The 55,334-nt window shown below is 38.4% G+C and overlaps 2 protein-coding genes across 2 annotated transcripts; one reads left to right on the forward strand and one right to left on the reverse strand.

The window, feature by feature from the left end:
• Window positions 1-29,747: 29,747 nt before the first annotated feature.
• Window positions 29,748-40,797, reverse strand: PUS7L (pseudouridine synthase 7 like; the record flags this gene model as incomplete). Its single annotated transcript, XM_080350614.1, has 8 exons — window positions 29,748-30,071; window positions 30,707-30,760; window positions 32,462-32,739; window positions 34,126-34,207; window positions 35,630-35,728; window positions 37,362-37,557; window positions 39,182-39,341; window positions 40,002-40,797. The coding sequence occupies 8 exons, from the start codon at window positions 40,795-40,797 to the stop codon at window positions 29,748-29,750; spliced, it is 1,989 nt and encodes a 662-aa protein (XP_080206740.1).
• Window positions 40,798-41,607: 810 nt separating this feature from the next.
• On the forward strand, window positions 41,608-53,386 carry IRAK4 (interleukin 1 receptor associated kinase 4; the record flags this gene model as incomplete). The annotated part of the gene is made up of 11 exons (XM_080363280.1): window positions 41,608-41,768; window positions 43,136-43,281; window positions 43,583-43,780; window positions 44,579-44,739; window positions 45,442-45,506; window positions 45,817-45,931; window positions 48,000-48,109; window positions 50,471-50,654; window positions 51,464-51,526; window positions 53,108-53,266; window positions 53,354-53,386. 11 exons carry the CDS (start codon window positions 41,608-41,610, stop codon window positions 53,384-53,386), a joined length of 1,395 nt encoding a protein of 464 aa, XP_080219406.1.
• Between the last annotated feature and the right edge of the window lie 1,948 nt (window positions 53,387-55,334).

Raw genomic sequence — 55,334 nt, forward strand, 5'->3', positions numbered from 1 at the left:
TCACTGTAAATGTTTCTATGAATTGGTGACTAGTGGAACTTTTGCATCCACATTACTGTAATCTAGAAGACAGCATTTTAAAAACAGCAGCTTGGTGAACAAGATGGCAGAATAAACAATGTTGCAATTACCAGCAAACATCCTTGGAAACTTTTTATGGATACTGCCAGCAAAACACAAGGGTAGTTCAATACCTGTAGTATTGCTAGGGCATCTCCTTTTCAAAGACATAGTAAGTAGTGAACATTTCAAATACTGAAACAACATCACATAGGGAAATAATTAGGAAATGCATTATTAGTGTCACGTCTCTGACTAATATTCAATCTACATTTTCTGCATTAACCAGCAAGCAGTTAATCTTTCAAAGGAGCAATACTAACAATAACAATAATAGAGTTCAAATAAATCAAGGAAATGATATATGATGTACTGAACTTGGTTTTAATTCAGGGCTCCAAGCTGCTCAGATAGCTCCTATGCTTGTTAAATCCATGCAGGTTTTGCCCTCAATATGTTTCACATTACTGAGCATAGCTGGGCTGACTTGCTCTGAAAGTAAAAAATGAGAACTAATTCGTAGTGAAGTCAAAGAGATACCATGCAATATAAACATCAAAATCTACTTTTTTTTTTTTGGCTGAGCTTCTGTGGAGTCTGATGGTAAGTCAGGTCATTATACAAGGGAATTTCAATTTCCGGAAATTGTTTAGGCTGGGTCTTTAATCTGGGGTCTTTAAAGGGTTTTGATAGACACTCAGGCACTGACATCCCCTGTTTATCTGTTACAGCACACTTCACAGAGCAACCAATTCTATAATCTTGTTGTCTTTTTCCTGAGTTTCATAATTCAGTTCTCTACATTTAACTTTTTATCAAGGTGAACCAATTTTTTTCTTAGACAACTTGTTTAATTTTATTGAAATTTTTTATAACACAAGCTTTGCATGAGTCTTTTTAATTTATTTATTGGGATCTCAGCAGATTTGCTGTGATATCTAGAAATCCTCACTCTGTGGACTTCTTTACCATTGTACATTCATAGAATAAATTTTCTTCCGAAAACTAAGTGTTTTTTCTTGGTATCTCATTCTCCCAGTGAATTTAATAACAAACAAATGTGACAGTGAAAATCCAAAAGTCACTGAATTATTCTTTTCATGGGTGTTTCTACAGCGATCTGTATTATGTTTCTTAACAGTTATTGTAAGGCCAAAATCTGAAACTTAGCTTTTTTTTTTTACTCTAAGGGGCTACATTTCATGTAATAAACCCAGTAAAATGACTCATTCCACTAGTAAACTCACGGCTTCTCTTCTAAGGACAAAGCTGTTTACACAGACACACTGCAGTGCTAAACATGCTCAAGAATCCACTTCTGAGAAGCAAAGAATATAGACTCTTGAGTAACAATATTTGAGGTTTGATGATTTAGAAAGGAACCTGATATTGCCATTTTTTACTTTGCTTTTCTAACTCGGGACTTTTTTATTTTACTCTTAAAAACTAAAGATTTTGAAGATTATTTTAATTAATTTTGAAAACATCACTGGTTTCATTTCCCTTTTAAAAATTTCTATTTTGTGTCTTGAAAAATGTCTATGATGTATATGGAGCAAAACACAAACATATCAACTCCTGCACTGACAGCTTTCACTTTTAATGGGCCTCCAACCTTTATCTTCTGAAGTTATAATTAACTGAGTTCAAACTCTAACGTTAAAATTGCCTCTACATCTGTGATGCTGAAACCCTTCAGCTGCCTTTCACCTGTACTGCAGGAAGCTACTGGTGCTCAGAGGATGGCTGCTTTTTATATCTTCCCTTTATCGATTCCATCTTTGCAAATTCACTGCCCCTGAATTTGTTCTCAACTCCATTTAATGTAATTTAAAAGAATTTTCAAAACTTTACCTTTTAACTAATTCTCCTGGGTTGTTTTCCAGCATGATCCATAAGTTTTGAATATTTCGTAATGGTTTTGGCTACCCTGCCAGCCTGGTCCTCACTACCTACAGGGTACCTAGGTTAAACACAAGACTGGAAGCTTTGGAGTGACTTGGAGGGGAGGAATGTGGAAACCTGGAGTTTTAAGCTCCTTCTTTTCCTAAAGCAGGAAAAAAAAAAAAAGATGTTCGCTTCTCTCTAGAAAATGCCTCCACAACTCCTCCAGTGTTTTTTTATGGCATTCTGCTGGTTTGGAATTCTGCAGGTGGTACACTGATGTTCTTCAGCTCTTTTGTGAATAATAGTCTGCATTTCTTTCATCAGCTTGGAAGCTACTCTCCAGATCTCTCTAAGAAGAGAGAGAAGAAAATCCAGTTTCATAATTCTTTATCAACCACAAAAAAACAAAGCAGAGCTAGTTGTGAAGAAAAGGGTCATGTCATCCTTTGAATATCTGTTCTGGTAGCTAAGGAGAATGAAGTAAGGTTTTCCACAGGGTTTTCCTTCTTGGGTAGGATCCTCTTCTGCTGTGAAAATAAGTCTTTCAGGTCCAGCCGCTTCACACACATCTTCAGTCAGACTCTAGACCCCTTACTCAGTCGTTTCCTATTATAGGAGGGGGCACTGAGGCACATTTTGGCTTTATCTTGACCTCTCTCTACCCCACGGACTGTTCTAGGCTTTCTTAAATCTTTTTAATCACAGCAGCTACATTTTCTATTTTCTTCTTCCATTCTGTTGCCAGTGTTAACAACTTCACTCTAGGCTGGTTGCTCCCAACATAGGAGACCATGTTTTCCTTAGCCTGCAGGCCAAATTCTGATCTCAGTCGTGATATTGTAAAGGACAATACTAATTTAATGAAGGTTGGAGTCCACCCCATCATCTTCTTAGACTGTCTTTCCAGAGCTTATGTTCAGCTATTCTGACTGCAGTCCTCCAAAGTGAGACTTCTCTCAACTTCAGAGTTGAATGCTACCAGCACATTGCAGGCATCAGCTCTCAAACAAAATTCTATTTAAAGAAAAATGAGATAAATATTTACCGCTGAAAAAATATTTTAGCTGTGACAGACGTTAGAAATGAGTATTTTGTAAAAGTTTGTACAGCGGGAAGTTCTATGTATCCCCAGCACAAACAGGATTCAGAAAAAAAAACAGGAAAAATTAAGCCTGTTCAGTATTTACGTACCCAGGTCTTCTCTTTATAAAACATTTGTTGCAGTACAATTGAGTTCTGTGACATGAACATCTCAAAAATAGATCTGACATACTGATTTCCATTGCAAGAATATTTGCCAGACTTAAACGCACATGACACTTAAGATTTTGCTGAGTCAAGCTGATTCAATCATGGGAGAGCTCAGAAGAAATTTTTAACATATATATTTTTATAGCAGTATATTTTATTTTACGTTTTTCTGCTTAAAATCTGACTTCGTGCAAGTTTAACCTGTATGCAAGTTTGTAGTCTCTCTTTAAGTGGCTGTTTCCTCTAGAAAGAGTGAAATCGAGGAGAAAAGCTGAATTGCCTAACTGGTTTACAATCTACTCATCAATAGATTACACGGGAAATGGAATTTAGTCAAGGAGGATGAGAATGAGAGTGAAGAGATGCACACAGCAATTCTTTCATTTAGTTAAAATCACTTTTCCAAAAATCCTTTTCCAGTGTAATAAGGTTGGAAACAGATTTATTTTCAATCTTGAGAAAGATTAAACTCCACGTAGCTATTGAGAGGAAAACAGAGGATTCCAGTCATATATGAAATCAATTCTGACACAAAATATCTTGTTCTCCAGATGATATTAGAAGAAAAGAGAATCCATGCTCACAGCTGGATTTGTCTACCAACCTCTTTTAAAGTACAAATACATTCCGTGTCTGTCAGAAAAGGATTTAAACACTCTTGCTGCCCTGAAGTTTTAAAGTACTTGTATTACTAAATATAAGAATTGTTTTTACCATTTTTCTGAAGCTTTCCTTTATTACTTTATCTTTTTTATATGGATGTAGTGTAAGATGGAAGATCCCTCCCTTCAAGATTTCAGAGTTAATGATGGATGTGATTTGTCACTTTGCTGCAAATAGTCAAATCATCCTCCCATGCAGGGTCTGGAGAACAGCTGATTTCATCTTCTCTTACAGTAATAGAATCTGACATATTCTGAATTAAACTTTTAATAGTCACATTGGAGGTATTAAATGTGCTTGCTGTTGGCAAAGTATTACAATCCGCTAGTAAGTAAAATCTGCAGCTCCACTTGGAAACTCCACTTCTGCTAAATGGAAGAAAAAAGCCTGCTGCGCTTGTTGTCTTTTTTTCTTCCTTTCTTTTTAACATTTTGCCTCATTGTCCAATAAAGTTGCTCTGAGGCCTGGCCTTCAAGCCTACGGTGTTCTTTACAGCTCCAGCTGCAGTTTTGTGGCAATGTTTCAGCATTGTACAGGATAAAAAGAGTCCTCTGATTCAAGCATGTGGAAAGGGAAACACAATGTAAAGCCACAACATATCTACCGCGCACCAAAGGGGGTTGCCACATGATAGCAGCAGTCTGCCAAATCCTCTGAACTTTTGGCATCTAATAATAGGGACGGTGCAATAAAAGAAAATCAAGGAAGGAAATTATTAGGGAGCTGGAAAAAGGGTAGGACTTAATGTCACTTTTTGCAGGGCAAACTCTTTACCCCACTTCATTAATGCAATGATGATTGGATTGATAAAGGCTTAGCTTAGACTACATCTGTTGGACAATAGCTGCTCTTTATTTATCTCTGTTCTGTGTATCAAAAAATATAAAGAGAAGTTTACACTCTTCCTACACTCCAACCTCTCACCCCAGTTCCAGAGTCTGGCAACTTCTTTCCCACTGTTTTGTTTCAATTAGAAAGGATATGCTCAAGTATCGCCTTTGTTCCCACTTCAGAGGGATGGTCTCTAGGACCTGTGGTAACCTCCAGCAAGAAAGACAAATTGAGCATAGTAACCCTCAGGGCACTATTGATCCCAAAAGAAAAACATGGGAAAAGTACACATGAAAATCTTTTATGAGTAGTGCTTTTTCAAAAAAGTTAAAAGCAGTTTATTTCTTAAAATATATTACTGTGTGATGATTTATTTATAACTACGTATTTACTAAGTGTAGATTATATTGCTTTAGTAACAAAATAATAAAAATGGTCAGTCTTGGGCTTATTTTTTTTTACATTTATATTATTTTTTTTTGAGAAAATATACCTCTTCGGATGATGGAATTAACACCACAAAGGAAAACTTGAATACTTACTCTGAACAAACCTCATGTCTTTGTGATACTAATCCCAAAATAACATAGCACAGAAAGTGATCACTACTGGCACTGACTCGGTTTACTTCACTAAATTCTGCCTAAATTCAGCTCTCCATTTATACAGCTGCATATCTCATGAATTCTGGGGAAGGGGGGGGTCATCTGACTTTTCTGACTTTTTTTAATTTGAAAACTATGACATAGAAAGCCAATGATGTCAATGGAATCAGCTCAGACTTATTTAAGTGATGGCAGAGTGTGTCGTTATAAATAAAATCTTCATCATGTTGCATGGAAATATGATCTCTAATTACCTCAGAACACGTGGTTTAATCTCCTTTATTCATTTATATTTTTATTTTCCATGTCTTTCCTCTGAGAAATCTTTTAGCTATCTGCACAGTAATTTCCATGTCTTGCTCTTCTTTTAGCTCCTTCTCCTACTTCATTCCCATGTCGCTCCATTCCTGAATGTTGGTGTTATTTTTTCCCCATCCTTTCTTTCCCCTAGTTCAATCTCTTGGATTTGTTTTTGTTTGGTTGGTTGGTTGGTTGGTTTGGTTTGGTTTGGTTTTTTTTTTTCTCTTAAAAATCATTTTTCACCTTACCAGATGAAATACTTTTCTTCTGGAATGTCAGGAGCAAGCAATTCCTCCTGGACCAGAATTATCACTCCACAGCATTTTATTTTGAGAGAGTGAAGTTCGAGGAGAGAAAGGACAACATCTGCTAGTTCAGAGGAAGGCACATTATCCATCAAACCACACTAACCAGCCACCCATTGTGTTCTCAGGCACTAGTTCTACAAGGACTGGTCCAGACCAGTTAAACCCAGTTCTGTAATGCAAGCAAACAGCAGACGTGTGTGAACTTCAGTAACTTCACTCTCTTCATTGTTTAGAAATACTTTGAGTTAGCCTTATGCCAGTTATTGCAGTTAGATGAGGGAAAGTCAGATGGAATTAATTGATTTGATTTATCCGTTTATGGAGAATGTCAAAGAAAACTCATTAACTGTAGTATTCCGCTGGTTCTCTGTGAGGGAAAATCTAGATAGCAACAAGCATATCATTCAGGCAGTTTTGAAATATTTAGAAACCAGCAGAGATGAAAGGAAATAAATCTGTTTTGACAAGAACTTATGAAAATCACATTCGATCCAATGATGGAGATTGGAAACAAGACTCATACAGTTTAATCGTTAACTAACAACTGTACAAAACCACTAGAAAGGCTTTCAGTATATTAATATCTGTCATCATATGGCTTTTTCTGAGCAAGATCTTAGAAATGCAAATTAATTATTTGTACATATGTTGCTATAGATAAGGCTCTGCTAGAAGGAAGATAATTATAGAATAACTTTGTTTTGATGGGTATCGGAGGTGGTAGTGCCTTCTCAGAAAGAAAGACATGGATTGTCGACAGCAAGATCTAAGCTCATTCCAGCCAGCTAATTCACTCCTATCCTTTCAGCAATTGGCTATGGGAAATTAAAAATCTCATTTCAGTGACCACACTCAGGTACTTCACTGGTGTTAGATCAAGTTTCTGACCTCAGTAGATGAAATGGGTGAAAATTTTACTGAAGAAGCTTTAAGGTTTCCAAAGGCTCAGAAAGTAGAGTTCTTCTCAGGCATCAGGGATGTTTTCCAGGGCATTGCAATCTTTCCTGGGACCATTTAACAATCCTGCAAGTATCTTTGATATGCATCATATTTCAGAATGTTAGTTCTGGTAAAGTTAGTGGCTCTTGCTTATTTTTTATACGACATATGACTTCCCTCCACACCACATCCAGGGTAGGCACCAGAAATTCACATGATAAAGCATCTGTTTTTTCCCCAGAAATCTCCTATTTGAAGAGAAGAGGCAAACAAAGAATAGAAAAGTATTATCATAATTACATTTTTATAGATGGGAAATAGAGAGATTTTAAGTAGGACTCTTTTCACCAGAAATCATATTTTCAAAAGTCCAGCCCTAAGAAGAACTGTGTCACCTTGAAGTCCCTCCATAGCTACTGCAGATAAATAAGCACCATCACAAAGCCGTTCATCTGGTCTATTCTAATTGTCTCTGTTAGGAGAAAATTAATCTGTACCTATAAAGAGAACCCAATTCTGATCAGCAGTCAGTCACTGACTCACTCAGATTTAAAAGTCTATCTTTTGATGCCTGTTAGGGCTGATTACTCTTGTCCCTGGTCACTTGATAGGCTGTACAGCAAGTCTAAATCAGAGCCACAAACTGAAAACAGATTTCAGTTGTGTCAAGCCGAAGCCTCAACCATGAGGGCGCCATTCAACTCTGAATGGCAGTTTATAAAAATAAACTATATTTTCTAAGCTAGAGAAAGAAAAAGTGAATATCTAAATAGGCAAGGATGAGGAATCGCTTCCTGATTTACATCCTTCCGTTTCAGAAAGCTGCTTTCCTTTTGTCAGGCTGGCATGTGTGTTACTTCTTTTGTGCCAAGCAAGAATTTTCAGAGAGTTCAGAACATAAATGAAAGGTCACAGAAGTATAGTTTGCCTGCACTAAATCTTCAAAGCAAAGAGGCTGCTAATCACCAAGGATGAAGTCTAGCATAGGAGAAAAGCTTGAAACAGCTTCTTCAGAGAATGTTTTAACAATCAAACCCCTTTGGGGGAGGGGAATAAAGTAAGCACACAATTGTAACCTTTATCTAATAATCACTACCAGTGGTTGCAGTACCACCTTTTCCTCAGAGACGTGATATATCAACATTTAGAGACAATACAAGAGGGAAAGAATATTAACATTATACAAAACTGAGTCTGTTCTTTGACTACCAACTTTTATCATTTGTTTAAATAATAAACTGTTAAATTTTTTATCCTAAAATAATGCAGTTCTTTGTAATTTATTTTGGTGATGCTTCATATCTGAAACATTTACAAAAAAAGAGAGTTAAACATGAAAATAGTTCAAAAGTCTTTAAGGCCAGCCAGCTTTTCCCTCCCCATCCTTTGCTAAGCAGGCTGCATGAGAGACATCAAAGCTTCTGTCAATGAATGTGGTAACTGTTACCCCACACTCTACATGCTAAGAGAGAGCTAGATCCAAAAAGGAACTTGGGCACTGAAATATGTTAAAACATCTCAGTTGCTAAATTCACCATCACTAGCTTTCAGCATCTGGTCCCCAGAGTGGAATCCCTTGTCCCTCTCGGAGGGAGCACAGAGGAACATCAAAACTCCCGAGGTGGTCTCAGCGCTGTCTGGATCCTCGGTCCTTAGCTCCAGCCACATGATGGATGCTCCAGAGCCACCACCTTGGTGTTTCTGATGCAGATATTCTATACGTTCCTAAGGTAGGGGAGGGGAGTTACTCTTTGTTTAAGAATTAAAAATAAAATAAAATAAAATAAAATTAAATTAAATTAAATTAAATTAAATTAAATTAAATTAAATTAAAATAATAATAATAAAGCACCATGAGGGGGGTCTTCATAGCTTTCTTTAGTATGGTATCCTGTTGCAGAATTTTTAAAAATTGGGGTTATAACTCTCAAGCAGGGCATTCAAAAATTTCATTTAATTTCTGCTGAACTACAGAAAATAAATATCAGGGATTTTATAACTTACTGTTTTATTGTTTTACGGCATTAATTGAAGTTTTATTTTAATGTTGATTACAAAAAATAATTGCAATGAAGTAAAATATATTACCAAAAACAGTAAAAGAAAATTATGATGTTTTATTACTGGCAACAGCTCACTTCCTCTGCAACAGATGACTGAGAAGCAGTCGTAAATACCTATTGGAAATTTCTTTATACTGGCTAGAAATCTTTGTTTATCTATTTATTTTTTATAGCATCAACAGAAGCTGGATGCTTTTGTGGAGGGTCAGGAAAAGGGAGTAGAACTCCTTTCTTCTTAGATATTTAGATGCATAGCAAATAACAACAGCTAATTTTCTTTTTTCTGATGAAAGTCAGCAATCAAAGACAATTAGCTCTGCTCAGACTAGACTGGAATGAGAAAGGGTCAGAGAAGAATAACAAGGATCTTCAAAGAAGCTGAACAGCTTTCCTATGGGAAACAACAAAGCAGACAAAAGCGTTGAGACTGGACATGACCATGAGTTGATGTGGAAGTGGACCACAAAACCCTAAGTGGCCTGGATAAGGTGAACAGGGAATTACTGTTTACTGCTTTTTCTCCTACAGAACCGTGGGGCCTCAAATGAGGGAGGGAGGCTCACAGCAAACAAGGAGGTCATTCTTCGCACTGCTTGTAGCTGTGTGATGCCCTAGGACTTGGTGCCACAAGATGTTGTTGCTGATAAAACTGCTCCAGGGAAAGTGAACAACTGAAACACATCTCAGCTGAGGCAAATGAAGAAAAAATGTATCTTTGGCAAGAGATGGACCTGAGTCACAAATTGTTAGGGGCCAAGAAAATATTCTGGAGAATTATTACTGCAACCTTAGCTTGTTTCTAACCTCCTTGGGCATCTGCTGCTGTTGGAGGTAGGCTATGGGGCTAAATGAGTCTGTGCTCTAACTTGGTATGGTTCTTATGTTTCTGTAGATGAAAGCTGTAAATTGTTCTTGGTGATAAGAACAGAATGCAGGTCTCCTTTACTGCCCTATGAATGTCCTAGATGCTAAGTATGGAGGTATGGAGGCTTGGTCACTCTTCCTGGTCTCAAATGTGTACTGAATTGTGGCCTTGACATCTTGACTAAACAACGACCACAGATGAGTGACTACCATTAAGCATCTAATTCCACATATGGCAAAGAAGGCAGATTTTTAAAATATCTTGCTCAAGGCACATCTTTAAATGTCTTGCTAAATAGAGTTTAAGATAAATGTAACATTTCCAGATAATATAATTCCTAAATTGGAAAGAACTTTTAGTGACAGTGAATTAATGCTATAGTCTGCTAGAAAGGCACTCCAGGAACTGATGCAATAGAAACAATAGATTTTCTAAGGGTTAATACTCCAAAGTCACAATGTGATAAAAAGTGGGGGGGTTTAATTGTATTAGAACTGAAAATGTAGTTCTCATAAGATCATTTGATATAGCTTGGTCATGAATATTAACTGTTGTTTCAGTCACTAACGTAATCAGTCACACTAGAGAAAACAGACACACTAGTTCACCATCAAAATGACTGAAAACATTCTTCCACTGATTTTGGCATCTTGACTATGTTGGTCATTTAAGTTATTAATCTTTTTTTTATAATGCTTCTGATAAAATTATGAAATGTTTTCATCAAGAAATCTGTATGACCAGTTTCTGGAATTCTGATTTACCTTCTGATATAATCTCCTTTCCATACTGCCTTAGTAAAATTGAAAACCCAATGAAAAGTTATAAAAAGCATTAAAGTTCTTGAAATTTCAGAGACAGTGCTACAGAAAAAATTCTAGTCCATTGGAAGACCATTATATGTCAAAGAAAACTAACTCCACTGAACTCAACCAAAGTCATTCTGACTATGCAAAAAAAAGACAAAAGACCTTTTTTTTTCCCTTTTTTTCTTTTTTTTTTTTTTTTTTTTAAAGAGAAAATGCCACCATTTTTCACTGATTGTGGTAGCACGGGTACACGGATAGTGCCTCTGATGCTTTTACTACTATTTGGGTATTTCTTAACTAAACTAGGCAGCAGCACATCTCATGCAACATTCCTGATGTAGCCTGCAGAACTGGAAGACAGAATACATTCCCACGTGGGAAATCTGAAAGAGAAAAACAGTCATAGGTGAGATGCAGGCAAATACCTGCAGCAGGAGTTCAGAGCACACTTTGGCATCTAAGACAGATCAGGTTCCCAGCAGTTTGTCCATAACCTCTAAGTTACACAAGACAGATTTTCCAAATTTGTGATGATGAATAGGGATAGCCCCATCATCTCTGAAAAGACATTACACTTATAATCTGAACCTATGCTATGGGAATATATAAATATTCTGAAAATTTATTACCTTCTTTCATACATTGTGGTAGGGAAGGCAATTGTGTGCTTTCACAGCAGATAAAAAACTGCTTTCTGAAGGTGTAAAACTGTTTCCTTTCTCAGCATTGTTAATCCATTGACATTTGCAGTCCAAGGATCCAAGGACAATAAAAAAGAAATAATAATGGGACAAAACCAGTGTTGGTTAAGTATCTGTAAGTAAACAGATACAGAAGAAGGATTATTATATTTAATCAACTTTCTGAAGTTGGTGACAGAGGAAATTAATTCAAAGGGAGGACTTTGGAAGGGAAAAAATTGCCTAAGTCCACAATGACTTCAAGATTACTGACATGAGAGCAAGATCAAGACCTAAGCTAAGAACAAACCTTCAGAGACAAAGGGCAAGCAGAACTTTCTGCCCCAGAGCAGACATCAGTCTTTGAAACATTTGAAACGAAGATATTGTGACCTAGCAAAATTGAGTGCCAGCTTACCCCTCCCTGCACACCAAGTTGGGCTCCATCTAAACCAATGGGATACATTAAATGAGTGATGCTTTTCTCCATCACGGCATTAAAATACAGCAAAGGCAGCACAAGAGACTGAACTGGGAATTAATGACAAGGATCAAAGGAGCTGGAATTGTAATGGTGGACTCCATGTAGCATCTGAGCTACCAAAATGTGTAGTTTTCATGAGGTCTTAAAGATACAAAAAATATATTAATCTTTGACATCATAAAGGTAAACTGACTGAAACTGTCCAGCTCTCCACAGAATTTCAGTGCATTTTCCCACTTTCTGGTTTAGAAATCCGTTTTCTTCACAGCTGCCTGGCATATTTGCTTATGATCTCTGCCATCTGATAATTTTAATCTTTCTGAGATTTCCATTGTTCTCTCTAAAAGGATTCTATTTTAATTCTATTTTCTATTCTATTTCTGCTGGAATAATTTGTATGTGCAAAGCTTTCATGAGTTTTTACAGGCTGTTCTTTGGCATCCGTAATTAAATTCAAAACTGTTACAACAAATTGCTCCACAAGCAGGTCACTTTCCATGTGTACATCATAGCTCTGTGGGTGGCTGAAGTATGAAGCTGCTTTATCTTGCAATCTAGAAATATCATTCCATGTCCTCGACAGCAGTGTAATATCCCTGTATCTTTTTATCATTTCAGCATTATCAGTCCTCTGCTGTGCACTCCTACAAGACATTTTTCCTGCGATTTCTGGTTTCACTATCTTCTCCAGGAACCTTTTTGTACTGTAAATTGCTCAAGCTCAGATGCAAATGTAGCCTTCTAGAGCCAGATCCTAGAATTCAAATTCAGACATAAGAGGATGTGCCCATCTTTGCTGTGCCCAGGTTTCTCAGGCTGCTGGGTTCATCTTCATTTCCCTGATGAATGCCTGGACTTCTTATGGATATTACATGCTTCCCTGAGAATGGATCCAGTGGGCTGAGACCAAAGCCAAAGGCTGACTTTATCTACAAAGTGAGACCTTTTATCAGCTACCTACAGCAACACTGGCAAGGAGAGTCAAAAGAGCTTCTATTGCAGCCTGTCTTTGATTTGGTTTAGCCCCAGTGTGCTGGTGCTTTGGCAGGGTGCCCTGGCAGCCTGGTATTAGCTGACTGCCAGGCACTGGAAGCCCACTGCTTTACTTTAAAATAATAATTCCCCCAATAATGCAGGATTACTCTCATTGCCATAAAAATAAGGAGGTTTTTGTGCTAGTAAAAAAAATCTTAATATGCCATTCCTATTATCTTGGTTTGAGTTGACATGGGAATACAGCTTACTAGCCTTTAACCTACGCCTACTCCCTCCACATAATAATGGGTTCACATTAAGTAAATGCCAAAGAAAACTGACTTGTAACATCTTTCTGACCAGATGATGATTTATTTTTTATTCCTAAGTTTACTTCTTAAGTTTTCTTTTGCATTATTTTGTCTCTTTTTAATCCTTTCTGATGATAAAATAGTCCGTTCCCATCATTGCAGCTAACCAAGTCATCAAACCAGTGACCTGTCCTTATTGTGACAGTTCCCATTCCCTTACTTTTTTTCCCACACTAACCATAAGATAAAAAATGTTATTTGTAATTAAATAACTCCAGAGTTAAATCTATGAACAATCTTTTTCAGTAGGTATCCTCTCTTCCAGAGGAGTATCTTGTCATCTTCTCACTCTTGCTGCCATCTGTTACTACAATGAATCACAGAGTGGCACTGCTTGACAAAGAGATAGAGAGGACAAATCCACCTCAGGATAACTAAGAGATGGGAGATCTGGGATTGAATGCTCTCAAGTCAAGGAGGACAAATATGCCAGGTGATTTGTTTGTCTTCTGCAATTCCCTTTTTAAAGAAAGAAATGGCTCACCCACAAGCTTTGAAGAAACCATGTAGGCATCTGACAGCAGAAGTTACACAGATTATAACAATAAATTCCAGCCTAGAATGTGTCACTTTACAGTCCTAAATCAGGCACCAAAGTACCAAAGGATACGGATCTTCCAAACACCTCTAGCTTTCATGGACCTTTCATGGAACTCATTTTGAGATGCTTGGTTCTCCTCAGGAGTGCATGAGTGCTCCAAAGGCTCACTCAGATGCAGGGGCTCCAAGCTGAGAGCCACATGTCTTAGCATTAGATATGCCTTGGCAAACAGCACATTGGCTATGTTGGTTATGAAGCCTTATTTTTTTAGATTTGCTCTAGTTCAATCACATAGGTTTTTTTATTGAAACACATACAAATGTAAGAATAATCATGCTGTGCAGTCCAGCACTCTTCATTGTCATTTGTAATTAAAAAATTGAAAATAGTATCAATTTATTATCAAATTAATTCAAGGCTATCCAAGTCTGTTCCGTATCTTCTGAGCCACTTATATTAAGATATGCAGCTTAACTGTATCATCACTTTTGAATCAGTTGGCCACTGTTTTCTTCTCCTCCAAAAAGTTGCAGAGTATTGTCTACAGATCTAACTGCATGTGGACCAGAGAACTGACTAAAATAAGAATTGACTCTCAGGCTGGTATTCAATATTTTGTCTGTCTTTCCTTTTTTTTTAATTTTCACTGGTGTCTACTATTATTTCGACTTTACTCTTCAAAGCAACTGACTCATGAAAACCAGAGAGTTTGTGGTTTGAGCTCTTCTTAATGCTAAATGGATTAAGGTTTCATGTTGATTCCATATCCCATATTTTCCTCAGTGTGAAGAGAATTGGCTTTCTATTACCTCCAAAACATAAGAAGGAAACACAAGCACTAAAAGATTAAATGCTGGGCACTGCAAGGTATTTAGGAGCGCTGCCAAAGGTCATAGCAGTAGTGCTTGGGAACCTGGATCTGCTAAGTCCCAGTCCAAAGGCTTCACTGCTGTTCACCCTTTCTGTTTCTCACAGAATAGGACGTGTTCAAAGAAAGCTACATCGGGGCAACCCAACACCCTGCTGCAGGCTGGGTAATAACCTGCTGTCAGCCTTACAAAGGTTCAGCCACTTGAAATTATTCCTTTCTGGATATTTCAGAAAATCCTTTTAAATGAAAGGTGCTATAGCTCCCAGAAATAAGATACTAGTGCTATTGCTGATTTAAATGAAAATCACTGCGCTGTCAGTGTGTGTAGTTACCTGGTTTATTACTTTGAGTTTCGGCCTTCCCTTTCCACTTGCATGAATATCTTTGATCTCAGCTAATACCTTCATTTGGAGATTCAGACAGCTATAGTGTAAATACAAGGGATGGCATTGTTTCCATAATGATGGGGGTTTCCTCACCTGGTGTTTCATTTTTTCTTATAATTCAGTTAAATCAGGTGTTCTCAATTTCTTAAATCACCTTCTGCTTGACAAAACCACAATTTGGATCAAAAGAGCAAGGGCAGAGAAATTTTCACCTTCAGAATTCTGCATTTAGCTCCAATTGCTCCTGTCAGTCACTTTCATTCAATTATCTCTCATAATTAAAAGCTCATCTAAATAGATATTGCAGGTGGCTACAAAATCAGCAACCGATGGAAAAATACAGACATTTCGGAGTATTTGTTTTAATTTATGCCCAAATTGGCAGCAAATGAAAGTCACCATCTTATGACTGCATGTTTCTTTGTCTGAGATAATGACTATATATATTCAGACACATGAAACTGTGAATTGAGGGCCACATCATAGCAGTCAGCTCCATCACCTTTTGTGAACAAACGGGCTACTTAACTCTGATGTCAGAGATGATTAGATCAGGTTCTCAGATTATCTCTGAATAACAAATGCTTGCTCAATCAAAATAAATTACTCACTTGGGGCTACTTCTGTAAAAAAGAGCCTATATGCAAAAGAGACATAGTACCCAGTTGCCTCAGTATCTGTTTTATTTGCTTGTTAAAGCTGTGTGACTATCAATTCCAGCATATAACAATCTTGAACAGAAGCAGCTGCATCAGAAATGTTAAGGTCAAGCATGTAGAGTTAGAAAATGCCACTAAATGCCATCCTGACAGTGTTTTAGGAAATAACTTTGATAATATTGTTACATCTTGTGTTTCCGTAGGTCTTCAGTCTCACCCAAGGGATAGAATAGCCCTAAACACCAGACAAGCTATGGAAAGTGTCCTTTGACATTCAGTATTCAGTGCACAGCTCTAGGCTCCATGCAAGAGTTGAAATCCTTCTCTGAACAGATTTACTGATTTTCTCATGAGCATTTTCTTGTAGCACCATCCATGCCTCGCATATAATAAATAATTTTTCAAAAAAGCTTCAAAAAATAACCATTTATCTCCAGATAGGGGAGCAGAAATGAAAGGAAATATTCTCCATCGACTTGAGGTGCCAAGTCTGATCCATACAGTTAAATTTTCACAAAAAGGAAAGCCAAGGTATCATTACTTTCAACTTCATGGCTCTGCACTTTGCAGATCAGATCCTGTGGTCCCAAAAGAGCTTTCCTTCAATGTGAGGACACATTTCGTAAAAGTCTGTGGGTAAATGCCTTGACAAATATTACACAGGAATTCTGTGCTGCAGGCAAGGACAGAATCTAGTCCCACAGCACTCAGCTGCTGCAATTCCACATTTTACAATTCTGCATTCAACTGCCTGAAACAAAAGACCATTTTTCCTTTCTCTATAGACCACTCCATCATAAGTAGAGATCAGAAGACAAAGCCTCTTTCACTACACAATTCTTAGTCTTCTTCAGAACTCTATCCATCCTTCACATTTTCCTGTGGGAAAAATAATTAATAAAGGGCTGTATAATAACAGAGACACAGAAGAAGGTTGAATTGAGATTGCATAGGGAGTCTCAGTTTCACTGTTTTTCTTCTTGCTACCATAATGTTCTCTCAGTGCACTTTCTAGGCAGTAATTTCCTAGGCTTTTAAGAAAAGCATGCACAAACCCCAAACATTCTTTAATGTGGAATTGCAAATTATGTCTACACATAACCTCCCTACACACACAGTAAGGTTAAGAGCAGGCTCAAGGCTGGGAAAGCCACGCCTGGTCTACCCACATTATTGACTGTGGACTTTTGTAGCTTGGCTGAGAACATTAAAACCACTCAGAAGAAGCCAGCCTCGGGGTATCTTCTAGTGGATGGGCCTGTAAGCATGCTTGGCTCAGGATATTCCTGACCCACACAAAATGGGTAAAAAAGAGCTTGGCTTCGCTACAAAACACCTAGAACATCCAAACCTTCTCCTTTGGGAGGTCTCTGCAGGCAGCTTCATGTGAGACTTCCAGTCAGGCCTGATTTGAAGAGGCTGTTCTGAAATGTCAGGAACACCTCAGCTTTTAAAGGAAAGTATTCACTATTTTGCCTGAATTTCTCTCTGTTCCTCCCAGAGTTTTGCCCTGGGAACTTACCCTTTATCCTTTATATCGTGTCTGTAAAATAGTCATTTTCCTGCCAGTCTCAATACTAAAATGTACCACGATAATCTAGTAAATTCCAGTAAACTCTATTTAATCTATTGTGCACGGTAACTGATACAAAAGAAACATCTATGGAATGAAGTTGTATGATGCGCTAATTGTGAACCACACGAAGCAGCAAATCCATTTCAGATTCCTTTAATACATACTTGTTTTTAACTCTATATGGCACTGTTTTAAAATAGGTAACTAAGCAATAAAAATGGAAAAACTGCAGTAAATCATGCCCACATTCTCATTCTTATTAGGCAGTCATGCAAATTGTTATACTCCAGTAGAAGAATAATCTGTATGTAGTTGAGATAAGCGGCTCCACATGAATGTGGGGATCCAATGCAGAGATATTGCCATGAAGAGCCAGCAAAGAGCCCAGAAAAACCCCTTTTGACTCAGATGTTCGGGGTAATCAGAAACAGGGCAGAGAGATTTGCTAAAGTGTGCATGTGCATCTGTATGTGCAGTCTCTACTGGAATCCAATTAATATGAACTGTATCAATCCAATGTTCTAGAAATAAAGGATGCATATAAAATTATTTTATAGTGAGCATGTCTCAATGTGCTTTTTGAAATACAGAACACAAGGAATGTGACACTTCACCATTTTCACAGTTTCTCCTCCATACTCACATCTCTGGAAAGCAGCTATTCTTCTGACTGAACATCTTGTTTCGGTGCACTTCGTGCCTGTGTGGGTCTTTCTTGTAACCTTTGTGGTTAGACATCATGGCACATAAAATCAAATGTCCTTCCCAAGCACATATTTTTGGCAAATTTGTCTGTCTAGCTCTGATTTTACCTCAGCATTCCTACACAGCCACGTGATGGTCTTTCATCAAGAACCTCAGCACAATACGCTGTTTTATTCTTTACTCACTTGTTAAAAATACGACAGCCTGGAAATCTCCTGTTTAATGCTTAAAAGCAGTTTAAATCCTAGAATCAAATTTCTTGTCATGTTTTTACCTCAGATGGAAAATTATGCTGATAGTAAACTGAATTATGAATTGTTTCACCTGCACAATTTGTCTGTCTGAAAACAGGAATGTTAGAAGACACAGCAAATTGCTTATATATTACAATGGGAACATAAAAGGGGCTAGTAAATACCAGTGTTTCAGAAGACAGTTGAAGTTCTGACAGCAGAAATGCTAATCAGTTCTTTTCATGTATCCTTTGTCAGCACTATAACATTGGAAGAAAATGATGTTAAAACGTAAAGATTGCATGTGACAAAAGAAAGATCTTTGATACAATATTTTTACAATTATTTCCTGATGTTAGCTTAAGAGACAAAAGCATAAAACATAGTTGTCCCACACAGTAAGGGATTTACCTTCCACATCTGCATTGCTTTAATATATGGGGCAGGAGGGAGAGGTTTTCAAGGATGAAAAGTTTTCACATTCACCTGATTCTCATTTTTCAATTCATTATAATATTTTCTATTCTGAACAGAGTGCCACTTTTTACTGCATTTTAGAAACCGCACTTCATCTACTTGCTCAACTAAGCCTTAAAAGCACTAAAGACAAACCTGTCCTTTGAAGATGACAAATCACTTCAGAGTTCCTGGACAGAATCAGCATCAAAAAGGTCCTCAGAGAAAAGGTATCAGCTGTAGGCCAGCTGCCTTGCCAAAGTGATTATACCAGCCTTCTGCAAGCTTATTTTTTTTTATGTTTGTTAAAATCTTTGCTGTGTAAATTCAACTGGGACAAGATCTGGGCACTGTTGGGTCTCCCCTTGCTCTGCCTGACACCCGTGAGCCCGTACTGGAGAGCTCTCAAGGGCTGAAGCACTGAGCTCACTAAGAAAACAAGGCAGTGACTTTCTGAACCGATGCTCCTACTGTGAAACAGAACCTCCATCCTGCAGTTTTACTTGACATCAGCTCTTTCCATACCAGTGAGATGGGAAGGGGACACCAGCACCACTACACGAAGCTGAATGGCAGCCCTGGGGCAGGAGTGGGCAGGGGCGGATGCTGAAGGAGCATGGCAGGTTCTCCGGCTGGAATGGTTAACATTAAAAGGTCACATTTGCAGCTTAGCAGAGCATGAGTTATTTGCTCCTCCTGTGATGAAGACGCTTCTCAGCACATGAGAGGAAAAGCTTTAAATGGAAGGTGAGATGAAGTAGTCAGGGTTAAATAAAAGAGTAAAATACCACAAAAATGCATAGTCTGGATGGGACAAAAAGGGGAAGGTTGTGGCATAACATTTTTCTCCTGTTTACTGATTAAAAAGTACTAAGTTTAAATTAAATTAAAAAGTACTAAAATTAACAGTAGGACACAACCTTCGACTTCTTTTGAAAAAAGAAAAAAAAGTGGCATAAACCAAAACCTTAGAGTCCATTTGAAGCTGAGAATACTATAATCACACTGGGGTCACACTTGTAGTGAGATAAACCAAATTTGTGCTCTTTCTCCATTAGATTGTCTTTTATTTTAAACTGCCCTTTAATAAGTATGTTCCTTGATGGCACGCACTGCAGTGGTACTATATATTCCCTGAAGTACCTCAACTGGCTCCTGTCAGTCAGGCTGACAAGGATCTGACCCCAGTTCCTGATTGCAGCCTGTCGCTCCTCTATTTCCAGACTCGCATCATCGCTCACCCCTCTGTGTCACAGCTGCAAAACTCTTATCTCATCCATTTTGGAATGGGGGTAAATGCCTGCAAAAATTGCAAGGCAGCATCAGATCAAGCCCATAAGTATATTTTTGTAAATACTCTTGATTTCATTATTCTGCTCTACCCCAACTTTTAACAGAAGCACTATTTCAGAAGCTGTTTTCCTTCTTTCAAGCAAAGGCAATAGATGTCTCCGTACAAGTCACAGTCTGAACTGATGTATGTGTACAGAGAAATACTGAGTTACATGGGGCTACGTCAATTTACACAAGCAGATCTAATTCTTTACCTCTTCCTGTCTCACTTTCTTCTGCCATATTATTCACCTCCAGATATAATTCTGATATATCTATAATTGGAGAAGCGGGCAATCACCAAATGCATGAAATTCAACAAGGGCAAGTGCCAGATTTTGCACCTGGGACACGGCAACCCTGGCTGTACATGCAGACTTGGGGGTGAGATGCTGGAAAGCAGCTCTGCAGAGAGGGATCTTGGAGTTCTGGTCAACAGCAAGTTGAACGTGAGCCAACAGTGTGCCCTGGCAGCCAAGAGGGCAACCGTGTCCTGGGTGCATCCAGCACAGCATTGCCAGCCGGGTGAGGTAGGCAATTGTCCTGCTCTGCTCTGCATCTGGAGCACTGTGTGCAGTTCTGGGTGCCACAGGGTAAAAAAGATATTAAGCTACTGGGAGAGTGTCCAGAGGAGGGTTACGAAGTTGGTGAAGGGTTTGGAGAGGAAGCCGTATGAGGAGCAGCTAAAGTCACTTGGTTTGTTCAGCCTGGAGAAGAGGAGACTGAGGGGAGACCTCATCGCAGTCTACGGCTTCCTCACAAGGGGAGCAGGAGGGACAGGTGCTGATCTCTTCCCTTTGCGACCAGTGACAGAACCCGAGGGAATGGCAGGAAGATGTGCCTGGGGAGGTTTAGGTTGGACATTAGGCAAAGGTTCTTCACCCGGAGGGTGGTGGAGCCCTGGAACAGACTCCCCAGGGAGGTGTCACAGCCCCAAGCCTGACAGTGTTCAAGAAGAGACTGGACAACACCCTCAGACACATGGTGTGAACTGTGGGGTTGTCATAGGCAAGAACAGGAGTTGGACTCAATGATCCTTGTGGGTCCTTTCCAACTCAGGACATTCTGTGATTCTATGATTCTTTTACTAGCACTGCTTCCTACTCAGACCATCTCTCTCAGACCATCTCTCTCCTGCATTTCCCATTGCGACTCCACAGAGTATCAATCTTATCAATAGCCTCTTCTGATATAGCAGTCATCCCAGCCTCCAAAATAATCTCTTTTTCACACATCTCAGAACACATGTTGAAAGCATCCATCCTCAAAGTTTATTTTTCATCTAGAAAATTATCTCATGCTGTTTTACAAACTCTGAGATGTACTTCTCCAGCTTGGCTGTGAGACACTGTCTGAGTAAAAGAGAGGGGGAGGACTCTCAGTCTTGAAAAGAGCTTTTTAATTTGATAGAGTATATTGGGGTTTTTTCCCCTTGGGAAAAACAAATAGATGAGGGTTCATTTACAGTAACATTATCACATATATCATACACTATTCTGGGAGAATATGTAACTGGTGGGCTGCTTGAGGCATTGCTAAAATGCCTGGGTGTGGGTTTATGTGAAAATGTTGTGAAACAGAAAACTACTCTTTGCCTTGGACATGCTGGTAGGAGATAAGCACTATCTGTATCAGGTGTCTAGCCAAGAATTAGGGCTTACAGCCAGTGTGAGGCTGTGAACTCTGCCCTGTAGTTTTCCAGGATTTTTTTACTACCACAGTTTAATAATTTGTCAACCATTTAGCTAACGGGCATTATTTGCAAGGTGTAAAAGAACGTGGCTTCACAAAGGAAGTGCTGGGATTAATTATACAGTCTGTTTGCATCACGTATGGTATAAATGATGCATGCTGCAGCCAGAGCTTTATGAGGGGGGACATTTTTTGAGTGAGAGGTTCTGTCAGGCAGCTGTGCCCCGCCAGAGCCCGTCCCACCACACCAGGCAGGAGCAGGGCAGCTGGGGGCACTGGGCAGCCCCATCCCTGGGCATCTGGCACTGCCCGGGGACAGCCATGGGCAGGGTGGGGGACAGGCAGGGACAGGCAGGGCTGTGGGTGCCTCAGGGCCCGGAGAGATTCCGTTCTTATTCGGGGCAGAAGGACTCCATGTTTCCTTCCTGAAACTTGTTTCCCACGGGAAATAAAGCGTACCTTTTTAGCTGCCTTCGTGGGTTGGTTGTCACCCGGGCTACGGATCCCAGGGAAGATGCTGGATGACTTCACCAGAAATGCTTTACACAGCACCCGAAGGGCAGGTTAAGGAGGAGATAAGTATCACCTTCACCTGTCATTTTAACCTGTGCTGAGGAAGGAAGGGGAAGGGGGAGGTGCAGTTCTCAAAGGGACAATTCAACATGTTTTTTGCATGTTGTATCAGATCTTTAGGTTTAAACTTAGGGTTAAAAAAATGCATCTTTAACTGATATAGTTAAGGCCAAACTTATAGGCTGAACTTTGAAAAATGATATGTTGATTTCAGTGCCTAACTTGATTTTTTATGAGTTGTTGCTTCTAAGGCTTGGCTTCTCAGTGGTAGTTGGTATTAACAACGTTCCCAAATCTCCTGCTTAGCACATGCAAATCCTTGAGGAGTCTGAATTCCTTCACTAGCTCCTTCCTGCTGTTGGCACATAGGAACTGAACTAAACATTTCCTTGCTTTCCCATCCCAAACCTCTGATGTTCAGAAGCAAGATTCTCATTAGGGACAGCCTTTCCCATATCTTACCACTAGGACCTGAAACACTGAGCATGGGCACACAGCTGTGTCAGTCTCTCGTTGCAGAATAATCTGCCAACTACAGCACACAGATGCAAAGTCTTTTCCACATCAATTAGAACTTGACCTTTTGTCTCCCATATTCAAATTGCAATAAAGTCATTCTCTTACTTTCAGTCGAAAATGTCATACTTTGACACTGCCTTCATTAACAGTTACTTTTACAGGCTATAAGTGTAATTAACTGGCTATGATGAAATATGGAATCAAATTTCTGCTTTGAACTGAGTAGAGTACAGATCCAAACCAAGACCTTTCAAAATCCATGAGCATTTTAATGAGGCTAAAAAAATACTCTAAGCTGGCATTCCTTTGGTGTATTTCTCATACCTTCAACTCAACTTTAGATTACTGGTAACAACAGTACGCATTTTCTGCAGTTATTCTATGATATAGTAGATATTTAAGCTACTTAATTACAGAACTGTAAATTATATACTGCATAAAGGGGATGAAAAAATGAGAGGAGGTACAAGGCTATAAGCCAGAGAACTGTAATGGGCAAGTCTATTACAGTACAGAAACAGTGGACACTTAAAGAATTATGATCTGCTGGGGAAGAGCTGACATGGGTTCTGTGAAGCATTGCTGTACAACCTTCTCGGAGGTCTATGGAGAGGTCAAGAGCCACATGGAATTGGCTGCTGCAGCAGAGATGGTGCACTTGAGCTCCCAGAAGGCACTTGACAAAGTCCGTCACCAAGCACCTTTACACAGTCACTGCATGAACTGGAGGGCCCTGGAATGCAGTTCAGGGTGTGCATTAAGCACAGAGGCGACTGAGATGGGTCATGATACTGAGTTACTCTGGGTAACAAAGATAAGGGTAGAGTGTGAAGAACTGCAGAAAATCCTTATGGTGCTAGTGACAGGGGAATATAACAGCAGATGAAATTCGGAGCAGATACACATGTAAAGTGACCCACAGACAAAACAAATCTCAGCTTCACACATAAAATAATGAGCTTCCACCTGACTCCAGGGTGAAATCACCACTATGGGGTGGAATCTTGGGGTCATGATAACTAGTTCCAAAAATACATTGCTTCAGTGCTTGGGGAAGAAGTATGTGTGAAAAAGTAAATCACATACTAGGAGAGATACAGGACAAATCAAGCATCACTGTGTCAATCCTTCATCTCAAAAAGGGTATATTAAAAATCAGGAGAAGTTCACAGAACAACAGTAAGTATGATAACTATGGAACAGCTTCCATAGGAGCAGAGACTACATCGCTGCTGAGTTGTGGTAAGCAACAGATTTAGGGGGAATATATGGGAAGCATGGATAGGGATGAACTGTTCACTGTCTCTTGCATTGAAATTCAAGGGGCAAGGATCATTAAATGAGGGCAGTTTGAAAACAAAGAAAAAAAGAAAGAAGGAAGGTGGATCTTTGTACAACAGGCAGCAAACATGGAATTCTAGGAAGAGTAGACAAGGAAAGATGAGAAATGTTTGGAAAATAAATCGATTGAGAGCTATTAAATAGGAAAACTCCTAAGGCTCAGGAAATCACCTGAACTGAAAACAGTTGAAAGATAAATATTATATGTACTTCCCTTGCTTTACTCTTTCCTACATGTCCATTTCTAGGAACTGTTGCAGACAGGATAAGGTACAAGACAGAGCCTTGATCCAAATCATTGCAGTTGTAGAGCATTAAATCCAAATCCGGTTTAATTCTATGTATTTATTCCTGAAAAAAAAAAAATCACTAAATGGTTCCTGTTGTGCCTTCACAAGTGAGTGGTTTGACCATGTATTATTACAGTTCATTGTATGCAGAGTTCTGAAATTAGGCTTATAAACTCAAGACACATACTAATGGTTTCAGTAGAAATGTGAATAGAGAGGTGAAAGTAAAAAGACAAGTGCCTTTTCCTGCGGGTGGGAGGGGATTCCTGAGTTTTCAATTACAGGAACATCCTGAAAGACAGAATCAATTTTTAAATCAGTCATTTCTAAAGCTGATTTAAAACCTTACTGTTCTAGGCAGGTAGGAGCATAGAGGGTGTTGGTCTCTTCTCCCAAGTAGCAAGTGATAGGACAAGAGGAAATGGCTTTAGTTTGCACCAGGGGAGGTTCAGAATATTAGGAGATATTTCTTCACAGAAAGGGTTGTGAAGCACTGGAACAGGCTGCCTAGGGAAGTGATTGAGTCACCATCCCTGGAGGTGTTTAAAAGACTTATAGATGAGGTTCTTACAGACATGGTTTAGAAGTGGACTTAAAAGTGTTAGGTTAACAGTTGGACTCAATGATCTTAAAGGTCTTTCCAACCAAAATTATTCTATGATTCATGTGTAAGCTGAAAACACATTTAAACACTGTAATATAAGATACTGACTTTTGCTGAGCAGAGGGGTTGGAACTCAATGATCTTTAAGGTCCCAATCCAAACCATTCTATGATTCTGTAAGTAACTTCAGATGGTGGAAACGTATGACTTCATTGATTCTGCCTTTCTTGCAAACACCATATTCTCAGACAATGCCTTCGTGACCAAGCTTTTTGGTGTAAGATAGACAGATAAACACATGGAAGTGCTGAGAATCCTGTACCTACACAATATGCAGTTCAGTGACTTGACTTCGGGCTAAATGTTTTGTAGGCTCCACCACAGAACACACCCATTTATAGGGTTTGAAGCTTTTCAAATGAACAACTTTTCATTTGAATCCTTGTTCCTCCATTTGGATGCAGAGAATGCTTGGCATGCAGCTGGAGTTCACTTTCTTGTTTCGTTTCCTCTAAAAGAAATCTAGATCTGAACCACTGGGCTGCAAGGCATGACCGCAGACTGAAAGAAAGGAAAGTGTTAATAGTTTCCCAGCTTGAGCTTTTATTATGGGCAGAAATTCTGCAAGAGAAAGGAAAAGAGGTTTGTGCTCATCAGCTGGGTGTAAGAGGTCAAATCACCAGCTGACAGGCACTGGCACTAAGGGAGGAGTTAATGGAGTTTTAATGAGTGAGCCGGGCCAATAATCACACAGCTACCTGGCTTCTGAACTGCCTTTATGATAGGAATGTTATTTTAAGCCATCTCATTCTGAAAGATCTGAAAAAATGTACATGCTTATTGAGGATAATACTAGTTGTCAAATTTGTAATGAATTAAAAGTAACAGGATTTCACAGATTAGAGAACATTTGCATCTTTCCCATTCAAATGCCCAATTATCTATCATCTGTGCTGAAAAACTCAACTGGCCATTGAACTTAAAACCTCTTTTGTTAGAAACAGAGTCAGAGACCTGTCTTCATTAGTATTAGCAGACTGCTTTACGGCTTATCAGAAAAGGATGGTAGCAATAGAAGTGCTTAGTAAAATGAGAGACAGCTAACACATCAGTCTTTGCTTTAAACTCAGATCAGTGCACACTGATTATCTTCTTTTCTAAATGTAGGGGCACAAATATTTGGATTATATAGATTATACACAGGAAGCTGAGTATTGCATTCATACAAAACTCTCTAAATTCAACTGCTCATGTAGGTAATCCTGCAAAATAGCTGCTAAGATTAAGAGAATGAATTACAAATAAATGCCTACTGAAATAAGGATGTTTACCATATAACGCTCTAATAGCTAACCTGACCTTTCCCTAGTAAAACATTTCTACTATAGGAATTTAACCCATGGACACACATAATTAGCTCTTTCACCTTAAAGTTGCTGAAAGAATGATTTGCTTAAGAAGATTAGTCCTTTTAGTGCTCGATAGAAGTACTGACAAATGAGCCTAAAATGATTATAGGGGAACTCTTTAACACCATCTTCTGATCTTGCGTTTTAAAATAACGTGCCTTTCAGTTAAAACCCTTTTAATTAGGCCTTTTGTGTTTTTCCAAATCAAGGCTCAACTTTTAATACTTTTATGTATTCCAATCTTGTATGCGGTGAGATGGTTTTCAAGGCTATTTTGAGCCACATTGAAGACGACCACAATGGTCTCTTTAAATGGAACTTCAATGCTAATTTATTTCTTCTGGTCATTGTAACTACATGCAGCTTCGTGCCTGCGCTGGAGCACTTTACCCTGTCAGTAGTGACAGGACAACTCTTTTTGAACTGTGCTTTACCAAAATGACTTGAGTTAAAAATAATTTTCCAGAAGAGGGATATTTTTAAGGAAGACGGAAGAGGTGATACTGAAAAGCAAAGACAGGAACAAAGCTGTCTCAGATAGGTCATGGATTTTGCAATCAGTTTGGCTGTATATGATAAACTCGAGGTGTAGAGTAAGCATTGTAATAGAGCAAGCATTGTAAGTTGCCTACAGTGGCTCTGTAGCTATTGTTTGCATGACACTCTATTTTCTCCTGTAAAAACTAAGGGTCAAATTTTGAATTACATATGCAGAATTACAAAGCAATCCTCTTATCTAAAGCAGTGAATTATCTGGATCATTCATTACTACACAGTTTTGTAAATCATTGGAATAATGTGAATTATATTTCTACATTTGGATTTTTCCTACTCCTATAATTCTAGGTCTATTTATCAGCCTTGGGAGTTTTATCTTACTCAGCTGTTAGCAACAACTGAAAGACTGATGCCAGAAACAGAATTCAGTTTATATTATTATTTCTCAGTAAAAATGAGTAGCGTTTTCCATTTTAGTTTTAAGTCATACTGCCATCTACAGATCGGATAAACACTTGCAACACTCTGCTTAGGATAACAGGCTAATAATCCGGGTTGAAAGAGGTCTCTGGTCTCTAGTCCAACTGCCTCCACAAAACAGGGTTGACCCTGAGCTCAGATCAGGTTGCTCAGAGCTTTATCCCGTTGGGTCCAGGAAACCTCCTCAGATGGAGACTGCGCAGCCTCTGGGCAGCCTGTTCCACTGCCTGACTGTCCTCAGGGGTGGAAAGTATTTCCTTTTAACCAATCTGGATCCCTCATTTCAATTTAAGCTCATTGTCTCTTGTTCTCCTGCCATGCGCCACTACGAAAAGCCTGGCTCTATCTTCTTGCTAACCTCCCCATAGGTGCTGGGGAGCTGCTCTTGGTTCCTCCTCAAACTTTCTCTTCTGCAGGCTGAAGAAGCCCAGTTCCTTCAGCCTCTCCTGAAATGGCAAGTGCTTTAGCCCTAGAATCATAGAATAGTGTGGGTTGGAAGGGACCTTCGGAGTTCATCTAGCCCAACGCCCCTGCAATGAGCAAGGACATCTGCAACTAGATCAGGTTGCTCATAGACTGGAATTCCTTCACTGAACTTGCTCCAGGTTTTTGATGTCTTTCTTGTGCTGCAGAACAAAACTAGATACACAAGTTAAACGTGGTCTAAAAAGTGCTGAAAAAATGAGACGTAATCCCTTTCCTTGATGTACTGGCTTTGTCCCTGCTAACACATCCTAGGAGGCTGCTGGTCACCAGTGCTGCCAAGGCACAGGGCTGGTCCATGTTCAGCTGCCCACTGGGCCCCCACGCCATTCCCACAGAGCTGCTTGTGGGGGCTACGGTGGGTCCATAGATTCCCTGACGAAGGGCATGGGAACAGAAATAAGCCTTGAAGATATGAAGGCCTATCCGTGAGAAAGATGGGAGTAAAGGAGTATCCAGAGATGTTAAGGATGTACCCATGAGAGAGAAGGGAGTAGAAGAGCAACATTGATGATAGCAAAAATAGCCAATGAGATGTTACTGCTGTAACTTGTAACCAATAGTGAAGAGACACATGAATTGGTAAAACTGTATAAAAATGCACTTGTGGCAATAAATGGCATCTACTACTTTCATCCTGGAAGAACTTGGTCTATGTCGTTTGTCCGTCTCAACCATGACAGCTGCTCCCCAGCCTGGCCTGCTCAGAGGTGCTTCCTTCCCAGGGGCAACACGTTGCATTGCGTTGCATTTGTCCTTACTGTGTGCCATAATATTCTCCTTGGCTGGTTCCTCCAGTGTGTCATGTCTAGGTTACCCAGAAGGGCAGTCTGATCCTCCAAAGGATCCATTTGTTCCCTTAATTTGGTGTCATCTGCAGACTGGATGAGGTTAAACTCCAACCCTTCTTCCATGTCACTGATAAAGACATTAAACAGGATAGGCCCAAGAGAGATCCCGGTGGTACTTATTCCAGGTGGGGTATGGCCCATTAACCACCACTCTCTGAGCCTCATCATCCCATCACTTTTTCACCAATCTGGTTGTTCACCCATCCAGACCATAACATCCTAACTTGGTTTCAAGGATATTGTCAGACAGTGCAAATGCTTTGTTAAAGTAAAGGTAAACAACATTTTCTGCTTTCGCCTTTTTCACAAATCCACTCATTTTATCACAGTTAAAAGATTTTTTTTTTTAATTAAGAAAAAAATATAAAAGGTTTTTTTTCCAGGGAAGTTCCATTAACTTTTTTTTTTTTGCTACCAAAAGGCTTCACGCTAACAGGAATAGAGTTTGCATCCCGTAAACAATAAAACAATGTTTTGGCTTTATTATAAGTGGTTTTGCAGTTACGTTACTCACCTCATCTTACTTACCTAATTAGCACTAAGAGCCATGAACTACTTAATGCTGGAATTGTTAGCATTAATTTAAGTTGGAGGATTCATCAGATGTCTGATAAAGTACAAGATGACTTGTCATTGTTGACTCAGGACTTTTACTTTTTAACACTTAGGGCCTGAACACAATGTATTTAGTGAACCTCAGTATAGCATCTTTTCAGTTAGGTACTTGTAGGCTGCAAACTTGTAACATGATTGCTTGAACAGCATTTATAAATAATTTTTTAAAATATGGTTATGAGATAAGAGATACATTTGTTTGCTACAAACATTTTTTCCAGGATTTAACTTTGCAGGTTAGATGTCTATTCAAATATGAAATTCATGCTTGGTACCCATGGCTTCTTTAAGTTCCGTTAAACCTGCCTGGCATAACATGTGGTTCTACTCCAGTCCATTCAAGGGTTTGCATTTAGGGTTTGGAATGTTTTTGGAACATTCTAAAATATTTTGGTGGGGTTTTTTTCTAATCAGTATGAATCTCAGTCTACAAATTTTCCTGTCCCTGACTTGAATCTGTTATTCAGCCTTATTTTCTTTGCATTATATATAAAATATCACAATTTTATAATATTTCTGCAAATATTTCATTAAACAGAATCTTAAAAGTCACATTTCATTATTTCTCTCAGACAGACTGTTGCATAACATGAAGGATCAAGGTCAAATGATATATGAAGAGAGACTTCTGATTCATTCAAGTGGTTGTCTTCATTCTCGATTCCTTTTTCACTACCTTCCAAAAAATATGACAGATTCTGAACACTTTTCACAATGAGTCTGTAGCATCCAGGTATATTCAGCTGTAATGGAGACACTCTGAATTTGCACGTCTGCAGCTCATCCTTAGAAAGCCTTTCATGGTACCACTGCCCAACTTTATTACTGGGATACTTGATACTGTGTCCCACCATTGGAAGAACCACCTTCAAAGAAAAAAAATAAAACAACAAACATATGTGAAACAAAGCCCACCAATTCCCTTTTAAATAAATGAAATTACAATTTTAAATCTGCCTAAATCTTGTGGTTTGGAGCCTGAATTAGTAAAACAGCAGATTCTCTTGTGAAATAAAGCTGTGCAAGGCAGGTATCTTGGATATAATTAAAGCAGAAAAAATAATCAATGCACTATGATTCCTAAAACAAATTAGAAATATACTAACATGAATTTTCTTGCTTCTTGGGAAAGACAAAGCAATAAAGACACTAAGTTCTCTATATAAGACTTCACAGCCATGCATTCTGAATCTTCAAAAATTAGAACATCGACGGCTCTTGAATGTTTTTCCCAATAGACTGAAAACAATTTCAAAGTATTTACATTCAGCTTCAAGATAAATATTGCCATACTGCAAATGACACTGTACTTCTTTTCATCACAAAGTAAATATTCTTTCCTCCTGTTTGTTATGACAGTGGAAATGAGTTCATATGTGTTTTCTTTAATGTGCATTCTGGCAAGGAAGAAGACGATACCAGTTAACTTAATCATATTATTTTTAAAACAAAAAATTTTAATAAAGAGATCAACAACTCAGAATTTTTCATACAGACTTACTTGGTTTATAGAGTATTTGTTGTCTGACTCTTCTGAAGCAGTGACTACATGAACCTGAAAAGACATTTAAGAACAATTTTTTCTTTTTAATAAAACTTATACTCTATTTTAGGAATTATGCACTGTTCTCCCAGACTCATAAAAGATTCTAAAGTTATTTGACTACCATGAGGACAATAATCTATTTTAGGTTTGAAAAAAAGAAGAGATGTTTAATATAAAGTATTCTGTTTACTGGTAAATGCCGTCGCATTAAATATTTACTGATGCTAGCTACCACTAATCAGCAAACTATCACTCCAAACTCATTTTCTTTGAGTTTGAAGTTAACTGTGCCAATGCAATCTTGTGCTACCTCAGCAAAAGCATAAATACTAAGAAAAATGTTTTCTATTAAATAGGAATATTTCTATATTAAACTCAATAACTCAGTACTGAATTTGATAACTCTGCTTTTCATTTTATTTGATCTACTTGTTTTATTAACATTTACTTTCAAGAATATTGTTGAAGAAAAATCACAATGGAAACAGAAGCTACTCTACAGGGACTGGAGGTTATTCAGTAACTTTCAAGTGTTCTTGCTTTCAAATTTGTAAATGTTCACTTGAAAGAAACGAGCTGCATTTTATCTCTGCACACCCCTGTTTATTATCCAGTAAAATACTGCAAAATTCTATGCTTTACCTGATGATCAGGACAAAAATAGAATCATAGAATCATTTAGGTTCGAAAAAGCCTTTAAGATCATAGAGTCCAACCACCAACGTGACACTGCTAAGTCCACCCCTAAACCATGTCCCAAAGTGCAACGTCTACACATCTTTTAAACACCTTCAGGGATGGTGACTCAACCACTTCCCCTGGGCAGCCTGTTCCAATGCCTGACAATCCTTTCAGTGAATAAATTTTTCCTAATATCCAATCTAAACTTCCCCTGGTGCAACTTGGGGCTGTTTCCTCTTGTCCTATTACTTGCTACCTGGCAGAAGAGACTCAATTGTTTCCACAAGAAGAAAAAGGTATGCTAGCCCTGAACGAAGAGATGGCTTCAGAACAGACTTCTTCATGTGGAGACCTGGGACCAGAGACTCCACTGCTGGGTTCTGCTCACTGGCCCACCTATGGCTCCATGTACAACACCCAGGCTGTGCTGTGGGCGAGCAGCAGTGCTCCCTTTTCCTTTACTCCTTTCCCAAGAAGACTGCTGCATTTTCTGAACAACTGCTAACCATTTAGACCCACTGTCAATCTGTTTTAATTGCCTGCATAAGTGAAACCATGCTAAACTGCTTTGACTGTGCAGCTGCAATGAGATTACCAGTTCAGCCTGAGGCCACCTTTCACCAAGGGCTTACACTCTTTCATACCTACACAATGGGAAGGTCTGACCTGGAGAGCAAGCCTCAGATATACCCTGTGTGATAACACAGGCACACCTGGTTAGATCCTAAGGACAGCATTATATACTATGCAGGCTAAATTTTTATGTAAATCAATTCTGACATTCTGTTTCTTCTTCTCACCTGAATAAAATGAAAAATCAGAACAGATAAAAGCTGCTAATATAAATCTAGCTTATACGCCTACTTATGGTAAACAAAAAAAAGCTACATCACTTTTTTCACTTTTGCCACTCATATTAAATATTTTAATGAATGAACCAAAATAAAAGCATTACAGTATGTCTGAGTATGTATTCAAGTGCATGAAGCTATTTTTATTTTCTACAAGAACTATTCTGTGAAGACTCACCTTGTCATTCAGGGAAACGCTTTCATCATTTTCATTTGGCAAGACAAGATCACCCTCAACAACTTCTGTACCATAAATCTTCAGCCGATATGATGCTGCTTCATTCCAAATTTTACTGCAATAAGCATGGACATAGAATATGCGCATGGAATGAGGAATATTGAGCCATCCTTTGGTACAGCCTTCATGATTTACACCATAGCGATTTAAGGCTCGTAGCAACATCTTCTCTCTCACTTTAAATTCTGGCAGCATCATGAGTGTGCCCTTTGCATCTTCTGATATAAACAAAAATAACCATATAAGTAATTCCTGATTTTTCAAGTACTACCTGTCACGAAAAAATACACTTAAGATGAAATAATCAGGTAGTTGCCAGTCTAACCTCTTCATGCTGACTTTTAGGTTATTATTCCCTTTCCTTCAATGTGTCATGTTAGACAAGTTTAATACTACACTGTCTATCAAGTCTTACACAAAACTTACTTAATCACTGCTGAGGTTTTTTTTAGATCAGGTAACTGAAAGTAAAAAATAAGCTATAAAAAAACATTAATTCTCTGCTTCACATCATTTGAGAACATGTATTTCACAATGGGTAAAAACCACGTCTTTATTTTAAAGGTACGAATTGTATTGGCCACTGGGAAGTCTGAGCCTGCATCAAGATGAAAATACATTTAATCAGAATTGAACTACATTATATAAATATTGCTTATTCATAATTTAATGGTTTACATATCTTCTCATTACAAGTGATTACCTGAGAAAGCCTTTTGTGTAGCCTTTTACCTTTTGCTCTTGGAAAAAGGCAAGCAGCTGTTTTCAGGGCCCATATCAATGTTTTTCCATGCAGCATACAGCAATGTACAGCACAGAATGATTAATCTTATGTTTTTTGTGAAATTAAACATATATTTGTCTTGTGAAGCTATATATCATATCTGTTCTGTCAATCTACAGTGATAAGCAGGCTAATAGATGTGGAATATTTGAAAAGAAAAAAATATATTTGAAGCTGAGAGTAATATCAGTTTTTAGCTTTGGAGAGAAAGTTAATTTGAATGATAAAAACAATAAGTACAACAAAGAGAGAATTTTACTCGGCACATTTCTGATTCTAACATATCTTTTTTAAAATTTTAGTTCAAGTCAGAAAAAAGGTAGATCACAGGAAAGCATGGAAGAGATACATAATTAAAGAGATGTAAAAGAAAAGCTCAAAGGTGCAAAAACCAACAGCCAAGATTATTATAGAAATCTCAGAAAATTAGATGCTGATGTGTGTTAAGCTGAGTATGAGGTGGGTACCTCATTCCTGTACGTTTTCTTTATTAGGAAGGATAAGTTTATGTTCCAAAAGCAGACAGATGGAAGGAGGCTAAAACTCCTTTGATAAAATTATTTTAGCCTTTTACAGCCTTATACTATACAGCAGTTTTTTATACTGTCTTGCACCTGACGTACATTAGTTTTCCACTATTTTGCACATTTAGGGCCTCATGCTAATCTAATTTTTAACTGTGGAGCTCCACCGAGTTCTGTGGAATAAGTAAGTGGTATAAAGCAGAAACAAAATAAAAAGTATCTCTCTGTGCAGCAACACCTTATTCCCTCATAATATTGACCCTGAATAAATATATAGATAAGGTAACTAGACATACCAGTTTGAAGAAAGTATCTTTTTGCATTGTTAACAGGGTCATCGGTATCTTCAGGTGTGAAGAACAATTTCACTGCTTTCACCTTTAAAGAACAATATATATATATTTTATTTTTTTATTATTATTATTATTATCATTATTATTATCATTATCATTATTATTATTTTTGCATTTAAATACAACTATTTGTCAACTAATCAGACAATCGTGCATCCAATTCTGTGTTAACATATTCTGGAAGCCCTCAAAATTGCATCAGCTCTTTAAAGTCAAAGTCATATTCTCCCTTTCACAGGAGATGCCCTGAACAGCAAACCACTGTGGCCGTGTTCCTTCTCAGGCTAAAGAAAGAAGACTAAAGACAGAAGACGGCTTTCAAAGCTCTATTAGAAATCAGTCACTCTTCCTGAACACCCAGTTAGAACTCCTCCACTTTGTAATGCCGTTGTTCTATCCTGAACAGGAAGGCTGCTTCTTTCCCTCCTGCATATTTCAAGCAAAATTTAGATTGAACACTTTCCACCAGTCTCACACACAAAGACAACGATCTTTCTTTTTTGTACTGATCTGTATTAGGTTAGATGACACTGTGACAGGGAAAACACTACATTAACCTCTGCTACTTGCAACACCAGTGGAGCCACAAAAATTGCTAGCACTTGTACCAACCTGTGACATCTAGCTCTTATCCCCCTCTGTACTGGACTGTGCAAGCACATACTGGCACATTTTTAATATAAGCAGTAGTTCCTACATGCTTTAAATTAAAAAGTAACTGAGTTAAGAATCAGTTAGAAGAAAAGGATACCCAAGTAATCATTTGACTTTGTAGTGTCTGATTCTGTTTTAGACCTGTGCCAAGTACTATCCCATAGACATTGAAAAGTATGAGACTCTTATCTTATGAATTATTATTTATGAAATAAGCTCTCCTTAGCTTACATGGGAGCAATCACTCAGAATTAGGAGTTTCGGAAAGTAGCCAAGGAATAATAGAAAGCAGCAATCTCTTCTATATTGCAGATACATTATTGGTGAATTGAAAATCCTTTCATATGATCCCATGTAATATCTTGTGACATTTTTAAGCATATAGACCCCCAGCAGGATAAAAAGGCTGCAAGTTAGGAGGCAATCAGGACCATGAATAAATACTGTATAAAGACTGCTTCATTTTAGTGTTCAAACCCTGTAAGAATGCAGCCACTTTCCTGCCAAGTGGCACAATGACGATCACAATCACATACCAATCATAGACAGAAAAATCACTTCCAGAAATATTTACAGCTGCACATGCTGTTTAAAAGAGAGTTTTTGTTTCAGCGTCAAGATCTTCATGCTTATATTGTTTTAAAAACTGATCTGGCAATTACTTTCAGCACACATACGGATTTATCTCACAAATGAAATTGTTCACTGGGAAGGTCAACTCTAGCACTAGACATTGCAACAGTAACGTGAAATTAACTTGACAGTAACCACTTAAATTACAAAATTAAAATACCATTTTTTCATTCAGTAAAGCCAATCCTATTTGATCTGTCTGAACATTTTGTCCCTGTCCAAATCGCTGAGGTCCATAGTAGTTAACGAAACCTTTTGTCTAGAATGAGAAAGAATAAACATGTTAAAAGCATGAAAGCAGCAGGTAGAATTAGTAAGACTAAACATACAACACACATACACCTACATCTAAATCAAAAGTGCATAGAAACTGGTTTTTTTAATTACAAGTAATATGTAACAAATTCCTAACTCATGATTCATTACTTGATTTTAGCATGTAATTTAGAAACATCTAAGAAAACAATCAAGTTCTATCATCACCTTCACTTTCATACAAAAATAGGTAAATGAAACAAAATTATTTCTATATAGCTATATACAACTACAGCTCAAGTCAAAGTAATCAAGCTTTTTATATGCACCAAATTATTAAATCTCTATTCAAGTAAATGCTGCATAGCACACATAATGAACTGCAACCACTGCATATTTTTCTAAAAAATTCTAATCTTTTTCCACATGAGATCGTTTGTAGTATTATTATTAAAATAGTAAAGACCAAGAGTGAGCACTTCTGCTAACTGGGATTTTAAGTCTGATGAGTTCTAGGTCACATGTGGCCAGTAAAATAACAGCCATGTGACCCAATGAGAATAACCTTCTATAGAAAATAATAAGTATGCATGGAGTAGACAAGCAAAAAACATACAGTATTTGTTTTGGAAATGGTGATTCAGTTCAAGTTATATAACCTTGCTCTCATACACAATTGTTTTCATGGAAGATAAGAAATGCACATTTTGGATTAACATACATGCTGGTTTTGTCATTCATCATCTGACCAGTAAGCTAAATCAAATAAAACAAGACACACAATCACAGGAATTTGTGTTCATCTTCCAAACAGCAAAACAAACAAACAAAAAAAATCAGATGACACAGAGAAAGAAAAACATTGAAGTACCAGCTGAATTATTTTTTCAAAATAAAACTGATTTCCAAAATACATGTAATGTATTTTCCTTTTGCACATTGGGTAGCTTTCATTCAAGTCTTTATTCCTGGATTAATCATCTTAAACTGATTTGTATCATGGTTATTACTTAGGGATAGAAAATGGCTGCTGTACAGAACACCTAAAGATTTCCTTTCCATGATTTGCTTTTACTTTTCACAGTGGTTTAAGAATGTTTGATGACGGGGTTCTCTTCGGGGACTAAGGATAACAGCAATGAACCCACTGAATTTCAGGGGATCTTCTTTGTCTGCTATGGACATTTCATGTGTATTTATACCATGAAAGTTTTTGCCCCAAGCTGACCATGTATGCTCCTCACATGACTGAAAAAGCCAAACAGTTGACACACATAACTATATTCTTTCACCCTGTCAGCTACCTCAACAAAACACATCACTTCTGTACAGCAATAGCTCATATATCCATCCTCATTTGCTACCACATTTTGCGTCTGTCTTGCCGCAACACTCTGGGGTCTGCAGTGTGTAACACAGAATGAATTCATTTATGGTCCTTCTTTGGAAAGCAGCTTTACTCCTGATTCCTAAAGTAACGCAGGAAACACATAAAATAGCGAAACGCATCAGAACTGGGAAATAGTGCTGTTATTGTGCTATTACAAGCATTTTCTTTAAAAGTACCTTTTTTTGTTTGTTTTTTACAGCAGTGAATTAAAACTCTGTTCATATTGGCAACCATGAGGCTTTTTTACCTTAACACTTTCCATTGCTTCAGATATTCTCTGTTTCAGATCTGCAGAAGGGTCATGACTGTGGTGTTTGAGATCTCTCACAATTATATCAAAGTGATTTCCCTTCAGCTGACCAAGTCTGAGGTGCTGGCATGTTGAATGTATGTTGTGTATTCTCATGCCCTTTTTTTCCATTTTGCTCCCAATTTCTGTCAACCTGCATAAATAATTGGGAGAAATTATGAACCATCCTCTGCTAAAGCTATCTAACTTCTAATAAGGCCGTCTTCACTTTTGCATTATAATCAAAACACTTTAAAAAAAAGTTAAAGCAGATTGTTATGACAAAACCAGATCAAATGGAGAGATAGAAGTTTTACAACTTGTAGACCAGAAATAATTTAAAAATATTTACTTCATTTGCACTTGTACTCTGTAGCTCGACAGATATTGGAATGAAGCAATTCACTGAACTTTCCCAAGGCAACTGCACCAAATTTTGCGTGTTTTATTGAAAAACAAGTAATTTAATATTCAGTCATAAAAATCTGCCTTACTTAAAAAACAAAAAAAAAAAAGAAAGAAAAAGTAATGTGCTCTAGCGGGTTCCAAAACATAATCGCTCTTTCTTGGTCAGCCTTAACAAAAACAAACTCAGCACACTGATTCTCTGGCTACGCTTGCACATGCTTGTAATTGGAAACACAGCTGACAGTTCAAGTATTTGCCCTTTAAAGTATCCACTCAATGTCTTTGTTCTTATGTGTAAGTAATAGTCATTCAAATAAAAGGAAACTTAAATCATAAAAGCTTACATTCTAAGCAATATTTTAATAACCTTATACGTTATGTATTTATAAAAATTATTTATTTTCCCTGTTATGCTAGTGGCTTGGAAGCATTCAACTATTTTGCTTAATCATTAAACATTAATGCAAAGTTTTGTTAATTATCACTTGAACAACTGGCCTGACAGTGCAGTATGCAGTGGAATTTTACTATTGATATATGTTAGTAATAAATCCTAAACCCTTTATTTGTAAAGTTTACTTTGTTGCTAAGGCCAAAACCCATTAGAAAGTTAAAGCTGAGGAAGAACTAAGGTCTGGTTTTTTACTGCTATTATGGCAGAACTTAAGAAATATTTTTTACCCACTGAATTGGCTAGAGAGTGAAAAAAAAAAAAAAACAAAACCAAAACCAAAACCAAAAACCACAACAACAAGAACAACAAAAAAACACACGAGGAAAAGGAAGGCATGTATTCTATTATTGACATCTTGTATTACTGTGTTATTCAGAATGTATTTTCTGCCCTCAGGTTTGGTGATATTTTCTTTATTTAGTCTCATGTTTCTAAGCTGGACAATATAGAAGCTGATACTTAACACTAAAAGACAGCATCTGTCCAAAGTATATTTGTAATTATTTACTTTTGTAGCTATATGAAGCTTGTAAGTTGTTGCCTATGGACCACAAGACAACACTTTGATAGCACATTGAAACCTGTTGCATCACATAGTACAGGCTTCTTCCCAGTTCCAGCTATTTAAGAAATTGTAAAGTGGATCCCATGAGCATGAATTAGAAAGATACTGTCCCAGATGATATAGTATATTTGTATTATGAAAAATACAAAGAAAGGCATAAATTCAAACATTGGGGGATTTCAGCACTAAGCTATACATTCCCTAAAGCTACAAAATATTAAAGCCATTTCCACTATGCTCTAATATAGGAGAAGGAAAGACACATCATTTCAGAAGTTCATATCATGCTGATTGATACTAACTAACATATAAAAATGTGTGCTAAACTGAATGCACCCATATTGTATGTACCTCTCAGGAGTCACCTTCTTCACAACCATAGGCTGGTAAGTAACAGCCTTCTTGTCTTTGATGCCAGTATAACTGAAGTCTGAAGGAAGAACACCAAGTTCAGCAGCCAATAAACCGATTGCTTCTAGTGTTTCTAGATTTTCTTTCTGAAGGGTGAAACCTGAAACAATCATCTCAGAATTATTAGGAATTTGCACTTCTAAATCGTACAGGTGCTCTGTTCCCTTCCAAATATAATAGCATAGAAACTGCAAATAAACAGTCCTCCCACCCCACAAAACTAAAGGAAATTGGACTTCACAATTTTTTCTTTCAATATGGAAAAACACAGAACACAACACTCTTAGAGCACCCAGAAATCCCTGCTGCTCTTAGAAATAGTAACTGATATAATGCAATACAATTCAATGAACACGTAGTGACTTACTGCTAGAAACACTCTCTATATCAGAAACCAACTGCTTTAATGAATGAGATCGTAAGTCAAATTTGACCTTACTAACTTGTCTGCATCGCATCTTCTAGAATCCTCCAATTACTCTCAAGGGAAAGCTAACACAAGGGAATAACACGGAGTTAGTGCTACACCCAAAAGAATCGTAACTATTATCACTGAAGAGTTTATGTAAAATCACTGCAGAAACTTGATTAATTGATCTCATTCTCCAGTGATGTAACTATACCACATTAATAATTACTTATTTCAGCAAAAACAATGGGTCAGCCAGGCCTATATATCACATAAAAATGATTCTGAGTTTCAGTCTTACTAAAGAACACCACAAAGCCTGACACTTTCACTAAAAAATGTAATATTTACCTGTATAAAGATCTTGTTTTTCCTGGAAACCATCAGCAGACCTTTTTCTGGACCAACTTTTTTCTCGAAATCTTACCATTATTGACATCTTTGGCTGATCATTGACATCTGTCACAGTAAAAGATTTTGTTTCTAAAAGTTTTCCAAACTTTCTGTTGATAAAATGGTGAACTACTTTTCTGTGCTCTTTGTTTCCATCAGGCTCAAAAGAAAACGTAGAATTTTCTCGCTTTGCATCTAAAAATTTGAAGAAATCACTCGTTTCCTTTTCAGACACTAACTGACGAAGCTCTCTGTAATCAGCGTTTCCTTCTACAATCATTTCCTTGCCTTTCGTAACAGTGAGGAGGAAGGGGAATTTCTGCCTAACAGCGCTGTGCAGACCAGCCCGATCTTTCTTGTCCAGCACAGGCCCCAGCGAGAACCCCCCAGCGCCAGCACCGCCGCCACTTTCCGAGTCCCACGCGTCCTTCAGGTCACGGGCAAATTTATCAAGCAGTTCGCTCGTAGATTTGCCCAGCAAGGAATCCAAGGGGCTGGCTCCCCCCAGGCCGGTTCTCGGGTCAGGTTCACCCTCAGGGCCCGCGGGCTCCGTCCTCGATTTTTTGGGTGGCTGCAGCCACGGGCTGCTTCGTTCTGGCGGCACTTCGGTGGGTTTCTGGAGCGGTTCAGCCCGGGCATCGCTAACCGAGTGCGGGGGCACGGGGATTTCTGTCACCACGAAGTCGCTGGGTGAGTTTTTGATGGTGCCGCGGAAGCCAGTGTGCTGGGTCAGGTGGCCGAGGGAAGGGAGCATGGCTGCCCGGCCAGACAGCGCCGCACCTGCCAGGGGAGGAAATGAAACACATGGGAGGGGGAAGCGGGACAAGAAATAACATCAGCTACTAAAGAAAAGGCGAGCGGGGCGCGCCGGCACCGCTCCCGCCCGACCCGCCCGGCCGTGAGGGGCCCCCCGGCGGCGCCGCCAGAGGGCGCCAAGACCCACTCCACGTCCCCACGGGGGAAGGGGCGCAGGGACGGTACCAACTCTTCCAGGCGCGCGGGGAAAGAGAGGAAGGGCTATCTCCCCCATCCCCCCCGGCCAGCCATGGGGCGCGCCGGAGGGGGCGGGGCATCTCCCGGGCAGCCTATGGGAAGGCCGCTCTCTCCTTACAGAGCCGCCGTGCTGTGCCGGTGACGCCAGCGCCATCAGGGGTTGGGTCGTTCCCTCTTAAAGGGGAAGGGATGCGGCGGGGACACCTGGCGTGAGGCAAGGCGCGCGGGGCTGGGCGCGGGCGCCACCGCCAGGAAGTGACGGGACGGCGACGAGGTGAGGTGCAGTGAGGCGAGGCGGCTCCCGCTGGTGGTTGGGGCCGGGGGAGACGCCGCTCACCTACCGGGGGCGGCGGGCGGGACTGCGCCGCTGGGGGCGGCCCGTGGCAGGGTGGGCCGGGCCTCGCTGGGCGGCCGGGAGGCGGCGGGCGGAGCCGTGAGGAGGGGGACGGTGGCGGCCGCTGTCGGGCAGGGCGAGAAGCGGTCGCGGTGTCGGGCCTGACGCGTTCCGTGCTCGTCACGGCCCCGGCGAAGAATCGCAGTGACGGCCCCGGTTGTGTTCTAGGAGCTGAAGATGAACAAGCCCGTAACGACCTCAACGTACGTGCGCTGCCTCGGCTACGGGCTCGTGAGGCGGCTGGCGGACTTCATCGATCCCCAGGAAGGGTGGAAAAGATTAGCAGCCGATATAACTGACCCATCTGGCGAAAGCAGATACAGCCAAATGCATATAAGGTCCTATAAAGAAATCACGTAGCATAACCTTGTTTATATGTGTTCAACATGAATACTGTTGTCCATCCCATTATTGTAACTTCACTGGTGCCCAGTGATAGGATGCGGGGCAGTGGGCACAGACTGAAGCACAGGAGGTTCCAGCTGAATATGAGGAGAAATTTCCTTACTTTGAGAGTGCCAGAGCACTGGAACACACTGCCCAGAGAGGCTGTGGAGTCTCCTTCTCTGGATACATTTCCACCTGGACACATTCCTGTGTGATCTGTTATAGGTGAACCTGCTTTAGCAGTTGGGTTGGACTAGGTGATCTCCAGAGGTCCCTTCCAACCCCAGCCATTCGTTGCAGTTTGTGTGCCAGTAGGTACTTACATCTTGGAGTAGCGTTTCCTTGGGGAACTCAGGGTAATTACTCCAAATTTTTCTGTAGTTCAGACAAGCTATAGCCAAAGAAAATTGACTAAGGAAATTAGCATTAATCAGAGCCACAGACCTATGTATTTTTAGTGGTACAGCAGTGGCTGTGTGACTCTCTGTACCCTAGAGACTGGTAAACATTGACTTCATTGTGCATCTTCTCACAAGAACAGCACAGGAGACAGTAGGACTAACTCCTAGTTCACTGTTCTCAGGAAAATGTCCTGTCCCTTTTAGTTAATGAAATACTGCTGAAATTACTTCTCAATGAACTCCATGTTGCTTAAAGAGCTTGTTGAATACTTAAGCTATTTCAAAGGTTATGAGATTTTAAATATCTTGTTTTTCATCTTAGGCTAACATCCAGTGATGTTAGCATTCATTTGTTTCTCTAGAATAATAATAAATCTGTTAGAATAATGGATCTCGATTTCAGCTTAATGCCCATCTTGAAATACTCCAAATGAAGTAAGAATTCCAAATGGAAGAAAACATTTTTTTTTTTTCATTTGGTCTGGCTCTCACCTCCTTGTCTCTCACTGGCATTCTCTCCTCTGTTGGCCCTGTGTATAAATGTATAGTGGTTTCTGGGCAAAATATTGAAGCCATCTATGTGTATTGGTCCCCAAGTTTTTTTTCCTATATATCCCATGTTTATTCCCCCAAGTTTTAATTTATTTAGATCGGTTTAGCTGCATTTGCAAATAATTGTGCAGTATAGCTCAGTATATTCTGCTGCTTTGGGGTTGTGGGCTTTTTTGTGCTGTGTGGGTTTTTTTTTTGTTATTTTTGGGGGGTTTATTAGTTTTTTGTTTGGTTTGGGGTTTGTTTTTGTGTTGTGGGGTTTTTTTTTTTTAGTGTATTTTCCTTTAAGTTTAATCTCCCTCCCTTCTTTATGGTTCTTGAGGTTGGTTGTTTGGTTTAATATTGATCTTAATTTATCTTTTAAGGAGATTTGAGGCATTTGTACAAATGGGAAAGAGCCCCACATGTGAATTGCTTTATGACTGGGGAACAACAAACTGCACTGTTGGTGATCTAGTGGATTTGCTGATTAGGAATCAATTCCTAGCACCAGCACGCCTTTTGATTCCAGGTAACTGTTACTCTTTTACATATTGTACTGTGTTCTCAGTTTCCAAGATGTTAAAGAGCTTCACAGTAATTAAAAAATCAGAAAGGGTTAGGTTTAAACAGCTGAAAGTGAATGTATTTTCCATTATTTGTACTAACTTACTATGTTTTAAGTAAGAGTCCTACAGTTTACATATGGTGGCAGTGTATAACCTTCTCATGATGCTTATGTGTCTCCTAATCTTAGTCAATATTGGCATTAATGCTGTTTGTTTTTTGTGATTCCTAATACAGTTAACATGTTTTCTAAATTCCATTTTCAGAAGCTGTAAGGATGCCACAAGAAGTTACATTACCTCTTTCTTCACAGGAAACCATGCCTATACATGAGAAAGAACTGCCTATACAGGAAAAAGAAGTGGCATCTGTAAAGCCTGTTTCAGCTCAAAGTACTGAGAAGCAACATTCAGCTCCTTCCTACTTAACTCAAGAAAATAGCAGCTCACAGTCTAGTAACACAGGTAGGCACTTTGTTTTGTAGACTTAAGTACAATCTTTTTTGCTGATCTGCCCTTCACCCCATGTGAAATAAATCATAGGAATCCACTACAGTAATGTCTGTATTCCCATCTTGGTGCATCTATAGGAAATGGTATCTTGCTTTTTTGCTCTTGTTCTGTGTGACTGTGGATTTAGCCTGGGTAATAAGGTGGCTAAATACAAGTTCCACCTTGACACCATGATGGAAAACTTGACTTATAATTAAAGTGCAGTTTATTTTGTGCTGTACATCATCCTATTGCCCTTTTTAGATACTGATTTTTTTATAGATTGTTTAGCTTATTGTGTTTTAAAGCCAGATTTTCCATGTCGTAAATGATAAGAGTGTTGGAGAAATATGTTTAAAGAAAGCATTATATGGAAGTGTATGATTGGTCTGTTTCTTCCTAAAGTTCCATTTTTGAGTTGCTGCCAGAAGCATGATGCAGTTTTTACATCTGACATAGCGTGGTGCTCTTTATGTTCTGTTCCACATTTAACTTATTTTGCCTGTATTACAAGTATTAGCAAAAAGTACAATCAGAAGGCTGCTACAGTGCCAGTTGTGAAAAAAATGAGGCATGGATAATTATATTGTTTATCTGCATTACATTTTTTTTCCCGTGTCTTCATAACAGTGCCGGAAGTAGGGCTCCACTGTGTCAGAATTTGCGTGGTAGCGAGTTTTTGCTTTAATAGAACTGAAGCAGAGAATTGATTCAATGCACTTGTTCGTAAGTGAAAACATAGTTGTGATAAATGGCAAATGTGTCTTTCAGATTTCCATAGTTTTTGCTTTCGTGACTTGGAAACTGTTACAAACAATTTTGATGCGCGACCAGAATCAGCTGGAGGTAATAAACTGGGAGAAGGTGGCTTTGGCATTGTGTTCAAAGGCTACATCAATGGCAGAAATGTGGCTGTCAAGAAGCTCATTGCTGTGAGTTATCCTGGTTATTTTTCTTTTTAATGGTGGTGTACTTTGTAGAATAGACTTACTTATCTGTGGAAAGTGTTCAGTTATACGATTCAAAAAGTTTAACCCCGTTAACATTAGTTGGGTTGAGCACCTTGTGCTGCAGTCTCATGGGTGGTGTGAGGTGGTGCAGTCGGCAGAGATGAGTGTTGCCTTTTCTGTAGCTCTTCTTTGAATGGCTCAGGCAAGTTGTCTGGAAGAGCAGAGTCCTCCCCCCAGTTCCCCTCCCTCTTCTCCTACAGACAAGAAGTGGCAGAAGGGAAGGGGTGCTTGGAAGGTTTCCCTTTCAGAATCATATGAGTGATTCACAAGCTAAGTAGGTGTTGCCACATAATTTTAGTCATCATAACCAATGGTTTGTGTGAACAATTAAATTTGTAATGAATGCGTGCTATTAGTGGGTAACTGCAGTGAAATAAAATGAGTAAGTTGGTGATTGTGCTCTAACCAGATCCATTTGTCCAATAGTATTGTGTTCCAAGGAGTTAAAAATCATGTTCTGATACTTTATTTTTGAGTAAAGTAAAAAAGAGTTGTAAAAAGTTTAGTTGTTACAGGTAACTCATCTGAAGAAAGGCTTAGAATTCCAATTATTTTTTTTTTAAATGAACAACTGTGCACTCTAATATGGTCAGCAGTATTAACACCAAATACTTCCTTTTGTAGATGGTTGATGTCAGTGTTCAGGACTTGAAACAGCAATTTGATCAAGAAATAAAAATTATGGCAAAGTGAGTATGGTGTCGTATGATGTTATTATAGCTTTCTATGGGAATCTGAGTTGACAGATAATACATTAGCTAGTGTAATCCCTTATTTTTGTCTTTCTAGCATAACTTAAGTTTTATGTTAAGTGAGAATGTTTCATATACAATATGACTGTATTTTGTACATTTGAAAACACCACTGCAAAAACCTGGCTATGGGCAGTAGGGCTGGAACAAGTAATTGGGGATAAAGTTCCTTCTGCCTTGTATGTTCCTTGCATGTTGGGAATCTTTCAGAGCATACATAAATAGAATATTTTTTTTTTTGCTGTAGGTGTCAGCATGAGAATCTAGTAGAATTGCTTGGTTTCTCAAGTGATGGTGCTCAGCCGTGCCTGGTGTATGAATACATGCCCAATGGTTCATTGCTTGACAGACTTGCTTGTCTGGTATGTAAAATATTTTCTAGCTTCCAGTTGTCGTACTTTGCTAAAGTATAGATATCTATGAAATATTTTTGTAACACTGCTGAACTGTACTGGCCAAGCGATGTTTTACTGCTTAGTTCCATGTGCTAGAAGACAAATGTGGTAACAAGTATTCTTCCAGTAACATTTTATACAAATGTTTTAGACTCATTAAAGTCAAAGCAGGCAGACAATGCAACATCATGGACTGGTACCTGAAGTGGCACAGGAGCCTGGACTTGCTGTGCCTGTGTGGAGCAGAGCCAGAGGGTGCTGCAGTGTTGTTCCCACTCCTGACGTTGGTGTTTTCTCTCATAGTTCTTGAGATTCTGCATTGTGAAATTGCCCTTTGTTCATTGCCCTTGTGATAGTGTTTATAACACAATGTTCATAGGCTGCGTGTCCCTTTCCAAAGTGCCTAAATAAATGAGAAATCCTTTTTTTTTTTATTAGTAGTTTGTGTAAATGAAATACTTTCTTCTGATCAAATGATGTATGTTCTGTCCTTGACCTTTAATAAATAAAAAGTTGCTTTGCTTTCGGGAAGGCAGCTTTGTGTATGAAGGACAAACAGTTGCTTGTTAGAGTGGTACTAATAGTAAGCAGCAAATTCAGAACTAAGTAGATGAGTGTCCATGTTTGTTGAAGGATTTAAAAATTCTGGTTTATACGAAGTAAATGCCGCTTCTGAGGTTGTAATCTGGTGAACATTTTAAACTGGTGCCACCTCAACTCCTCATGCCCTTAGACCTTAAAAAAAGGTTGTTTCACTGATCTTCCTGTTGTACTGGTTCAAGCATTTAGTAGTTGGAGAAAGAGCCAGGTTAGGGATCAGTCAGGGTTTTGGCTGGATCAGCCAAAAAAATACTTGTTGAAAAATATCTTTAATTTTCACATGGAGACATTTCCTCTGCAAGGCTGCACAAATACTTCTACCCCAACAGGAAAGAACTGGTGTTAGGAGGAGAATGAGAGCAGTGGCTGGGGAAAGGACTTGGTATGTTTGGTAGTACTGCTGTCTCAGGTTGGTTTGTGTGATTTGCTTGCACACACATCTACGTGTGCAATTTTAATTTTTATTTTTTTTTATTGAATCAGTGCAGAAGAGAAACTTAACCTTGCACTGCCTTAAGTAAAATTTATCTGTAGAAATGAGCAGTACTTGACAAGGATGTATATTAAAATGTTCATCCATGGAACTTTGGCCATTATCATCAAGTGAGCTTAAAAGATTGGTGGTAATTGATGGCTAAAGTAGAAATAACTGAGGCCTTTACAAGGAAGAGACAGACTTGTGATATAAACCATGAAGAATCTAAATCAGGATCAATAAATCCGAAAGAATTTTCTGATAGAGTTGAATACATGAACAGTGTGCTTACTGAATGTGTGTTCTTGCCAATAACTTCAGTTTGTTATTTCACTGGATGTGTTTGGGCATGGACTCTTGTTTAACATCATCTTCTTGTCTGGACTTTGAGGAGCAGGTGAGGGAGGTGGTATAATGATGAGATACTCTGATCCTATTCCCTTGTCCACTGTCAAGATTACGAAGTAGTTTTGAAGTGTAGGTGTTCTCACTTCTAAGGTCTAGTTAGTATCATGAATCAAGCTAAATGCTTAAAAAGGGTAAATCCTGAAACAGTGGAAGATTTTTCTCAAACTCTGGACTGCTTCGAATTATTTGCTTTGTTAGAAGGCTCTCATATCAGTGCTGGTACAGAGTGGAATGTGTGGTAGGTACAGGTAGTTTATTTTTTTGCAGTGCAGCTGCCCTTGTAGGTTCAGAGTCTGACATTATCAAGAACACTTTGCAACAGGTAAAGTAATCTGAGGTAAAATCCAGGGGAACTGAAATGTGACAAATGCATGTATTTCCACCCAAGTAAATTAAGAAATTTATACTCTTGGTCTTTTTAACTATTTACTTGAAAACCACAAAAAAACCTGACTTCTGTTCTGTGGGCATTTTTTATGTTTTGTTTTATGTGAGTCTACATTATGTATGATTTTCACCTCTACTTGCTTCCTTTCTCCCTTCTTATTCAAGGATGGCACTCCATCAATTTCTTGGAATACAAGATGTAAAATTGTTCAAGGTACAGCAAATGGCATCAACTTTTTGCATGAAAATAATCATATTCACAGAGATATCAAAAGGTAAATGCTGCTGACTAACACTGTCTGCCTCTTTCCCCCCTCTGTTTTTTTTAATTCTCCCTCTGTTAAAGTTGTTTTAGAGAGAACAAACTGTAAGAGGCATTGATTCACTCAAGGTAACAATCTTTTCTGCAAGTGACATCCATCACCGTAATCTTGTCTGTGCCACAAGGACGTGACCAGTACAGACATCTAAAGATAATTATGAGGCTATTGTAGTATGTTATTATCAAATAGTTGAGTGCTGCAAGGACACCCAGAATTTTTATTCTTTCATTACTGCTGCAAATGAAAAAGCTGTTAATGACTTTATAAACAGGGAATTTTTCAGACTAAAACCCACCTTTTTTTATCTCCTTTGATTTACTGCAGTTTGCTGTGAAGACAGTAAAATTACTTTAGTCAGGTTTATGAAGTTCACGTTTTTTCAAGGATAATGTATGTTTACTTTTTTGTTATACCAGAATTTTTGATAGAGATACCCAGAGCTCAGAAAAGGTGGAGGTTTTGTTATAGTGTTTTTGTTGCTGTCATTTTGTTTTCCCTTCCTTGATACCGTTTGTTGTGTTGATTTTTAAATATGCAAGCAGTCCAAATCTTTGAAGAAGAGCCCCAGATGTGTTACACCTTCTGTGGGTTAAGAGCGGACAACTGACTGTGTGTCACGGATGAATGTTTCAGTGACTTTCTGGCTTCTGGCGATTCTGCTAAATGTAGACCACTTTGGCTTTGTGCCCTTCCAGCTTGTGAGGAACAAGCTTTTGCTTCAGCTGCCTCATAGAATGTGCTTGCTGCTTTGACAATTTGTTTCTTCTTTCTTCCCTGCTAAGCCTCTCGACAAGTGTAATGACTGGAAGGGACGCACTTTTTACCTTCTGCTACTCTACCCTTCTAACTGCTGTGAGTTGACCATATTACAGGATTGGGTTTTGTTTTGGTTTTTTCTTTTGGATTACATTTTGCAACCTCTTGCACTTGTAGTGTGAATAGTTCAATACATTTGGGTGGTGTTATTAATAGTGATGCCACTCCCAGGTAAAACTTATATGAGCAGACATCTAAAACTATTTACTTCGGTTTTCATTTTGCTGTGGTGTGTGGAAGCAACTCATAACTTCACAGGCACCAGAAGAGCTTCTCTGTAGGCCAGAGGAGACATGATTGAATGGGTGTTCTGAGCTACCCATAATTTTTTGGCTTGGTTATACACTTGAAATCTTTCATTTATCTCTTGAAGCTTAACAGTTGCAGTTAAACTTGTTTCTGTTGTGCTATTTCTGGTGTATCAAAAAAAGCAACCACTTTTTGCACTTGACTAGAGTTGGTAAGAAGCTCAGAAAGAACAGAATCACAACTTCATAAATCTTTGAAGCTGAGCTTTAAATATGAAACTGTTTGGTGGATGGTGCTTTTGCTAGTGTTTGACCTTCTGCAGTGGTCTTATATTTAACATTTTTTACAGCAGTTCTAATAGCAAGTGATCTGTTGTTACTTCCAGATGTGCTAATTTTTTTTGAGAAGGTTTGGTGAACAAGAAGGGGAAGTTAAAAATGTCTGTTTGTGGTAACTGTTACATGTTGTGATTATGTGATTATCTTATGGTTCCATTAAGGGGGTCAGAAAAGGAGGAGCGTTACAGAAATGTTAAATTATTTTAAAATAGTTCCAAGTGCTACGAGTTTGAAAAACAGTAGAAGATTTATACTGTAATTCACCCCAGTTAGTATTTTATGAAAGCATTCAGGTCTTTTAGTTGAGCTTCATTATTCAGGTTTTTTTTTTTTTTTAAAAAGGAAGTAGGAGCTGGAGATCAAGTGGAAACACAGCACATATATTATTCCAGCATTAATAAGTTTTCTCTTGCTCTTCCAAAAGAAGACTGAGTGTATTAGTCTTCATTCAGCATGGGAATTCATAATGGTTGACATAGTCTTAAATAATCCACATAAAAATCTGCTTTTGTTAGTTCTGAGTAGGAATTTAGTTAAAAATTGTACTGTCACCCAGTACCAGTTGTTCAGAAATAAGTATTCTCTATTATCCTTCTTAAAGAATATTCAGATCCAAAACATGGGTGTAACAAATCTGGTGCCTTATAAGAAATTTTTGAATTTGTAGGATTGGGGGGGGAGGTCCTTGTTTCTGGATTTTTTGTTTGGTTAGTTTTGCATGCATGTACAAGAAAAAATACGTATGGATCCGGGTAGCCAGTTCTGGATTATAATAGAGCAATTAATTTTGAAACTGAGCAATTTCCAACAAAATTAACTCTTACATTTTTGTTACATGAATAACAAATAAATATATCTCTACTGGTTTGGAAAATTATCTTTTTTGGTTTTCTCCTCCCTTTTCCCCTAGTGCAAATATCTTATTAACTGATACATATATGCCCAAAATTTCTGACTTTGGACTTGCAAGAGCATCTGTAACATTCACACGAACAATCATGACTGAAAGAATTGTTGGAACAGCAGCCTATATGGCACCTGAAGCTCTGCGAGGAGAGATAACACCTAAATCTGATATCTTCAGTTTTGGAGTAGTAAGTAGAATGTGGGAAACAGTATATTACTTTTTTTTTTTTAATTATAAAAGCATACACAATCAAGAATACCTGAAATTAGACAGTCTACTCCGATCTATCATTTCTCCTTTTCCCGATGTATGTGCTCTTAAGGTAGTTTCTAAACTTTGATAGGTTTAAAAACATTTGAATATGCTGACTAAAACATTATATTTGCTAATAATTACAATAATTATATTAAAATGTAATTTTGCATGCAAAAGGCCAGACTAAAATAACATTCCAAGTTCTAGCTAAATGTAGTATGAAGTCATGTGGAACATTGTTCTTGCATAGTATTGCAAGAAATGTAACTCAGGCTGGAAAATAATATTCAAAGCAAATTTTTCAAATTTGTGTCTTTTCCTATTTTCAAGCACTAAAAGTATGCTGTCCATGTGGGATTTGCCTTAAAGCTGAGTACAAAAAAGGCAGGAGCTTAATATTTGGGAGAATAATGTATCCATTCTGAATAGATCCAAGACTAATTGCTCTTGACCCCTTCCTTCATGGCAATTAGTTTTGTGGTGAGTTGGGCCAGATACTGTGTCTGAGTAGTTTGGAAATCCTTCCATTTTGCTTTGAATCAATACAATGTAGGGTGAGAAAAACTTCTGCTGAAATTCAGAGACAACACTGCTAATAACAGTTAATGAAAATAGAGGTAGGAAAAACAGAGAGCTGTTTTTGCTGTAAGCATTTGTTTGAAAGACTGGGGGTCATGCTCCTTTTTGCAAATGGTATATATGCTAAGGATGATTATTATTCTATGCTTCATTTTCTCCTAGGTCTTACTGGAAATAATAACGGGTCTTCCTCCAGTAGATGAAAACCGGGAGCCGCAGTTACTGGTACGTTCCTTTTGCTTTCTCCTCCCCTCGCCCTGCTCCAGGTTCACTTTATTTGAAATCATCGTTAGTTCTCTTTGTTTCGGTACCGCTTCTTGTTGTAATACCCTTATGCTTTATCAGTGTTCTCTTGTTATACCCAGATACCCTCATAGTTCCTCATTCACCAGAACATTTTAAAGTACTCATCTCAGTTGTGTCTTTATGGTTCTTTATAATTCTTACCATTCCTGTGTCAGTTTTCATCCTCTTCAACTTTACTAATAGTTAAACAATACCTTGTGTGTTTAACCTTAGGGAAGTTTGAAATGTAAGGCTTTTTTTCAGGGTGAAGGGTGGGATGAATTTTGTTTTCTTACTTACTATTTAGTGAATAATTCAGTCTACTAATTAGGCAACTGATGTCTGAGTTTACTCTCTTAAATTAAAAATCTTACAAGGCTGCCCTTGAATTTAGCCTTTCATTTAGCTTAATATTAAATTCTGAACTACTTATTCCAAGGTTTCCTAGAATATATATTACTTTGGGGTTTGGATTGGCTTTGTACCATGCTCTTTCACAGCAGATCACTTTCTTCCACAGCTATAGGAATACCTGTGTACTAGTACTAGTTTGTTTTTTTCCCTCCAAGCTATGTCTTCTGGAGTGGCATAATACTGTATTGAGCTCTGTAAAGACCTGGGAGAACTCAATCCCTGTCAAATTGAATCTTGAGGTTTTTTGGGGTTTTGAAGCAGGCTTTTTTAGAGATAGGATCTAGAAAGGAATATAAAGTGTGATTTGACTGGTACAGTTTATCTTTGTAATATACTTCTGTGAGCACAAAGAGAATCCTCAGTGCAAGATAATGTGGCATCCTTAGCTTTGAAAATTTTGGGAAAGCTGAATGTTAGTCAGCAATTTCTGATTGACCCGTAGAGGAAGGCAGGAGATCTGCCTCTATTCACTGACTTTTTCTTCATTTACCATGTTGACTTGTCTGAGATATGCCTCAAATGGTATATGTGATGACAGATAATGTATTTTAAGTTTGGTGGTGCTGGAGAGCTTTGGACTAAAACAGTCAGATTTAAAAGTTTATTTCAGACTAGAAGCTTCCCTTAGCATAGATATAGGAGCCACTGGTGACAGAAGGCATTAGTTTACAGAAAGAGGCTTTATCAAATCGACAAAAAATGAAGTTGTTCACACTTAAGCTTGCATATTTGTGGGTTATTAAGTAGACAAATACTTCATGTTGATCATGCTGCTTCTCTAGAAAAAGAGACAGTACTAAGAAACTGAGCCTGAAACTGGAAGGAAGTTAAAGCTGTATGATGCAGCTTAAAGAAAACTGCTTTACAGTTTTGTGTCAACTCAATTAGATATAATTTATAATACAAATGTATAGTCCATTTATAGTCTTTATAGGCTATTTCTGCAGGTGTTGATGAATAAGAACGCCGCTGAACCATTTTCATCATTCTTTGTCTAGAAAAGTGGTTGAGAAAATAAATGAACACTCAAGTTTTCAAAGTGTTTGTGTGGAACAGTGTCCAGATGCTTACAGTGTTATCTGCTCTGTGGTTCCAACTCTCTTGTAGTTAAGTATCAAAGATGAAATTGAGGATGAGGAAGCAACTATTGAGGATTATGTTGATGAAAAGATGAGTGACTGGGATGCCACTTCAGTTCATAAAATGTATTCAATTGCTGAAAAGTGTCTGAGTGAGAAAAAAAACAGAAGGCCAGATATTAAGATGGTATGTCATCTTTCAGGTAAAAGCTGGGGGGCAGGGGGAAGGTGGTTACAGTATCAGTTATTTGTAGTTCTTTCTGTTCTCTTGCAGGTCCAACAGCATCTACAAGAGATAAAAACTTGATACATATTTCTTCATATACACAAATGTTTTTGAAATGGAGTAGACACCAGTAGCAAATATATTATTAGTATTTAGTGTGACATTATCAGCCTGTCTGCTTTCCAGAACTTTCTGGTCTACATACAAGGTGTGCTGTTAGCTTGTCACCATTTTGTTACTGAGGTACAGCCACTGTTAAGTGAGCAGCCTTTTCACATATCCTTAGCCACTGGGCCCTCAACATGAGAACTTTTTTTGCATTAACAGATTGCAGCACTGGTACATCTTCTTCACAGCTTTTAAATGTGTTTCCATATTAGAACCTATTTGATTCTTTTAATTTCCAAGTATCAAGTATGTATGCTGCAAAGGCATGTGACAGCAACAGGGTAGAATGTCTTTCTGGCAAATTGCTTTCCTGATCTGATGTACTAGAGCTTGCTTTATTGAAGACAAAATTTAATAGAGACAAATGGCATTTGTTTTCTTTGGGGGAAAATACAATAGTAGTACAAATTTAAAATAAACTTATATTTAGTATTTTGAGAGTTCATATTAGTGTGAACATGACTATTCTTCAGAAAGTCTTCTTGGGATTAGTTTTAATCAAATAAATACTGTGAGGTATATTCCAGGTTGTTTTTTGGTTTCAAGGAGTCACAAGCAAAATTATCTTGCAGTGCAAATGCAAAAATATATGATGGCTTTCTTCCAGTGAACTCTATGACAACAAACCTCTTAATATTTGTTCTTAGAAGACTCTTATCTTGGAATTTTTAAGAGAAGATTCCATATGGATTATAAATACAGCTGGTATATTTTGTTAAAGAGGCCAGAATAATAACACCAGTTCTGTATTTTCCTTAGTCAAATAATGAAGCTCTTTCATATATATATTTATGTAATTAATAAATATTAAAATACACTTTTTAAAAACAAATGTGGAAAGCATTCTAAAATAGGTACATTGACAGATCAAAGCAGACTAAAAATGGACTGAAAGTGACCAGTAAGAGTCTAGATACTTTGACTGTATGCAAATGCTACCATTGTAAATGAAAGTGGTTATTTTCATATAAATCTTTTTTGCAGCTCATGAACTTTTTCTTGGCAGTTTAAGAGTAGGAAAACAGTCTGGCTTACAGCTGAATTTGAAATTCCATTATTATCAAAGAGAAGGGAAGCACTCAGAAATGGTCTGACTACATTCACAGATACATATATCTGTAGAAAGCATGTGATGTCTAATGCTTGTATTTACATCATTAGGTCTCTGGCTATTAGCTCATTCTATACTGCGTTTTAAAACTGATAGTTTAATTTAGACAAGGGTAGATAAAGCTTTACAGCTTCAAAATGGGGCTTGTGGAGAAAAAAAACTGCTCTGAAGCTAAATCAGAATAAAAACTGCTTAAGCTATTCTTCAGTATTAAACATCTCCTCAAGCTGTTATGTGAAGGTTTCTTGTTAGATCACGTCTGCTTTTTACTGTTCCCTGGAGCAAGCATCCAGTTGTAGTGTTGTGCTGAAGTGTGTTTGCTGTAGGAACTCCGCAGTCAGTGCTGTTCATCTCTGAGGTGGGAGAACAAATTTGCTTATGCACCAGCCCTGATGTTCTGAGTATTAGGAGCATCTTGGATACAAGCACTTGAGTCCCTTTTCTTCTGTCATGCTCTGCCATGACTGTTTGCAGTGCTGCTGGCTGTACCTCAGTTTTGGCAGCACCTTTCCTTGCTCACTGAACATGAAGCATGTTAGCTACCCTTTCATTTTTAAAAAAAAAAAATCTTTGAATTAATTTAATATTATTCTAGTGAGGAATGAAAATGTGAGGTGCTAGGTAATGCTAGCTCAATTATGTGGGAACTTAAACAAACCAGAGGGTCCAAGGAGAAGGAACTTCTGCTTTCCTCACCCAGATTTTCTGGGGGGGTCTTCATACAGTGAAGTCAGCACCTGTAGGCACTGG

This window comes from Nesoenas mayeri, assembly GCF_963082525.1.
Source record: "Nesoenas mayeri genome assembly, chromosome: 1".
In the NCBI taxonomy this organism is placed as follows: domain Eukaryota; kingdom Metazoa; phylum Chordata; class Aves; order Columbiformes; family Columbidae; genus Nesoenas; species Nesoenas mayeri.